The sequence below is a fragment of the Gracilinanus agilis genome, chromosome 4 (assembly GCF_016433145.1).
Source record: "Gracilinanus agilis isolate LMUSP501 chromosome 4, AgileGrace, whole genome shotgun sequence".
In the NCBI taxonomy this organism is placed as follows: Eukaryota; Metazoa; Chordata; class Mammalia; order Didelphimorphia; family Didelphidae; genus Gracilinanus; species Gracilinanus agilis.
In genome coordinates this window covers 458,671,640-458,743,728 of record NC_058133.1, presented here as the reverse complement: position 1 = coordinate 458,743,728, position 72,089 = coordinate 458,671,640, and the positions used below count along the sequence as shown (strand labels likewise).

General features: G+C 40.1%; 1 protein-coding gene across 1 annotated transcript; it reads left to right on the top strand.

Annotated features, from left to right (window-relative positions):
- Positions 1-16,519: 16,519 nt before the first annotated feature.
- On the top strand, positions 16,520-51,472 carry SORT1 (sortilin 1). The gene is made up of 18 exons (XM_044675934.1): positions 16,520-16,566; positions 21,871-21,973; positions 22,568-22,732; positions 25,855-25,928; positions 31,431-31,480; positions 34,318-34,448; positions 37,375-37,519; positions 38,179-38,334; positions 41,319-41,425; positions 41,992-42,094; positions 42,405-42,573; positions 43,234-43,424; positions 44,938-45,127; positions 47,147-47,263; positions 47,722-47,830; positions 50,315-50,421; positions 50,784-50,907; positions 51,143-51,472. Exons 1-18 carry the CDS (start codon positions 16,535-16,537, stop codon positions 51,155-51,157), a joined length of 2,088 nt encoding a protein of 695 aa, XP_044531869.1. The 5' UTR covers positions 16,520-16,534; the 3' UTR covers positions 51,158-51,472.
- The last annotated feature ends 20,617 nt before the right edge of the window (positions 51,473-72,089 follow it).

Here is a 72,089-nt window from a genome sequence, read left to right as displayed (position 1 = left end):
TTTGCGGTTTTTTCTTGTCTGTTTTGGAATCATTCTCTTCTGGGTTTGCATCTTGAACTTCACTGCCACCATAATAACTTTTTATGGTAAAGTTCTTTTTTGTTTGCTCATTCTTCCAGTCTACTTCCTGACTTTGGATTTGATGTTGGGACTGGGCTCTGCAGCACTTCAGGCTGCTCCTGTTTTGGTTTTCTTTGGGGCATTGAGTGGTGTATCTTTATGGGTCCTTGGGGACCTGTAGGCTTTCAGTGCTTCTCCCAAAGTGGCCACATCCAAGACAAAGTCTTGTTGCTGTTGTAGATTGCTGCTGAACTCATCCACTCCCAGCCAGCTGGAATGCTCTGCTGCATTCCTGGTTCTCTCAAATTGCTCTACGGCTGCTAGCTTTTGAGCCTGCTCCTTAGTATATGACCTCTGGATACAGGGGGGTCTCCAGGACCCTTCTCAGTCCCTCTGGCAAAACTAGGTGGCATTCCCATTGTGAGACCCTAGTATGGGTCTAGGACCTCCTCTTACTCTACTGCTTCAGCAGCCTCTACCTGCTCTCCTGGCTAGATCTCATTCCTAGCAGCTGCAGAACCATTTGTCTTCCCTGAACCAAAATGGGCTGGGAAAATAACTCCCTTGAATTTCCCCATCGGCATCAGCATAGTGGATTTTTTAGATCTGTTTGGGAGTCGAGAGGAGAGCTCCTTTCATGTCTTTCTGCTACTTTACACTCCTCATTCTCCTGCAGATCTCTTTTAGTCAAACATTAAATGCCTACTGTGTACAAGGCACCATGCTAGAAACTGTTAATAAAGTTCCTGCCTTTGAATACCTTATGTTCTCTGGAATAGATAAAGCAGGGACCAATGGAAATATTAACAATCAGGGATTGGAACTTGGGCCAAAGAGACTTCAGATCCAACCTTCCTGACTTGAAATCCCAGCTCTGGCTCTGCCCAGCCTCAATCCAGTTTAAGCTTTTTCTACCCAAAAAATGATTCCTCTTTTGCTTTAGCCAAGTATTGATTTCTTCCCCTCACACCCTTCCCATGAGTTACTAGAGACTGATACATTTGGTTATGATTTAGGGTTGAGGAGCAGGCCAGCTTGGAGGGTGGTTCACTTATCTGAGTTAGTCACTTACTGTCTGTTACAATGAGTTACAACTTTTGGTTGACTGGCCTTGAAAACAGCAAAATTACCATTTCTCTCTTGGCCAACCTGATGAACCTGTTTCTTTCTCACAGCTTTGGTAAACTCCATGTTAATGGGTTGTGCTTCAGAGCTGACACAGGTATTGGTTTACAAAATTAAGACGTGGTAGATTTGGAGCAGCTTTGTGCTCCCCACCTGTATAAACTTAAGCTCATTCCTTCATGTATCTGGATCTCAGGTTTTACCTCAGGTAAAACGGGGCTTCGGCTAGATGTATAAAATTCCTTTCAGCTCTAGAACTCTGATCTATGATTCTTTACAATCTTTCTTTCTCCCATAGAGGAAAATTCACCAGTTCCAACAGGTGAATGAGTGACACTTCAAGCTGTCGTTTATAAAACTGAAAAAGACTGGCTTTCCTGTAGAAGCAGTTACCTTCTACCCATGTTATGAACCTATTTATTCTTTTTTCACTATCATATATTTCTTAGTTTTTTTTTTAATATTGTGGACTCTTTGACAGTAACATTGTATAGGAGGTTTGGGGTTCTTTTTTATTAAGAAATTGCTATGCCTTCCAGCCCATCTTTACAAGTCTCAAAAATGTCTTACATAGATTTATTTTATTCATTTCTTTCTGCCTTGATTAAGTCAATCGAACTGTGGCTTGTTTGCTAATTATATACAGCTGAATATTATTTGAAACCTTTTCTGCTCCAATTAAGTAATCTTGTGGCTTCAGCTCAGCTTTGTTCACTTCCTCTTAGGCAGAAGTAATCTTCTTGAATTAGAAAGTAGAGTAAAACATAGGCTTAAAATCTGTCTTCCCAAAAAGTACCTGCCATTTATATAAAATATAAGATTTCTTGCTAAATACAGTGATAAGTAAGTTTGTTCAGTGATCTTCTTATTTAACAATATCAGGCAAGACATAAAATGTATCCTCAGCAAGTTATTTGCATTGTTCAAGGAAGTTGTCCTATATAACCTCTAAATAGAAGATGGATCCTCTCAAGAGAGTGAAGTCCTCTAGGTGCTCCTCTTTACAGATGGTATTGAAGTAATTTCATTAAGTTTCTGGATATTATAGGGTCTCCTTAATAAGATTCATGACCACTTAGAGACTGACCTGATAAAAAGAGAGACTGCATATACTCCAGACTATTCAGAACAGCACATTTTATAACAAGAAAGAACTGGAAGCAGTAGATGTCCATCAACTAGGGTAAACAGTTATGGTACGTAAATGTAAGTAGAAATGATGAATGCAGAAAAACATGGGAAGATTATATAATGTAAGCATGGTCTCAAAGAAAAAAATATTAGAAGAACCCATACTGTCTGAAACTACTAGCGCTCACTTTACTTAAAAGGCATTGCATCCTCTTTCCCATTGCCTATGGGTTTCTGCCTGACTTTGTGTACTGTTCTGGGATGGAAGAAATTTATCATTGAATTTCTTGACCATAATTTAGTCTGATGGAAATGTGAGGATTTTATTAATAATAATAATTAGCATTTTGGCAGTGTTCTGAAGTTTGCAAAGCACCTCGCAAATATGTCATTTTATATTCACAACCCTATGAGATATGGTACTACTATTATTCCCATTCTATTGATGAAGAAGTTGCAGGAAGCAATTTAAAGGTCCTCCAGCTACATTTGATACATGGTCCAGGCCAGTGATGGGCAACCTTTGGAGTTTGGTGGGTCAAAATTTGCCAAAAAAACAAGCATAACTTGGGTGGTGTGTTACTTCAAGAAAAAAATCATCATTTTGAGATATTTATAGTTTAAATAACAAAAATGTATAATTATAACCTGTAACTGTATTTAATAAATCAAAAACTAATTATTTAACTTACCTACTTAGTGACTTCTTTGTTCATCTGTTAGTTGGTTTCTTTTGTTGGTCTTGATATTATTTAACTTGTGTGGGGTGCCGCAAACTAAGATAAGTGAGGGGGAGGGGGAATTCTTTAACTAACCTGCCTATTAGTGACCTTTTTGTTGCTGAATTTCATTGGCTAATGAAAATTCATTTAGTTGCTAAATCTTCAATTGAAGGTTGGTATTTTGGACACTTCAAGCTCAAGCAAGCACTACTAACTTCATTTGTCAATATGTTTCTTTTGCTGGTTTTGATATTATTTAATACTGAGAATAAGGTCTCACAAAACTACGTAGAGGGAAAAATCTTGAGTAAAGCTATTGCTATATTTTTCAAGGTACTAAGAGTGTCTGGTAATTGGTTCCAGGCACTCCAAATTTCCTGTTCATAGTGGCACTCCTCTTGATTCTCCAAGGGGCATCTTGCCATTCTCAAGCTTTGACCTTAAGTTGACAAACACCTGAGCCCAGATGCTGTCTTGAAATTCTGCAAGTTGCATCTCCAAATCATCAATTTGCATCCATTAGAAACCATTTTATTACAAACTACTGTAGACTACTACATCAGGATACTTAATTATTTTCATGGTCTGTTCTAGGCTTCTAAATTGATTAAATCTATTACTGAACTGGTCAAGTAACGAATCTAAAACATGCTGCTACTTTATATGCAAGGGTTCCATTTCATTTTGTACAGCTGCACTGGCCTTCTCAAAATACTTTGTTACTCAAGGAAAATACTTATAAGTTTTAGTTTCTACATCTCTTTTGAAAATTTTAAGTTTACTTTCAAAAACTTTTATGTATCCAAACATAACCTCAATACTTTTGCCAATACCTTGTAACTTTAAATTCAGTTAATTCATATGAACAGAGAGAACTGTAAAAAAATATCAGGATGTTGACCCACTTATCATCATTGAGCTGAGGAAAGTTTCCCAGATCCTTATCCTCAAGAAATACCTTAATTTCTTCAAAGCACTCCACAAAGCACTCAAGAACTTTGCCTCGGCTCAGCCATCTTACATTATTATACATCAGCAGTCCACTGTAGGTGGAATCAACCTCCAGTAAAAGTGCAGAAAATTCTTGCTTGTGAACGGGGCGAGCAGCTATTAAATGAGCTATTTTTGAAACAACTGACATTAAGTTGTTTAAGTTAGTGAATCCTGCCTTGGCACCTAAAGCCTCCTGATGGATAATACAATGAAAAGGCACAATTGGATGTCCAATAGCTTCTGTAAACTATTTGATAAATCTGACTTTTTTCCCCACCATATTTGGTGCCCCATCTATCATCACTGACACAACTTTAGAGATATCAATGCTTAGGTCACGGGATGTTTGTATAACAACCTTACATATTTCATTTCCTGATGTACTTGTTGGCACTGATACTAACTTTATCAACTCTTCTCTCATTGTGAGACCATCAAAATATCGACCAATAATGGCCAACTGAGCATGTGATGTGACATCAGTAGTTTCATCAAGAGAGATTGAAAAATATTTGCAATTATTTTTCTCTTTAATGATGTATGTTTGTGTTCAGTCTCATTATTCGGTCTTTATGATATTTCTGCCGAGTGGCAACTCAGATATTCTCTTAATAATTGCATCTTTATTCTGCATGTCATGAAATAGAACTGGTACACATCCTAGGAGAGTTTCTGTAATAAATTCTCCCTCACTGAGTGCTTTTCCATGCTGAGCTATGGAGTGAGCAATACTCAAACTTGCAGATGTTAAATTTGTGGAGCCCTTTACAATTTTAAGGATGGAATTAGACTGGCTCTTATAAAGGTGTAGTTGCCTGGAAATGTATTCCTTCCTTTCATCCTTACTTTTTTTCAAGAGCTGGGAATGATTAGTTTCAAAATGTCTATTTATATTCCACATTCTGCTTACTACCATTTCAGTACATAGAACGCAAAATGATCTGCCATTTTTTTCTGTAATGCCATACATCTTGGTCCATGTCTCTTGAAAGGGTTGGCTACTGCTACTACCACTTCCTTTACTTAACCTTGGGTTTTTTTTTGGGGGGGGGTTCTCCATCAGGGAGGCAGTGACAGAAGATAGAATTATAGATAGCCTGTTAGCCCTGCAGGCAATTAGGGATAAACTAGCCTAACTGACCACGAAAAGGCACATGTCTTTTAGGAAAGGGCAGGGCTAGTAAGCAGAAATAGGGGTTAATAAGGATGCACAATAGTCATAGTGGTGAAATGGAGTCTGCACCATGCTGCAAGATGGCGTTCCCTATGTAAATTCAGATGGCTGCTGCTATTTCTAATGGTGGAAAACGGCACCCCTAGCACAGGCCCTCGCCTCTCCCAGCCTCCCCCTCACTTATCTCAGAAATGGTGGTCCATTAGAAATCCAGGTCACTCCAGAACAGTAGATTGGATGATGGTTGCTGTGGTTATGTGGTTGCTGGCAATGGCGATCACAGGGCCCCAGAGATGCGTCCCCCACAGCATTCCGCTGCTCCTGCTCTGCCAGCCAGAAGTGAGGTCAAAGGTCCCCTAACAGCCGGAGTTCTGTTGTTTTGGCCTACAGACCTCTGGCACAGAGTGTCTACACTACACTACAGCAAATGTTTCATCCTCAGCATGCGGCCCCATCCTTCTCTGTATGCGGCCACACGTCATCAAAAATGGCTCTGTATGTCAGTGCTGACACGCGTTGTCATAGTTCGCCATCAGGGGTCTAGGCACTCAGACCCAATTTGAACTTGGGTTTTTCTGACACCAGGTTCAGTACTCTATCCACTGTACCATCTAGCTGCCTCAGTGCTTTGTTGGGAATGGGTGCAGCGAAACTGGGTAGCCTTTCTCCTGGTCAGACATTAATGTTGGCAGAAAGCAAAGGCATTTAATCTTGTTGCAGATAGGACAGGCATGAAAGTAGCCACAGTTCAATGCAATAAGGGTCACATGCCTGGAATAGGTCATAAATAAGTGCTATATGAATCAAGGAATAAGTGGATGCTTGAAAGATTCTAGTTAGGCTAATAAGAGAATACTGTGCAGGAGGTAGATTTTTAGCTGGACTTTGTAGGTTGGATAAGATTTTAATAGGTAGAACAGAAAGGGAAAGGTATCCAGCCTGATGAAATGACAAGAATCAAACCCCCAATGGGTGGGAGATAAGACTGAAAAAGTAAATTGAGGCCAAAACATAAAGGACCTTGAATGCTACTCAAAGGGGTTGAACTTTATTCTAGGGACCATAGAAACTGTTTGAACAGAAGAGGGACATGATCAGAGCAGTGCTTTGGATAGATACATTTGATGGTAGTAAACAGGCTGCTTTGGATGGAAGAAATACTGGGTCAGGGAACCTAGGAATCTAATGTAAATACCTGTGGCATAATTGAGATTATAAAGTTTTAAACTAGAGTGGCAGAAGCAATGGTAATAGGAAGAAAAGGAGAGAGTGGAAAAACAATTTGGAGGAATAAATAGGTTTAATTTTTTTTAATAGACTCAAAATGAAATTGTATTTTATAGGGTCAAATTTAGAGCTGGAAAGAACTTTAAAGATCTAACCCATCAAATACGTTTTTGATAGAATTTATTTTTATATATTCTATTTTCCCCAGGGTATCTTGTTTTTCTAAAAAGTTATCTCTAATAACAAAGAATAAAAATACCAAAAAAAAAAAATCAACCAGTATAGCAAAACTATTCAATACATTGAAAATATCTGACCATAATGGCAATATTCCACACTCATTGTCCCCTACCCCTGAAAAGAAGCTGACTTATCATCTCTTCATTAGGGTTAAACTTGGTCATTATAATTTTTACAACATTAATTTTCAATTATTTTGCTACTATTCTTTCTATTTACATTGTTTAGTCCATTTCAGTTGTGTCTGACTTCATGATTTCTTGGCAAAGAGATTGAAGGTGGTTTGACATTTCCTTCTTCAACTCATCTTACAGATAAGGAAACTGAGGCAAACAGAGGTAAGTGACTTTCCCACGGTCATACAGTCAGTAAAATGTCTGGGACTAGACTTGAATTCAGGAAGATGTGTGTCTTCCAATTCCAGACCCAGGACTGTCTCCTGCACCCCGGCTGCCCTTACATTGTTGGAGTCATTATATTTGTTGTTTTCTTGACTCTACTTACTTCATTTTGCATTGTGTAAATTCATGTAAGATTTCCCATGCTTTCTATATTCATCACATTCATCATTTCTTATAGCATAATAATATTCTATTATTTATGTACGAAAACTTATTTTGTTGTGCCTTAATCAATGAGGTATCTCTTAAAGTCATATTACCGGGTTGCAAGAAACAATGAATGATAAATACAGAGAACCATGAGATATCTTATGAATTTTCAAGATGCAAAATGAAGCAAACAAAGCCAAGGAAACCATATACACAATATAAATGGAAAAAACAATCACATAAAAAATAAAAAAATGAATGTTGCAAAATTACAAAGAACAAAAATAGTTCGAACAAAAAGATATGAGAAGACATGTTTACTTCATCCCTTTGCAGAGATGGGAAGTCAGCAGGTATTGTACATATATATTCAGTTTTTTTGATGTATTGATCTGTCATGTTGATTTCCACCCCTTTTTCATTTTTAAATACTATTTGTTATATGAAATGTCTCTCCAGAAGGGCAGAAATGCTAGAGGTAACTATAGTGATGGGGAAAAAAAGATGATTAAAAATATATATTTTTAGAAGTGCTGCTGTAAACATTTTGGTGCATATAAATACCTTTCTTTTTATCACTGACATAATAATAGCTAGCTTTTTATATAGTTGCTTTACGGTTTACAAAGCACATATTCACATACTAACTCCTTTGATTCTCATCAACAACCCTGTGAAGTAGGTGATACTTATTATCATCTCCCTTTTGCAGATGAGAAATTGGCATCTAGAGGATTAAGTGACTTAGCCAGGGTCACACAAAGTAGTGTCTGTGTTAAGATTTGAGCTGAGTGCTCCTTCAGCTTCCTAAGCTATAACCACTGTGTCACCTAGTTTGTCCCACTTCCTTGGAATATATGCTTAATAGTGGAATATCTGAGTCATAGGGTATGAAAATTTAGTCACTCTTTAGTATAATTCCAGAGCTTAGCACTGTATCTGGCATATAGTAAACAGTAAATCTTTGTTGATTGATTTATCACTCCAAATTACTTTCCAGAATGGTTACACTAAATCATAGTTCCACCAGCATTGGTTTACTGATCTTCCTTTCACTCATTCAACATTGATTATTGCCTTCTTTTCTCATATTTGTCAATATTCTTAGTATAAGGTGAAACCTCAGAGTTATTTTGATTTGTATTTAATTTCATTTTGACCACTTATTTGTTGAGCAATGACTAGGGCTAAAATATATGGGTTAGTTACCTATGTTTCTTGCATATAGACCCTTCTCAGGGATATTTGATGCAGAGATTTTCCCCCCCTCTAGTTAATAGATCCTCCTCTTAGATTAACCTATTTAATTTTGCTTATAAGAAAAGTTTTTTTTTTATTTCATATAATTGCAATGATATATTTTGCCTTTTGTAATCATCTTTATTCTTTTTTTCTTTTTAAACACTTACCTTCCATCTTGGAGTCAATACTGTGTATTGGCTCCAAGGCAGAAGAGTGGTAAGGGTAGGCAATGGGGTTCAAGTGAATTGCTCAGAGTCACACTGCTGGGAAGTGTCTGAGGCCAACTCTGAACTTAGGACCTCTCGTCTCTAGGCCTGGCTCTCAATCCACTGAGCTACCCAGCTGCCCCCAATCATCTTTATTCTTTGGTTAATAAATATTTCATCATCTTTCCCATCCCATCCCATACAGAAAGGTATCTTTCTGGTTCTCAAATTTTTTACAATGGTATAATCAAGCCACATATATATATATATAATATATATACATATATATAATCAAACCACATATATAATAATATATGTAATTTTAAATGGTATAATCAAGCCACATAATAGCCAATATTCATATAGCATATTAAGATTTGCAAAGCATTTAATATACAACATATCATTCGATCACATCCATTGAGATAATATTTGTAAAGTGCTCATTAGCAGTGCTTACTAAATGCTTGTTTCCTTTTCTTCCATGTGGAATTTGTTGTGATATATGATGTAATCTGTTGGTCTAAAATAATTTCTGCCACTGTCTTCTAGTTTCCCATCAGTTTCTTTTCATATAGGGAATTCTTACCTATCTAATTTTGGGGGTTTTTTGTGCATTGACTTATTGAATTGATTTCAAATTGTACATTGTCTACTCTTGTTTCATTAACCCACTTTTCTGTGTTTTTTTAACCAGAACCAAATAGCTTTGATTATTGGTTTATAATATAGTTTATGTCTATAAGTGCTCTTCTCTCCTCATTCCTTTTTATTTATCATTTCCCTTGATAATTTTTTTATTCCTCCAAATTTTGTTTTTGTTTTTTTGTCTAACTTAATATAAGTATCCCCTTAGTAGTTTGGGATAACCCTAAATTCATGTGTTACTCTAGGTATTATTTTCATTTTTGTCACATTGGCATGATCTTTTAAAATCATTTTCAGGGGTTACTTTTAATTTTATTATGTATTTTTCCATGGTTGCATGATTCATGTCTCTCCCTCCTCCTTCCGTCCCTTTTCCTGGAGCTGATAAGCAATTCCACAATATTATCACTAAAAACCTATTTCCATATCATTCATTTTGTGATAGAGTAATCTTTTAAAACCTAAACCTCTTATTACAAGTGGCAGTGCCCTGGGGAAGGGATAGGGATATATATGGAAATTTAACTTTTAAAATTTTCATAAAAGGAAAATATCAGGAAAAAACTCATTTTAATTAAGAAAAGTGTTCTGTAATTTGGATAAGCCTTAACCTTGGATTAGTGATGTTTTGCTAAAGTATAATAAAGAGTCATCTAAGAAGCCATCAGACTTTTTGATAAGGTGGCTCAAGTTCATTTTCTATTTTTGGAAATTAGCAAGCCTGGAGCTTAGTAGATTTGGATTTTATCCTTGACTTCACTACTGGAAATATCGCCATGCCCATGGTTTTTGCACAGGAGCTATCTAACTTTTAATCCAAAAAGACAGGGCCTACCCTTAAGAAGCTTATTCTTTAAAGTTTTGTTTGTTTGTTTAAAGGAGTGAAGACCAAGATGTATTATAAAAGATTTCCTCCCCATCTTGTGATAATTTGTTGTTGTTAGGTGCCAGGAATACCTGAAGAAGGGTGAGGAACATATGGTGAACTGAAGGTTAGAGGAAGTAAAGACAGAAGGAAGTCTGAAGGGAAAGTAGATGGACAGTGGCTTTACACAAAACTTGGGAGGTGCAGTTAAGGGGAAGGAAGGAAGCAGTGGGAATGGATATGGAGCCTGTAGGATGCATAAAAACAAAAAGATATAACTTATAATGGAAAAGAATGGAGTAGTTTTAAAGAACAGTGTTAAACTTTCATATTGGTAGCAGCCTTTGGAAATATTCAAAGCCTCACTTCAGCATCCTCCCTATTCTAGGTCAGAGGTGACCAATCTAAAGAAAAATATATCATAATTAATTGTGCTGCTATATTTAAAGTAACTTTGTGTTCTGTGAAAGTTCTAAAATGTTATTATAGAGATAACTTCTGGCTAATGTAACAAACGCTAGGTGTTAGAATTTTTAAAAACATAATTGGAGAGAGCTATAGAACTGTGTATATATCTTTAGACCCAGGTGGGTCTGTTTCCTAAGGAGATCAGGGAAAAATAAAAAAGAACCTATATGTTCCAAAATATTTATAACAGCTCTCTTTGTGATGGCAAAGAACTGGAAATTGAGGGGAGGTCCCATCATTTGGGAAATGGCAAAACACACTGTGGTATATGCTTGTGATAGAATACTACTGTACCACAAAAAATGATAAGCAGATTGGTTTTTTTAAAAACTTGGAAAGAACTACATGAGATAATGAAGAGTAGAGCCAAGAGATCATTATATACAGCCTCAGATTTAATATTTGAAGAATAACTTGTCAGTGTTCACCTCCAGAGAATAAACTGAGAAGTGGAAATATGAAAGACATAATCAATATATATATATGTACATACATATATATACATATATGTTTGCTGGATGATGTCTTCTGTGGTGTGGTGAGGGAAGAAAGAAGCTGAGAGATCTGAAAATAAATTTTATTAATACTTTGGAAAGTAGGTCAACCATCTTTTGTACTAGGTAGTTTATATTACTTCTGCTCTTGAAGATCTAGAGTAGAAGTATGCCCCTAACAAAGTTTTCCTTAGCATTGTCTCTGATTAGATTGTCTTAGGATCTGACACTTCTTTCCTCACAAATCTGTAGTCATATACTAGAATTTGATTTCATTTTTCACTTTCATCCTGACCAGGGTATTAGAACTTAGACTATAGATGAATTACATTTACTGAGGAAACCAGATTGCTCTCATTGATGGCCCTATGTTTTAAAAAGGAAAACACTGGAGCTACTAGATGACTTAGTGGAAGAGGGTGAGTGCTTGGAGATAGGAGGTCCTGGGTTCAAATGTGGCCTCAAGACACTTCCTATCTGTGTGATCTTGGGCAAGTCATTTACCCCCCATTGCCTAGCCCTTACCATTCTTCTACCTTGGAACCAATACCTTGTATCAATTCTAAGAGAAAGTAAGGGTTTAAAAAAAGAAAATACTAAGTTATTAAAGTTAAGAGAAAAATAGTATGTGAGCAGAATTAAAGGACAAAAATAATTGTAAATTCAGTCTGTGTTTTAAAGTTGCTTTCTTTTCCTTTACCATCAATGAATAAAATTTGGTTTTGAACTGTTTAGATGCAATTGAGAACTTTTAGCTCCAGAAGCTCTCTAGGATACTAAAATGATTTAGTAACAGCAACAGTGAATGCTGTGGGACTCATTGGCTCTGTCTGGGTGTGTAAGCTGTAGGGCGTTGCCTGAAAATGGAAAGCTATAGATCCCAGTAGGGATCAAGGCTGACAGTGAGTATTGCAGCTAGGCAAGGCAACCACAAATCACAGAGCTATTTGGTGAATTATTTTCTTCCATCTTAATCCGTTGTTGCCAGCAAGACCCTCCCTGAAAAGATAGTCTGTGTTTTAAATCAACACTAACCCATGTGGTTTTATTTCAGTTTTTGTGGTAGCCTCTGCACATTCCCACAGTTGAGTCTCAAGTGACTGCTTCAGATGATTTCAGTGATTTTGGGGACTGATGAAGTGAGCATCTGGTCTTATTGTATGTAGACACTGTAAATTGCTGTGCAAGTTTCAAGACTTTAGATCCAGAGAAACGAGCCAAGGCTCATTTTTCTTCAGATGCGTAGCTTAATTTGTAAGCTAACCTGATCTTTGTGTTCTCTAAGACTCACGAGATCCCCTCACAGGAAACACTGTCAGCCAACAGTATTTCTTGAGAACCCACTGTGTGCAAGGCATTGACCATAGTGCTTAAAGCATGTTGAAGACAACCACAAAAGTAGTCTAAGCTCATAATCATAGGATCATAGGAAGGAGAGCCAGAAGGGACTTTAGAGATCATATAATCTTATTAAAAAATTGATCATCTTTTTAAAATTTTTATTACTTTCATTTCTGAATGTGTCTTCCCCTCTCTCCTTACCTAGAGAATAATCTCTTAAATCAAAAACATTTTTTAAAAGAGGAAGGAAAAAAAGGCAATTTAGCATAACCAACAAGAACAGCAGCCTAGTTTAACAATGTATGCAGTGTTCCACACCCATACCCCCACCCTCACCGCAAGGAAAGACTGTGTACTTTACTTTCTCATCACTTTTTCATGACCAAGCTTCTTGGGCACTGTAAACTAATGCATTCGGTTTCTTTTGTTGGTGTTCTTTCCACTTATGTTGATATAGTCATGGTGTAGGTGGTTGTCCTAGTTTTTTGGTTTTTTTTTATTTCACTTTACATCATTCATACAATTTTTTTCCTGCTCCTCTGAATTCTTGATGTTCATGGTTTCTTATAGCACTGTAATATTCTATTACATCTCATGTGCCAGTTTGTTTAACCATTCCCTAACTTATGGATGTCTATTTCCAGTTCTTTTCCACTACAAAAAGTGGCACTATGGCTATTTTGATGTATATAGGACCTTTGTTTCTTCAACCTTCTTAGACTATATATCCAGCAGTGAGATATCTGATTCAGTCCCTTCTTAAGCATAATTCAAAATTGCTTTTCAGAATGGTTGTAGCAATTTACTGCTTCACCAACATTATATTAGTGTACCAATGTTTTTGGAGCCCCTCCAACACAGAGACTATCTACTGTTATCATGATGGAATAAAAGCACTCACTTTACAAATGTGAACTTGAAACTATGAGGGGAAAATGACTTGTCCATGGTCATATAGGTTACTAAGGAGCAGAGCACAGATTTATTTTCTGAAAGACCAGGTTGCCTAACTTCAAGTTTTTAAAGCAAAAAAATAAAGGACTATAAAGGAGGAAGAATGGTACTGGTAAATACAGAGGTCCTTTTCATGAGTAAGTACAGGACCTAACCGTTACTACTCTTCTGGCTTGAACTTGATATTGATAGATAGAAGGTAAAGGGGTTTTGTTTTGTTTTGTTTTATTTTGTTTTGTTTTTTAAAACCCTTACCTTCCACCTTAGAATCAATACTGTGTACTGGTTCCAAGACAGAAGAGTGGTAAGGGTGGGCAATGGGGGTCAAGTGACTTGCCCAGGGTCACACGGCTGGGAATCTGGCTGAGGCCAGATTTGAACCTAGGACCTCCCATCTCTAGGCCTGGTTCTCAATCCACTGAGTTACCCAGCTGCCCCCAATGTTTTGTTTTGTTTTTAAAGAGAATAAGTGCAAGATAATGAAGGGAAAGTGAACTGGACAGATGCGATCTTCAGTTCTGTTGTTTCAAACTTTTGGAGATGACGATCTTGAGTCAACAAGATCTTGGCAAATCTGGTATTCTGTATTTGACAATTAAAATAGGAAGTATTTTCATCATCATATTTTGCAGACCTGTTTGCAGGACATTTTAAGCACTGAAGGTACAAAGAGGTTAGGAGAGATGGTTCCTGACTAGCCAAGGGTCTAGTTGAGAAGTCAGGAAACTTACTTATATAGCAATATCTACCTTTCTAGTTTAAATGGCTATCAACTTTGAGCAAAACCTAGAGATACACTAAAATAGTCAGTTTATTACTTCCTCATTTCAGCTTGCAGACCACATTTTGTGTTCTAAATAAATTTTAAGAGAAATGAATGATGATCTCTTTCCCTTCCCTTAGCAGTCTACACTGTACTTTGGATTCTAGGGTTTATTTTGATCCTAGATTAAAAGTTCTAACCACAAAATTGTTTACCCCTTCTAAAGACCTTTTCATCAACTTTTGTCATCTTGAATCAAATAGAAGCAAAAGAAACAAAAGAAATCCAGGGCCTATTTCATTGCATATCCTAGAAAAACTGGAAGATTAAAATTATTTAAAATATTTTCATTGGTGTAATTTATGAAGTTAATCGAGCTTTAGTGGGTGATTATCAGTATGAGCCCCTTTAAAACATCTTCAAAATACTTTGTTGTCTATCTTTTAAGATGATTGGATAAAAGCAACTGAGTTTCCCAGCTGGCTCAGGTAGAAGTCTTCCCTCTATGACATTTTTTGGTGGGGGGAACCTTAAGTTTTCTAGGCCACTGAGTATCAGAATTAGCCATTTAAATTCTGATTCCCATATTCTATTCCAGGAATCAAAGTGCTTTCCTATTGGCATTCTTTTTTTTTTTTTTTAATTTCCTTTTTGTAACCCTTAACTTCTGTGTATTGGTTCATAGGTGGAAGAGTGGTAAGGCTGGGCAATGGGGGTCAAGTGACTTGCCCAGGGTCACACAGCTGGGAAGTGTCTGAGGCCGGATTTGAACCTAGGAGCTCCCGTCTCTAGGCCTGACTCTCAATCCACTGAGCTACCCAGCTGCCCCCTCCTATTAGCATTCTTTTGATTTTTAGTAAAGAAAGAATTGTTTTGAATTGTTTTGAGTAGGTCAAGGACTCAGATAGAATAAGTCTTTTTTTTTTTTTTTTAAACCCTTAGTTTTCGTCATAGAATCAATACTGTGTATTGGTTCCAAGGCAGAAGAGTACTAATGGCTAAGCAATGGAGTTAAGTGACTTGCCCAGGATCACACAGCTAGAAAATGTCTGAGGGCAGATTTGAACCCAGGACCCCTTATCCTTAGACCTGGCTTTCAATCCACTGAGCCACCTAAATAAACCTCCTTGATGTAAGTCTTAAGGAGATTAATTTTCTTTTCATTTTCTTTCTTATAGCATGTGTTCGATGATCTCAGTGGCTCAGTATCTCTGTCATGGGTTGGAGACAGCACTGGGGTAAGTAACCATTGTGCAGTGACTAGCAAACATATTCAGTTACATTGTCATGTAATTTGAGACATTTGAGAATTTGGCCTTATGGAAAATTCATGTTATCTAAAGTACAAAATAACAGGGAGCTATGAGATTTATTGTTTCTGTAGAAATGGAAGAATGGTCAGTTTTTCTGCCTTCAGGATGGCCTTCACCTAAACCATCTTTTTCTGCCTAACCTTTAAAAATAAATAAAATTTCCAACTTCAAAAGTGCCCTCTTAAGAACTGATTATATATCTTGACATTACTTTATTCCTTAGCAGGAAGATAATGACTTTAGCAAACTCAAGACCAATGACCAACAGATCTGAGACTGATTGTCTTCTGGAAACTGTTTAAAATGACTAAGTAGGCAGAAAGGCAAATAGTATGTGAGGGGTACCTCCAGTGAAGTGTGGACACTGGGGAAAATGGCAGAGCACCTGGTAAGACAGAAACTTAGTCCCATTTGTCATATTCCCTATGTGTATGGCACATCTTCCCTATAATAGGTTCTTATTATTCAATTTCTTCTACTGAGTAGCTGTTCCTACCCATTTGCACTCTTGATCATCAGATGCTGCTTGATTTCCCTATCTTGAGCATGGTGGGGATTTTCCAACATTGGTATTATTGTTAGACACTGGGAGCAAGAAGGCTTTCCAATCTGTCTAAAGCCCATCCTAAAGTTGTAGCACTCCTAGTGCCCATTGTAGGTATAGTGGCTTCATTACTACCCAATCTAGCTGGCAATAGTGCCCCTATCAAAGCAGTGATACATCCTATCAGCAGCCTGAAGAAATATAGGACCTATTTTAAAATCTGTGATTAATTCCAATTTCTCATATGGAAAAGCTGGATTTAAAATCATCTTAAATTTTGGTGACGTCCCATATTTGGCTCAGAGTAGCTCTTGACATGGTAGTAATTTGAAGTTTATTGATTGGCATGTATTATTTACCAGTAGCTGATTTATTTTCGTAATACATCTATCAGAACCAACTGGTGACAACTTGCTTTTATTTCTCTCCAGGTCATTCTAGTCTTGACTACATTCCATGTACCACTGGTAATCATGACTTTTGGGCAGTCTAAGCTTTATCGAAGGTGAGACTTGTAAGCGTATTTAAGAAGTGAATATTGAATATTGGCAGGCTTACAACTGAAAAGGACCTAACAGGCTGCTTCATGAGTCTGCACACCTACCATCATGATATTGGTTACCTCACTGACAGCCTGAGTGTATTTAATATCTTCAGAAGGAAGAAGTCCTTCCAAGGAGACTAATCCTAAGGGAATTGGTGGGCTTGAGTCAGGTTCAAAACTGTGAAGGTCTTGTGTCTCTAAGAATTGTGCTATATGTGTAAAACCTAATGCACTATGTTTATATTAAGGAATGAAATTTTGAGATTTATCTAGATTTCTGCTTTTGTAGGCCCCAAAAGTCTTGGAGCAGTTTTAACCTACTAAAGGTGTTCTAGCTATGGTGAAAATTTATTAGCAGTAACACTAATAAGGGAAACAAGGTCTCCAAGTCAATAAAAAATAGGTTTATTGAGAGAGGGCCAGACTCACAATAAAGCCAGACTCTGGTCAAGACCAAAGACCCTGAGTCTTAGGAGATGGCCTCTTTTTATTCACATAAATCTGATGACACAGCATCAAATTAAAAACAAAAAGTCCAGTTAAAATTAAAATAGGATGAACATTAATCTTCCACATGGGCAGGTCTTAATTAATGACACAAGTACTGAATAAGCTGGAAAGTACAGAAATAATTCCTATGGGTGGTAACTAATGTCTATCATTATTATGACTGACCTTCCCAACGCTTCTGCAATAAGGGGTCAGGGTCTGATTGTTTTTGCTGACAATTTCTATTAATGTCAGGAGTCAGCTGCCAGATGACTGACATAAGTCATTGTACCTAGCACTCTCCTAGCTGTCTTATGTGGGACACCCAAAAGCAGCTTTCCACCTCCTGACTGACTGTTGTATGTGCAGCAGAATATGGTGGGCTTGATAGAAACTTTTGGGTTACAGGCTTAAGGTCAAGGTGCCTGTCAGCAAGATTTAATGCCTCCCTAAGCTGTATTTTTCTTAGCTAATGCTTACAATTAAAGCAAACTATATTATTTGTGTTATAGTCATAAAAGAGGATAGGGAGTTTCACATTCACATAGCTTAAACATGTTACAGAAGCATTTGCCTTTTAGCCATGAATGCCAGTCCCAGCTCCTATTAAGGAATCAAAGAGATATAGTCCCATAATTGTTTTAGAGGCCATGTCAGACAAAGAATCCTTAAAAAAATCATTGAGATTTCCCTTAAGTCCTAGCCATAATTAACTGTGGCAGGTCCCATATAAAACTCAATTGCAATCTTCTGGGGCTGTAGAGAATCTTTAATGTTAGAGCATGACCCAAACCAGGGGCTCTTTTTTTCCTCCAAACCCTTAACTTCTATCTTAAATTCAATACTAAAGTATCAATTCCTAGGCAGAAGAGTGTTAAGAGCTGGGCAGTTGAGGTTAATGACTATGCCCAGTCACACAGCTGGAAATATCTGAGGTCACATTTGAATTCAGAACCTCCCATCCTTATAACACAATGGTATTCCATCACCATCAGATACCACAATTTGTTCAGCCATTCCCCAATCAAAGGAATACTCCCTCATTTTCCAATTTTTTGCCACCACAAAGAGTGTGGCTATGAATATTTTTGTAAAACCCTTTTTTTATTATCTCTTTGGGATACAAACCCAGCAATGATATTGCTGGATCAAAGGGCAAGCATGCTTTTAAAGCCCTTTGGGCATAATTCCAAATTGCCTTCCTGAATGGTTGTATCTATTCACAACTCCACAAGCAATGCTTTAGTATCCTAATTTTGCCACATCCCCTCCAACATTTATTATTATCCTTTATTGGCCAATCTGCTATGTGTGAGGTGGTACCTCAGAGTTGTTTTGATTTGCCTTTCTCTAATCAGGGGGGATTTGGAACACTTTTTCAAGTGTTTATTTAGCTTTGATTAGTTTATTAGTTATTTATTTGATCATTTGATTAGTTTATTTATTAGCTTTGATTTCTTTGAAAACCATTTGTCAATTTGGGAATGGCTTGATTTCTTGTAAATTCTACTTAGTTTCTTATATATTTGAGAAAGTAGACCTTTGTCAAAAATTTTTGTTATAAAACTTTTTTCCCAGTTTGTTGCTTCTCTTCTAATTTTGGTTGCATTGGTTTTGTTTATACAAAATCTTTTTAATGTAACATAATTGAAATTATTCATTTTGCATTTTGTAATGCTCTCTCTCTTGCTTGGTCTTAAATTTTTTACTTTCCCATAGGTCTGACAGGTATACTATTCTTTGTTCACCTAATTTGCCTATAATTTCCCTCTTTATATTTAAGTCATTTACTCATTTTGAATTTATCTTGGTATAAGGTGTGAGATGTTGATCTAAACCTAATTTTTCTCATACTGTTTTCTAATTTTCTCAGCAGTTTCTGTCAAATAGTGGGTTCTTGTCCCCAAAACTGGGATCTTTGGGTTTATCAAACACTAGCTTGCTAAGGTCATTTACCCCAAGTCTGTTCCATTGATCCAACCTTCTGTCTCTTAGCCAGTACCATATTGTTTTGATGACCCCTGCTTTGTAGTACAGTATAAGATCTGGTACTGCTAGGCTTCCATCCTTCACATTTTTTTCATTAGTTCCTTGATATTCTTGATCTTTTGTTCTTCCAGATGAACTTTGTTATAATTTTTTCTAATTCTGTAAAAAAATGGGGTTTTGGGGCACTGAATAGGTAAATTAAGTAAGATTGTAATTTTTATCATGTTAGCTTGTCCTACCCATTTCTCATTCTTTTTAAAAAACAATTTATAATTTTATAGTTTCTAACAAAAATGTTCCATTTCTTCCTATGGCCCTTTCTAGATTTTTTTCCCCCTGCATATCCACTCTCTCCTCCCCATCCAATTTTGTTACTAATGTTGTCTTACAAAGTTATAGTCAGAGTGTCTATCCAATTCTGACCTCTTTATCCTGACCATTGTGCTAAACCCTCCCATTTTCCTTAATTTTCTTGTTAATCATTCTTTATTGTACAATAATATCTCATTACTTTCATATACAGCTAGCTCAGCCTGAACTCATTTTCCTGCCACTTCTTTGACTAATTCTTTTAAGTTTTTTATATCTCTCCTTGATTCTGTAGTCTGGAACAGGACCTCATATTCTTGGGTCTAACCAGGGAGAGAACATAATGGGAGATTCTATGTTTTTTCTTCTTTGTTCTCTCCATCACTTTGGGTGCTTTTAAAAATAAAAGAAGCAAAAAAAAAATGCAACCATAAGAAAAGACAAACATCCTTCATTTGCTGCTTGAATATCAGTTGACCCAACCAAGTCTTTCCCATCTCTTTATTCATGATTTCACATAAATTATTTTTTAGTATACATTGTTCCTGATTGAATAGAAATTGTTTTTCAGATACATTGTTACTTTAACAAGGTCACTTTGAATTCTAATTGTATCATAGGCTATAAGGGACCTTGCAGGTTTTTTAGTTCAAATGCTCATATAAGAAATTGAAACCTAAAAACTTCATGTCACTTGTCCAAGGTCATACAGGTAGAGTGAGGAGCTGAGTCAGGATTTGAACACAGGTTCTCAGATTCCAAATTCAACACTTCAGGCTTCCGCCTCATCCATTATTTTCCAGTTAACTGGTTCAAGTGCCAGGCTTTTTGTTTTGTTCTTTGCCTTTCTGAAGGTCAGGTATATCTTTTTGCTGTGCCAAGTTCTTAAGAAACAGGCTGACCTAAAGCACATTTCAATGAGCTTTCTAAGGTGTGGCATAAAGGAGGACAGTTTTTAAACTAGTTTGAATACTGCCATTGTAAGGCCATAAGACTGTTAATGATTGCATTATACAATACCCAGAAGCTGTTTAACCCATAAAAACTAACCCCTGGATTTCTGCTTGTTCATATGCCTGCAATTAAAAGATAATACTGATCTTAGAGTCACAGCCCTAGAGGAATAAGATAGGGATCTGTTAGTAAGACCTATTCCCTCTCCAAACTCCTTTTATTTTGTCTTTATTGTCCATACAACATAAGGATAATTTCAGATTTCCATCTACTCCAAAGGAAAGGGGGAGAAAGTATAGATAATCTTCTGTCCTGTGCATTTGTAGACTGGTAGTTTCCACCCATGAGAAGATAAGCAATTTGGTGGTAGGGATGATTCAATATTTGTCTTTGTATCTTCTGGAGCTAGCCCTTTTTCTTTCCAAGAGGGGTCTATATCTGTGATTTCATCAGTATGGTGAGCTATAGTAGGAACTTGCTCTCTTTGAAGTAGATCAGCAGCCCATCTGTAACTTACAGTCTCAGAATTGTTAGAGTGCCAAAAGGTTAAATGATGGAACCACTGTCACACAAACGACACACAGCAGAACAGGTCTTTGAGATTCTAAGGCCTGGCCTTGATCAAACTAAAGAGGCTTCCTCTTCAGGCCTGTGTCAGGCACTTAATAAGTGATGTCGAATGGTGGCTTAAGTCAGAAATCAACCACATAAATTCACAGACACCTATTTTTCCCCCATTCAATATTTTCATAGTTCTTCCATAGGAAGAACACCACCTCTGGTTGTAATAAAAGATTTCACATAAATCAAGCTCTATATTTGAAATTTTCCATTTAGTTAGAAACTAGATCTTGAACAAATGACTCAACTTTCTGTTTTGTAGTTTCTTGATTTGTAAAATTAGGGGCTTGAACTAGATTTTTAAGGTCTCATAGCACTATTTTATAGTTCTTTGCTTACAGTGATGTTCATGGAATATTTATTTTTGGGCCTAGGGTCATTGAAGACTGCTTAGTTACAGATTAGTTGTCCATTGGCTAGAGTCTAAACTTTCTACTGAAAGTTTAAGTTCTATGAAAATTAGTGATTCAGGTTTCTATAGCAAGACTTGGACTGAGGTGGTAGTGGTATTAATAAAAATAATTACCTTTACTGCTGCTTTTCAGGGTTTTCAAATTACTTCCATCATAACATTCTGAACAAGTAGTTACCTTCCCATTTTACACTGGAAGCTTAGCAGGGTTAGGTGATTTGTATATGGTCACCCACTAGATTTTTATTTTCTGTGCTTCCTAGGAGTATTGTCAAAATGGATATCTTAATATTTTTAAGTATTTCCAAGGTTAACACGAAAAACTTTTTTCTAATTATATTCTTTCTGTATTATAGAATTATAAAAGCCTTTGAAAAGACTTTGTGGGGGAAAAGAAACTTTCCTATGACTTATATTACATATATTCATCTTTCGAGGTGCTGTATTCTAAATGATTTCGTTTTCTCTCCAACTTTTTCCTTTTCATTCAGTGAGGATTATGGAAAGAACTTTAAGGATATCACAAATCTCATCAATAACACTTTCATTCGGACAGAATTTGGAATGGCTATTGGACCTGAAAACTCTGGGAAGGTTCGAGTCTTTGCTCTCTAATATTAAAGTGTGTACCTTATAAACTCTGCCTAGGGTGGCAAACTTAGTTATTATAGAAATCCATTAATTAACAGCTGTAAACTTTTATATGAAGAGTAAAATGTCTAATTTTATAGTGTGTTTAATTCCATATGGATACAGTTGAACCTCACTATAATTCTTTGTAGTTGGTTTCAGAATAAAGAAGACAGTGTCTTGGATGAAATTCCATCCAACTGAGTTTAATTATTGAAGTACCAAAAGACTTTTATTACAAGGCAGTTTTGACTATAAGTTGGTATCACCACATAAACTCATGTAGTGAGAATACAATTGAAGATTGACATAAATTAGTTCACATTTATGGAATGCTTAGAAATCATCCAAGTAGTACTAGATAGTTTCAAGTTTGTAATGAATGCCATTCATATTATATTGTAAGAACATAAAGGAGCAAACATATTTGTTTTAATCTGTTGCAAGATGTTTCTGATGCTTGTGAAGTCAGATTGTTCTTATTATCTAAACTCTGCTGGAGGTTCTTCTTTTGTCAGCACATTTTATCCTGATCTAATGATTCATTTTCTCATTCAGGTGATTTTGACAGGGGATGTGTCTGGAGGAAGTCATGGAGGAAGAATTTTTAGGTCATCTGATTTTGCAAAGAATTTTGTTCAGACAGATCTGCCTTTTCACCCTCTGACTCAGATGACCTATAACCCCCAGAATTCTGACTACCTTTTGGTTGTCAGCTCAGAAGTAAGTCCAGCCAAGTCTTACATGTTTATGGTCTTAAACTAGATAAACTGAAAAGAATTTTCTGTATTTGAGAATTGCTTTCATGCTGAACTTCCCACCACTGACACCTGGGGGTCTGAAATAGGTAGTTCTACCTTTCTTTCTTATGAAGGACACAGTTACTGAGTAACATTTCCTCTTATCCAGGAAAGAAAATAAAGATGTCGCTTAAACTGTGTTTTAGAATATGTCATGACAAAAGGGGTTTTTAAAACTTTCCAAAGTAAATATGACATTTATTGTCAAATTCTTGTCAGTATTGTTTCATTAACAAAGCAATTACCTTTTCATTCAATCAAGCATTTATTAAGTACCTGTTATCTGCCAGGTTTTATATATGCCACCTTTGGAGAAACAGACAGAAATGAGATAGTCTTGCCTTCTAGGAGTTTATTTTCTATAGGAGGAGACAGCATGTACATACAAGTATATGCAAAGTAAATGCAAGGTAATTTATGAAAGGGAAGGCACCAGCAGTGGGAGGGAATCAGAAAAAACTTCATCTGGAACAGAGGTTCTTCACCTTGTTTGTGCTGTGGCCTCCTCAGGCTTTCTGGTGAAGCCTATGGACCCATTCTCAGTATGATTTTTTTAAACACATAAAATAGACTACATAGAATTTCATAGAAAATCATTTTTATTGAAATAGTTATCCAAAAAAAAATTAATACGTTTACTTCTTTCAAATTAAAACCTACTGATTTAAAAAATTGCACTTGCACTGAGTGCTCTAGAAAACTAGGAATTCCAAGAGGCAGATATGAAGGAGGAAGCATATGTCAAACATGGGATATAGCTAGGGCAAAGGCTGAAAGACAAGAGATATGAGTATTATGTATGAAGAATGACAGGGAGGCCACTTTGGCTACAGCGTAAAACACTTGGGAGGCAATAATGGATAATAAAGCTGGAAAGGTAGGTTGGGGCCCAGTTGTGAAGAGCTTTAAATTCAGTTTGTATTTGATCATAGTGATAATGGAGAGCTACTAGAATTTATTGACCAAGAGAGTAAGATGGTCGGATGTGTGCTTTAGAAAAAATCACTTTGGCAACTCTGTACCATGTTAAGTTTGAGATGCTAACAGAACATCTAGGTCAAAATGTCTAATAGTTAGTGATAGAGTGTTGCGCTCCTGAGATCCTGGAGTTGAACCCAAGACTCCATTTAAGCCAGTAAAGTCACTGAGAGTCTAAGAACCCAGGATAAAGCCTTGGGTACATGCAGAACAAGGAGTGGGATGGTCCAGCAAATGAGACCTAGAAGGAACAATTTTGTGAAGAGGAGGACGAAGAGACCAAAGGAGCAAGAGCAAGAAGTTCAGGCAGTAACAGTAACCAACTTTCCTAGGGATGGGGGAGACTTGGACATGTTATAGGTAGCAGAGAAGGAGGGAGCCAATATTGAGTAAGAGATTAAAGATTAGAAAGGGAGGATAAGTGATTGTGGGCTATATAAAGGTGAGGAGAAGGGCTGGCAAGGAGAAAGGTCACCTCTTCATCAGAAACTGAGACTACACAGTATAAAGAAGGGAATGGGGATGAGAGCCCTCTCTTCTCCCAGCAGCTGAGGAACAGAAAAAAGACTTGAAGAAAGAATTGGTTTGGGACTCAGTTGGCCCAGTTGCATGACTTCCTTCACCTTTGTTTGCCACTCTCTCTAGGGGATCTCATTAGTTCCTATGAGTTCAGTTATCTCTGTCTATATCTATATAACACACTCTTAAGATCTTCCCTCAACTCAAGTTGCAAATCCCCAGCTGCATGCTGGACAGGTCCACCTCGGGCAAGTATCTCAAAGTTGACACATTCAAAACCAAATTCAATTTTCTTCTTCCTTAAATATGCACTCCTCCAGCCTATCCAACACCAGGTAAATGCCTCTGAGTCATTCTTGATTCTGATCAGTTGCCCAATCTTGTGGATTCTGCATCTTTCCTATCTTTGTCCCTTTCTCAGTAACTACCCTAGCTCAGACTTTCCTTATTTCTTATCTCTTTCTTACTGTGACAACTTCCTCACTGATCTCCCTTCTTGTCATCACTCCTATCTGATTGATTCTCCACATCTGCCAGAATCATCTTCCTGTGGCCCAGGTCTGACCCCATCACCCACTGCCCAGCTCAAAACCCTAGAGTTTTTCCTTAACTGGAAATATAAAATACAAACTCCTTAGCATGGCACATCAGGATCCCCAAACCTGTCTCCCACTTACATTCCTAGTTTTAGTTTACCACCTCCCTAGATGTTTATCCCTCATACCTCTACTACATTTTCTTCAAGCCTCAAAAGCCTTGTTTTCCTTCAAGGCTGAACTCGGTGTTAACTACTCTGGTGTCAGTCCTTCCCTGATTTCCACCCCCTATTTATCCCAAATTCATAGTTCTTACTCCCTCCTCAGTATTCTGTACTAAGTCTAGTATGTTTGTCATCTGACCTTAGGGTCTGGCACCCTAAAGACTTGTGGGCTTTGTCATCCTCCCTGCCGTGCAACCCTATGGACTAATTGGGCCTTTCCATTTGCCCTGCAGATGAAGCCTCCTCTAGATATGTATTATTTCCCTTCATTAGAAGCTCCCTGTGAGCAGGGACTGGTATATTTGTAAGTGTCCCCATTACTTAACATGGCATTTGGCACATGGTGCTTAATAATTGCTTTTCTATTCTGTTCTTTCCCTACTCACCCACCCAGGTAAGATCAAAATTCCTCGAAGGTAGTCTCATTTTTGTGTTTATATTCCCAGTATATAACACAACAGGTGCTTAATAAATGCTTGGTGAATCCTGCACTGAGAGAATATTTCAAATATAGATAGTGTTATATTCAAACTCTGAGAAACAGAAACTCACCCCAGTTAATGATTTGGAAATAGAGGAAAGGAGGGCAGAAAAAAAAAAAAAAAAAGAAAAGAAAAGCTGGAGGTACTGAAGACATTCAGTCTGGGGTTGGTGGTTCAGACCTTGAGAGGCACAAGAGAAGCCAAACAACTCAAGAATCCTGTTAGCCCCAGGCCAGTGGTCATGCATTCAGATAGCAACCTAGGGTAGACCTTGGATTGGTATAACAGTCATTTGTCATCTTTCAGAATGGCCTGTGGGTGTCGAGGAACTTTGGGGGAAAATGGGAAGAAATCCACAAAGCAGTATGTTTGGCCAAGTGGTGAGTAACTGACTGAGGATGATATCTGTCTGCTTTTCCTGACACAGGATTCTGTGTGTGTAAGATAACAGAAATGTCATATAACCTTAACTCATCCTTTGGATGGAGCTTATAGTCTGTTTAGAGCCACTAGACTTTTTTTGACTCGTGCAGCAGAGAATAAGCTATTCCCCTCCTTGAGTCTGTGATCGTAAAGTCTAAGTCATCAATCACTGTGTGGTCAGTCTCCGTTGCTGGTGTTCCTCAGACCACTGAGAGTGATGCTGGAGCCTCTTCTTCACCACACCTACACATAGCCCATTCATTCTACTTGGACTGGTAAAACTAGTAAGATAGACAACCTTGGTCAGCCTTCTTAACATTCCTCATCAGTGAAGGAGCCTGCTATATTCCCTTTGACGTTGTCAGCTCTCTTCCTTTGTGATGAAACAGGAAGCAGAAAGTCAGGTGGTCATGGGATCAATCTATGTAAAATAGCCCCTTTAAGAGCATCTTTTCTATAATCATCAGTGTTCCTGCCAGGCTTTTCTTTACCTATTCTATTCAAGTAGAAATATTGCTTCCTATTTGTGCTACTTAATTGGGGATTGTGAAAAATTAAATAATAACTACCTCACATAAAACTGGCTTCTGATATATAAACTGCCTTTTCAAGAGACTGGTCTGTCTCTTCTAGCTATAAGTATGTGAAGATACTATACCACTGTGCTTTCAGTACAATTAAAAAGATTTTTCAAAGGTAATTTCCTATTAAACCTAATCTTCACAAAAGATGCCCATCCCCTAGACACTAAAGTATGTTTCATTACTCATAACTGATCAAATTAAAAGAGCATCCAACAGGGATTCAGGAGACCTTGGTTTCTAATTATAGTTCTGCCACTCACATACTATGGAACCTTGAGCAAATGACTTTTTATTTGGGGAACCTCAGTTTCCTCATCTGTAAAGTAAGGGAAAATTGGATTAAGTTTAAAGTATTGGACTAGACACCTAGGACTCCTTTCAGTTCTTTGAATCTTACATCATTTAATCTCTCTCTAGCCCTCAAATTTCTCATCTATCAAATGAGTTTATATTCGAGTCTGGTCTTTTTTTTAACTTTGTGATTCTCTGGCAGGAGAACCTTCAGGATCTTGCTACAACTGTTTATACCCAATTCTTCTAAATTTAGTTATCAGATTTTCTAGCCCACAGAAGGTTAGGAGAGAATGAGCAAGACTACTGACAATAGGAAAATACAATAACTGTTATATATCTTAAGAGACAGAAAAAAAGCAACTGAACTGAAAAAATATAGCTCTATACAACTCAGAAACCAGGAAAACCATCAGAATTTTTGAAACATGACACAAGAATTGAACTTGCCAATAGAAGATATTTTCTGTCTATTTTAGAAGACAAGGATATGTATTAATACATTTTAGTAAGATTTCAATTAAGCATAAACATAAAAGACTTTGGTATGAACTTCAGTTACCTGGAAAATACACTCATTAGTCCATCAGATTCCTTCATGATGCTAAGTAAGAATTAGTGTACACACATTCAAGATTATCCCTTCAAGATAAATCAGATGTACAGGGTATATTTGGATGAATCTCTGACACTCTTGCTTATTCCTAATCTTTAAAATCACAGAGTTCAGTATTCCAAACTTGTTTAAATGCCACTGATGATAGCTGCTTGCTTCTTTTTCATTGTATTTTTGTGGTTAAATTTATTATATATTATATTATAAGCCTTGTCTAAGCAACAAATACAAATAAATAGAATGTGGAATATAACCACAAAATGCAAACTCAACATTTTGATGAAAATAGAAAATGTATTTAACAGAAATTTTGAATAAACCACTACTGGTTTGCTGTTTTTTTTTTACTTCTATTTGTACATTCATAAAATTTTATTACTGACTTTGAATAGTCATTGTAAATGTATATTTTCTCATTCTCTCTTTGTATAATTTTGTATGTCTTTCCTAATTTTTAAAATCTATTTTATATTTATCATTTTTATAACTTTTTGAAGTACTTGAAATCAACAACTATCAAACACCATCTATTGAGTTATGTAAAGATTGCAATCTTTGTCAATGAGGATAGTGCCCACACTACCAAAATTCTAAATCCTTTAGGCCTTAAAGTATTTCATTGACATTGATGTGCCACATGCCCCAGTGCTTAGACTACTCTGTTTCCCATTTTTCTCTTTCCAAATAAAGTTGCCATGAATATACAGTTAGGCATTTTCCCCCTTTAAAACATGACATGATAATAATATGATAATCTTATGATCAGTTTTTGTACCTTTGGTCACTCTAACCAAATTGCTTATGTCTTAAATCCTGCATCAATTTAGAGCCCTACCAAGAATGTAGTAGAGCACCTATTTCCCTGGACCTGCTCGCAAATTTTTTTTGTTATTTTGCCAATTTAGGAATATGGGATGGGATCCTAAAGCTGTTTTAATTTAACATTTACATGATTATCATGGAGTTAGACCATTTTTTGTGTGTTTTTAAACATTTCCATCTTCAAAATTTGCCCTTTGATCATTTTTCCTTTGGAGAATAGAAATTACAGATTTGTATTCTTGGTTCTTTAGAGTTGAGATGTCAGATTTTTGTCAGCTATGATTGTCACAAATGTTTTTTTCCCCTCAGTTTCTTGTCTTTTCCTTTTCATAACATTTACTTTTTGTCAGTATTTGTTGTTCAGTTGTTTCAATCATGCCTAACTCCTCATGATCCCATTTGGGATTTTCTTGGCAAAGATTCTGGAATGGTTTGCCATTTCTTTCTCCAACTCATTTTACAGATGAAGAAAGGTGGGGCAAATAGTGTTAAGTGACTTGCCCAGTATCACACAGCTATTAAGTGTCTTAAGATTGGTCTTGAACTTAGATCTTCCTGATTCTAAGCACAATGCTCTATCTACTGTGCCACCTAGCTTCCCTTGTTAGTGCTTACTAATTAGTTTTATCTGATAGAAATTTTGTAGCTTTTTTATATCCAAGCAGACAGGTTCAGCTCTAACACTCTTTTTTCTATGGTCATCTCTAAGTGGACAGCTGAATTTCAGTATTACACCTATAAACTGATGCTCTAAGTAATTGGCCAAAGCCTTAGATTGAAATTGCATTAGCACTACATGTTAATGAGCAATTCTACTAATTTTTTTTCTGAACCCTTACCTTCTAAATATCAATTCTTTTTTTTTAACCCTTAACTTCTGTGTATTGGCTCCTTGGTAGAAGAGTGGTAAGGGTGGGCAATGGGGGTCAAGTGACTTGGCCAGGGTCACACAGCTGGGAAGTGTCTGAGGCCGGATTTGAACCTAGGACCTCCCTGAGAGGCCTGACTCTCAATCCACTAAGCTACCCAGCTGCCCCCCTCTAAATATCAATTCTAAGTGCCTGGGGCAGCTAAAGAGTGTCTGAAGCTCAGATTTGAACCCAGATCCTCCCAATTCCAGGCCTGGTGTTCTATCCACTGTGCTACCTATTTGCACCTACTCTTCTAAATCTTGCAGCACAGGGTTTAAATACAGAAAGGACAGCCCCTTTGAACATTAAAATGCAGTTTTCAGTGATTCATTAATTACAAAGGCCTTATTCAGAGATCCACTACTTAAAATGTTTGTTTATCCCTTTACATGGGTAAGCTTTTGTTGAAGTAGGGTTGTCAGTGTGTACCAGTGGCAGAAGTCTTTGTTTCACTGGAATACTTTAAAAAGACAGATCTCACTGCTCATAATTATCATATGATGAATGGTGGTCCCTGAATGTTTTGGGGGTACATTTTGTATCCTGATATTTTGATAGATGTGATTTTTTTTAATTTAAGCAAGTATGACCTTGCATTTCCTCTAGATAATCTCAATAGCTCCCCAGGCAGACTATCCTACTTAAAAATTCAAAAGTATTTCAGCACTGACTAACTTCCAGATTCTTCTAAATTTTCACCTTTCTAATTAGATACATTGGACTCACGTTCAGCATTACTAATCTTGAGCATTTATGTCCTGTGACACTCGCCTTTGCAAAAGAAGAATCACTTGATCATGGGCCCCTCACAGACCCACTTGTTTTAAGATTAAAAATTTAACATATCTTTTTTGAGGCCTAAGTATGGTCATGAGTCTATATGGGGTGTGACGGGTACAAAAGAGTGTCACCTACCACCTGGAGAGCATGTTCAACTTAGTATTGTTGGGGAGGGAACATACAAGAATATGGAAAGAAGCTGCTAAGCTCTGGAAATACAGAGTGAAAATGAAACAATCTTACTCTTAAGAATGTTCTTATAGGGGCAGCTGGGTAGTTCAGTGTATTGAGAGCCAGGCCTAGAGATGGGAGGTCCTAGGTTCAAATCTGGCCTCAAGACACTTCCCAGCTATGTGACCTTCGGCAAGTCACTTAACCCCCATTGCCTACCCTTACCACTCTTCTGCCTTGGAGCCAATACACACTATTGACTCCAAGATGGAAGATAAGGGTTTAAAAAAAAAAAAGAATGTTCTTATGTTCCATCAGATGATCAAGGAAACATTTATGGAACAGATAGATTTGAACTGTTGAGTAAATAAGATTTTGATGCTTAGGAGAGGACATTTATAGAGAAGGGAAATGAATAAACAAAAAAGGGATGCCAGCTAAAGTGAATTGCTTAAATTTGACTAGAAAAGAGGTTTCCTGAGAGAGAGAAATAAGAGATAAAGCTGAATAATATCTTCAGTCTATTAATATCTTTAAGGTTCAAAAATAGAGGCAATCCTATATGCATAGTGGGTACTAGTCTTGGAGTTTAGAAACCTGGGTTCAAATCATATCCCTCCTACTTGTTTAGTTGTGAATCACTGGACAAGTTATTTAATGTTCATGTGCCTCAGGCATCTCCCAAGAATGTATCTACTGTCTTAGAATTGCTTTGATGAAAAGAACCCCCCTCCCAAATTAATAAAATCACAGATCCTTTTTAAGATTTAGAAAATTATTTATATCTGTTATTTAATTGGATAGGTAAGTTAGGACCATTTTATGATTGTTCCCAAATGATTAGTTTTTGAATGAATCAGGAAGATGTGTGCATCATAGGATCCTTGATTTAGAGTTGGAAGAGATCTTCAGGTTCAAGCCCTTTCTTACAGTTAAGGAAACTGGGTCACACAACTAATACATATTTAAGGCAGAATTCCAGCTCAGGGGCTCAAGTCTTCTTGACTTCATGTTTTATTTCTGATTTTAGAGTTGAAGGAACCTTAAAAGTATGTCCAAACTCCCCCATTTTACAGATGAGGAGATTAAGGACCTGAATTGTTAAGTGACTTGCTCAAGGTCACATTGGTAAGAAGGCTGGGAAAAACAGTTGAGGAGGTGGCTTTGAGAGATAGAACCTGTTAAACTCAGCTTGTTTATAAAATAAACAAAACTTAACTGCAATCAGACAACGTGGGCAGAAAATTTGAACTGCAATATTTTTCTGTCTTTGCCTTGTTTTAGGGGATCACAAAACACCATCTTCTTCACTACCTATGTGAATGGCTCCTGCAGTAAGTATATTTCATTTCTGGAAAATAGGATCAGAATAGACTGCATGCTGTGAAGTGCTTAACTCAGGAGACCTAAGTTCTCATCCTTTTACTACCTAGTTGTGTAACCTTGACTAAATCATTTAACTTGCCTGGACCTTAGTTTCCTCATCAGTTAAATAATGAAGTTGGACTAGCTGATCTCTGTGATACTGTTGCCCAGTGAGAACTGTTTGGACCATAGGAGAACAAAACTTGGAAGAAACCCTGAATCCGTTTAACAAAATGCATTTGCATTTGGTACTGGGCACCAAAAAGAAAGTTGTATTGGCCAGGATGTAAACTAGGTTTCCCATGTTACAGACAAGAATTTTATCACAAATAAATTGAGGTGAAATCTCTGTTTAATATATTAGAAGATCTTAAATCAAAATTTCTGGGATAGTTAAAACACGTTTTATTATGACACATAGACTAGATAATTTTTTGTTGTTTTTGGAAACATTTAAATCAGATGTTTAGTATTTTCAGTACTTATTTAATCCTTACCTTCCATTTTAGATTTAATGTTTAAGTATTGGTTCCAAAAAAGAAGAGAAATAACGGCTAAGCCCATGTTGACAAACCTATAGCACAAGTGCCAGTGCATTTAGAGCCCTCTCCATGGGCGTGGCCCACCGTCACCCCAGCACAGAATTTGCCAGAGTTTATTACTAGAAAGCCAAAGAGATGAAGGGCACTGCTGTTCCCTTCCTCCTCTCCCTGCAGTTTGCAGTTTGAGCACTTGATCTCCAAAAGGTTCACCATCACTAGACTAGGCAATGGGAGCTTAGTTAAGTGACTTGCCCAGGGTCACACAGCTAGGCAGTTCACTTAGCTGCCCTATCTTCTATATTTATTAATAAGAGCAAGTTGAATTATATGAAAGAATATTTTTATAGTTTTGTAAAAATATAGTTTTCTTTTTTAATATTTTTCTTGATTTTTTTATGAATCCTTCTTTTCCAGATATGTTCCTTTTGTCCTCTCCTCCATGTAACAAAAAAAATTTTTTTTAAAGAAAAGAAAAACCAATTTAAGCAAAAATAGCTGTCCTCATCTACTAAATCTGGTAATATAGATGAAATTCCACACCTGTAGTCTCCTTCCTCTGTAAAAAAGGGAAAGAGACTCATTGTCTGTTTGTTAGGGCCATTTCTCTTTTATAGGTCATCATCGTTACTTATTGTGTTCTTTTTATGTGTATTGTTGCAGCCATTGTCTATTTGGTTCTTAGTTCTGCTGATTTTCCTTACTAAATGTAAAGTCACTTCAGGCTCCCCACAATGACTCTTCATAGGCATTGCTTTTAAGGTCAGGAAGGCTTCATTACACGCATGTACATACCCACCATGACTTGTTAAGCTGGTGGAAGTGAAGTTCTTTTGCTGAGCTCCTTAGAACGCATGACTAGCCAGGGAATACTAGGGTGAGAAAACAGCCCTTGAAATCACTTTGCAGTGGTTAGACTAATGCTCAGCTTCACCAGCCACAAGCTGGCCTGCCCTTCTTTCGCCAGTCACTCCATCTCTGACAGTTCCACCTTTTGACACCTCTGCCAGTTTGCTGGGTTTGGGAGGTAAAACTTCAAAGTGATTTTGGTCTACTTTTCTCTTCATATTTGTCTTGTTTCAAAAACAGAAGCCAGACTTTGTGGCTAACACTAAAGGACAGGGTACTTGTTTTGTTTTTAAGTACTTTTTTTCTACTTTTACATCAGATCATTTCCCAAAGGAACGACTTCCCCTTTAAACCACTTCCATCCTTAGTAGCAAATGTAAAGCCTAGCAAAGCAAAGAAACACACTGGTGCCATCTGAGACGTATGCTTCCTTCCACACTTTGCCATTAGTCCTCTGAAGTCCTTTTGGAACATGGCCTTAATCCAAATTCTGAAGTCTTTCTTTGTGGTCATTATTATAGTTATCATGTAAATAGTTCTCTTGATTCTACATCACTTTATACAAGTTATCCCAAATTCTTCCTAGTTCTTAACTATTCTTCATTTCTTTGTTGTTGTTCAGTCATGTCTCACTCTTCGTGATCCCAGATGGGATTTTTTTGTCAAAAATAGTGGAATAGTTTGCCATTTACTTCCCCAGCCCATTTTATAGATGAGGAAACTGAGGCAAATGCTGAAGTGACTTGCCCAGGGTCACAGAGATACTACTAAGTATCTGAAACCAGATTTGAACTCAGGTCTTCTTGACTCTAGTCTTAGCGCTCTATTTACTATGCCACCTAGCTGCTCACTTCATTTTATCTGGCTACAGTATTATTCCATTGCACTGATTTACTACAGTTTATTCAACCTTTCCCTAATAGATAGGCGTCTGCTTTCCTTTGAGTCCTTTGCTACTACGAGTACTACTATAAATATTTTTTATATGGGTGAGTTTTCTATATTTGATCTACTTAAGGGCCAGGTCTCATTAGTAGTATTGCTGAGACAAAAAGTTTGTATAGTTTAAGGAAGTCTTCAGTACAGTTCCAAATTGTTTTCCAGAAAGGTTGGACCATTTGATAACTAGTCAACAACTCCATCAACAGTACATTATTGTGTACAAGGTACTTTTATATGACAAATATAAAACATTTCTGAATAAAAATAAGCACATATGAAATGCCCTTCCCATCTGGTGAGTATGGTCACTTGAACAATTAATAGCTATCCAGGGTAGGAGTTCTGTAGCTATGTCTAAAGCTTGGAGCAGCCCAGTAACAGTTATTTTGTACTATATATTGTTTCCTGTAAGAATTCAAAACCCCTTAAATGTGTCATCATGCAAGAATGTTAATTCACATTTTGCTTTCTTTAAGAAGCTGACCTTGGAGTATTGGAATTAAGAAGAACCTCTGACTTTGGCAAAAGCATCAAGACCATTGGAGTAAAAATCTATTCTTTTGGCTTGGGAGGACGATTCCTCTTTGCTTCAGTGATGGCTGATAAAGTAGGTCTCCCCCCACACCCCTCCTTCATTCTTGAGCTCTGCCATATTGCAAATGTGATCTAGAAAACTTTCTGTTTAAGGTTGACATTTCCTTGTCCCATTTACATCCAAGATCATTTAAAAGGTTGAGTCAAAAGAAAAGGCTTTTAGGGTTTAATTTTTCCTAGATCCTATACTTGCACTTTAGATAAACTGCTACCTAGTCAGTTGCAGTGTCGTTTTACAAAGTATAAGGCCAATATTCTTCAAATGTACATAACTAAAAATAGCGTGTGTGTGTGTGTGTGTGTGTGTGTGTGTATGTGTATACAGTTTGTTACCTACAAAAATGAGAAATCATTTTGTTACACAAAACAACATGTATTTTGATCTCTAGATTCTATTTTCAAAGCAGAATAAAATTTGGAGAAAGGTTCAAAAAAATTCAACACCTGAATATGAATTACTACTCTTATCCCTAAACTTGCTATTATTTGTCAGCTAATAATAGCCACCATTTACATAGATAGCACTTTAAGGTTTTCAAAATGCTTTCCATATGTTAGTTTATTTGATTTAATTAATGCTTACCTTAAACTATTCATCTGCCTTAAGGACTTATTCTCATTTGCTGTCCCATTTGTACCTCATAAATAATTAATGTTTGTTGTGTAAGGGAACAAATGAACAAATGTCTACTCCAAGATCTTTATTGAAACACAGGTATTAATGACTTCCTATCTCTTAACTCAAGAATATTCCTACCCTTTGCTTTTAATTTCTGTTAGCAGCTTCTATAGTTAGGCAGCTTTTCTGAACTTGGAGCTTCCCTAATTACTGAGTTCTGGATCTCAAGTTCAAGTTTCTCAAAATGGAGATATGTCCCATTTTTATTTCTTTGTTTTTTCCAATGAGAAAGTGGGGAAAGGAAGGTCGTTTGTTTTTTTTTTTTAAATAGGCCCCTGGTGAGATATCCAAAGAAAAAATAAAGTTTGGTCTTTCTTTAAGGTAATTTACAGTTAGGTTTTTTTAATTACTATCTTTGTTGAGAGAGAGGGAAGGCAGAACTGTGCAGAAGGCTTTTGATGAAATGAGAGGTTTGGAAAAGCCACTTTAAGAAGTATTATGGTCAATCATGGGTAGATTTGCTTACCAAACAGCACTGAGGGCCCTGTTGAATTTATTTTTTTATTTTTTTATTTTTATTTTTTTTAATTTTTTAAACCCTTAACTTCTGTGTATCGACTTATAGTGGAAGAGTGGTAAGGGTAGGCAATGGGGGTCAAGTGACTTGCCCAGGGTCACACAGCTGGGAAGTGTCTGAGGCTAGATTTGAACCTAGGACCTCCCGTCTCTAGGCCTGGCTCTCAATCCACTGAGCTACCCAGCTGCCCCCTGCCCTGTTGAATTTAGATAACAAATTGATTGGAAATCCAGTCATAATGACTGTGACTTCTTCTAGGGGTATTCAGCTGAGTAGGTATTAGGGTATAATTCCTAACAGAGTAGGAATTAACAAATCACACAGTGAAAGAAATTCAGGATTTGGTATAGAATGAGTAAATGTAGGGCAAGAGACAAGGGACTTGGTTGGGGTGGGGTGTAGAAGGCAAAAGATGTGTCTCTTTGGTCTTACTGTCTTTTAAGAGTAAAGATTTCAAAGGGAAGAACTCGGGCCGGAACACTGAGACAGAGAGTAGTTGAAGGTATTAGTGTGGACAGTGTATAGGAGAAATGAAGCCTGAGCGTGGCACAGAAGAGGGCAGCACAGTCAGGAGGAATTTCAGAGTTGTCCAGGTAAAAGCATTCACAGGCTACAATAAGAGTTGCATTGGTACTGGCCAGTGAGGATGAGGAAGCAGAACTCAAATGCCAGCATACTGAAGGGACCTCAGCATGTATGATGAAATCCCCAAGTGTGAAAGGATTTGAGGAAGAGAGGAAGACTGCCCAAGGGGCTAGACTTGGGAAGGGAGGGGGAGTGTCCCCCAGGGGCTGGAGCATTACTGTAGTGAAGATCTCAACAGGGTGTGTAGAAGGGCACATCCTGGGCTTCTCAGCAAAGGGAAGCTTGCTGAGTATGATGGCAGTGGCGTGAGGAGCTCAGCATGTGTCTGCTCCTTCTGGCCCAGGATGTTGGGGCTCAGAGAAAATATACTTGGCACTGGAGAGGGGAACCAGATGCCTCATTTTCTTGTATTCATAGAAACCTGACCCCTGAAGGTGGACGTAGTGTGAGAAGACACAGTCTAAGACAAAGGAAAGAATGTTAACAATAGAAGGGGAGCTAGAAAGGCCACAATGAAAGAGAAGGCAGAGTAGAGAGGGGTCGCCATTGGGGCAGGGCTGAGATGAATGGGAGTGAAAAGGCAAGGAGTAGTAGTGAGAGACATCAATGTGGCCTTGGGTTTGGGCTCCAGATCACAGGTATTAGAAGAAGAGGGAGTGAGGTGCTTGCTAGCCAAAGAGTGGGGGATTAGAAGTGTTTGATTGGGTTTCACCCTCAGAGTCCTTGGACCCCTCATCACTCTCCTGGGCATCCTGTTCTGGATGCTCTCCAGCTTGTCAAAAGCCTTCCTAAAACGTGGCCCCCCCGACTGAACACAGTGCTCCAGATGGGCTCTGACCAGAGTAGAAGACCTGCCGCCTTCTACACAGTAGCATTTCTGTCTGCCAGTCACACTGTTGACTGATATGGAGCTACAGTTTACCAAAACCCCCAAGTTTTCTTCTCCCAAACATGAACCCCATGATGGTGGGATTACTGCATTACTATAGTTCCACTTGACATCTTTCTAGAAGGCTGCTGATTTTCCCCCTTAGGCCATTCATTGTTCATCTGAATGTATGGCTGTAAATATATATGTATATGTACACACACACACACACACACACACACACACACATTTGGGTGGGGATCAAGAACAAATGCTTCTCTTTTTTGCAGGGTGCAACAAGAAGGATTCACGTGTCTGTAGATGAAGGAGAGACCTGGAGTATGGCTCAGCTTCCTTCTGTGGGACAAGAACAGTTCTATTCTATTTTAGCAGCCAATGATGATATGGTGTTCATGCATGTTGATGAACCTGGGGGTGAGCTCATTTTAATTGCTTGCCCTTCAGTATATGATTATCTCTGTTCAAAGACAAAGTTTTTTATAAGTTCTTTGGGGGACAAGAGAAACAGTGTATATGGACCTGGGATTTCATTGGTCTTGGGAACTTCTTTGTGAAACTTAGGCTTAGAGAATTGTCTGGGATCCCAAAAGAGTTAAGTCATTTGCCTTTGTGTGTCAGAAATGGGGCTTGAGCCCTTTTTGTCTGAATTCTGAGGCCCTGGTCCATGACCCTCTCCACAATGCCTCTCAGATCCTCAAGTGTTGATCGTTCTTTCCTACTCATATCCCATCAGAGAAACATACCAGCTTCTCTTTTAAAGATCGCCCAATATGACACTACAATGTACTTGAGGTATGTACATTTCTTGGGGAACACAAAAGTTTAGAGATGGGAAGGAAGCTTCCTTCCCAAGCCTGGTACTTGATGGTACCAAATATGTGTGTGTTTGTTTTGCAGTTTTTTCACATGGTACCTGATGAAACGGAATGCGTCAAAATTTTGTGAGCATTAAGCTTTCATTGTCACTGTTCTGCTTCTGCATCAGATGAGAAGGATGAATCCTCTAGTGTTTGCAGGCAATGATATGTTTTCTCTGATCATTTCCTTATAAGAGTTGTTTCTGTTTGTTTCAGATACTGGATTTGGCACAATCTATACCTCAGATGATCGAGGCATCGTTTATTCAAAATCACTGGAGCGACATCTTTATACTACAACAGGAGGGGACACAGACTTCACCAATGTGACCTCCCTCCGAGGGGTTTACATGACCAGCGTCCTCTCAGAAGGTGGGTTATCTGCTTGGCACCTTTCTGTGTTCACTAAAAGCCAAGGCTTTCTATGCCTTGTTCTTAAACCCCCCTGATATAAGAATTAAGAAGGTATGATAAATGGTGAAGTCTTGTCCTTAATTCAGACTTAGAAGTCTTTCCTCCCCAGTCACCACACCCTCTGTTTGAAGTGGGTTGTGAAGAAGAGGTTTAGGTGAGTTGTAAGTGGATAGAGAGCTGGCCAAACAAGGGGTTTGGCTGTGGTTGTCACATCGGGATCCTCTAGGCTAGTGATGGTGAACCTTTTAGAGCCCAAGTGCCCAAACTGCAACATTCACACTGCATATGAGCCCCCTGCCATGCCCCAAACAGGGGAGGGAGGAAGTGCTCCCATTGGGCTGCTGGGCAGAGGGATGGGAGATATGAAAAATGTCCTCGGGCATGGTGGAGAGGTGGAAGGAAGCAGCCTCTCTGCCATGTATGCAATAGGTCTGCCAACACAGCTCTAGGCCCTCAGGCCAAACCAGCCTAACCCCATCATGTCTTTGAAGATGACCGAGGGATGGTAGAGAAACAATAGCAGTATCCCAAAGATGTTGGTTTATTTTAAATCTTATGGTCCAGAGCAGCTAGGCGGCTCAGCAGATTGAGAGCCAGGCCTAGAGATGGAAGGTCCTGGGTTCAAATCTGGCCTCAGATACTTCCCAGCTGTGTGACCCTGGGCAAGTCACAACCCCCATTGCCTATCCCTTACTGCTTTTCTGCCTTAGAACCAATATAAAGTGTTGATTCTAAGAAGGAAGGTAGGGGTTTAAAAAAAATCCAATATTCCTTCAACTTACAAATTTGTATATTGTAAAACTAAAAACTAGGGAATAGAGTCAATCAAGTTATTAGGCATTTGATATTTGCCAAGCACAATGGTTGACACTCAGGGTACAAAGACAAAAATAAAATGGAACTGCCTTTAAAGAGCTTAAAATTGTATTGGAAGAAACAACATGTACACATATAAGTAAATATAAAATATGGACAGTCATTCATTTTGATGAGTGGCAATGGTCACTGGGAGATTATGAAAAGCTCCTGAGGTGTGTTCCAGAGGATTCTCATAAACGGAGGTGAATGGGGACTGACTTCACAGAAATCCCTCGGTGTGTTTGAAGAGTTCCAGGTTGACTGGTTTGGCCAGAAGATAGGGTACATGAAAAGGAGTAGTTTGAAATAAGCCTGGAGTAGTATGCTGAGGCCAGCTTGTGAAATGCCATGAATAGGAGTTTGAGGGTTATCCTAGAGACCATAGGGACCCATTGGAACTTTTTGAATTGGGGACTGACATAGTCAAACCTATGCCTTAGAAAGATCACTGGTATGCACCTCCCTCGATTCTTTGCCAATAGGGAAGACTATGAGTGTAGAACAACTGATGTGCTGCCAGACTCAGCTGATATGTTAGTTTTGCTGATCTGCTTTTTTCCCCTATTTTATTTTTTCCCCTTCTTTGTCACAAGAAGAAAGGAGAGAAATAGATTTTTGAATAATGGTAATGTTAAAACAGAAGGCAGCAATAAAAACTAAAAAGAAAATCACCGGGAGCTGTGATTGGAAAGGGGAAAGAGAGCCTGGAAGCAAGGAGACCAGTTAGGAGGAGGGTGTTAGGTTAATGAAGGTAAAAGGCGATAAGGGCCAGCCCTTAAGGCAGTGACCATCTGAGTGAAGAGGGAACAGAACAGATGTGAGAGTAGAATAAAAAAGATTTGACAACTAATTAGCTAAAAGGGGGATTAAAAGCAGGAGGAATAACTAAGAGAGGCCTGGGTGGCAGAAAAGAGTGGAGGTGCCCATAATAAACAGAAAGAGAAATTAGGAAGAAGTTGGTTTGGAGGGATTAAGAGAAATAATTAGTCATTTCTACTCACAAGGTCACTGCTGTCATCATCTCTCTTAAAGTATCACAAATAGCTTCCTATTGGATCTCCTTCTCTCAAGTCTCTTCCAACTCCCATCCACTTTCTACAGTCACTAACAAACATGGTTTTATTCAAGTGCCGTTCTAACAGTGGCACTCAGTAAAGTTCAAGGACTCCCTATCAGGATCCATTGTAAAATACTCTTTGAGTCCCTTAAAGCTCTTCACATTCTTCCCTCCACTTACTTTTCCAATCTTAATCTGCATTATAACTCTTCTTGAACTCTGTACTCTCCCCCATATGGCCTTCTGGCTCACCATACTATTACACTAGCTCTTTCCCATGACTCCTCATTTCTCCCTCGTTTCCTTTCTACATAAAGCCTTTCCAAGCTTCCTTCTCCCTTCAAAAACAAATTGCTGTCTATATTTTGTATATGCCTATAAGGCATGCATGATGTCTTCTTTGGTAGAATAAAAACAAAGATCCTCATTTCTGTCTTTGTAACCCCACCCCCCAGCACATAGTAGGAACTTATTAAGTGCTTTTCAATTGATTGATGACCATAAAAAGCAGAAGAGCTTTAATAGAGAGGACATGACGCAATAGGGAGAATACATAGAAGTTTGTTTAATTTGTAAATTGGAAAATAGTGACTAGTCCCAGGAAATCTTTGGAGCCAGTCAAGTACCACAAATCTGTTTGAATGAAGGTCATTGTGATTCTCCTGGATGGCTTCACCTCCAAAACAAGCATGGATAAAAGCTGTGTATCTGTTTGTTGTTCAGGTGTTAAAGGTGGGGTAGGGTTTAATTTAAGGTCTTTGGGGATTTTTCCACTACTCCATTTGATTTCCTTTGGAAACTCATAATTCTGTAGTATTGAATAGTGGCAGCAACTAAAAGGGAATTGTGTTCACTTACTATTTAACAGGTTAATAAATATTTGTTGGAATCCAGGTTTATGGCACTCCAGGAGATCTAAGGCCTCCAAAAAAACAGAATTATTTTTTTAGAAGGAGACCTATAAAATAAACACATATATTTGAATGCTTTTGGCTCTTCATACTTAAATGTCTCTTTCCTCAATCAGATAATTCTATCCAGTCTATGATTACTTTTGACCAAGGAGGAAGGTGGAAGCTCCTGAGGAAGCCTGAAAACAGCAAATGTGATTCAACGGCTAAAAATAAAGAGGAGGTTTGTTAAAGAGTTTCTTTGCTCCTGTGGTGTATCACAGGCTGATATCATCCATACAGAGGCTAGCAAAAGGCTCTTAAAATAATTATCTTTAATATCTAATTAGTTAGACTCCACAACTTAAGATGGAGAATTTAGAGGTGAAAATACCTTAACTGGTAGAGAATAGGAACTCTGAAGAATGGACTAAAGCACTTACACTTTCCTGTTGATCCAATTATAAGACAGCAAATGATATGCTACTGAGTCAGGGATGTTTTTTTGAAGGTAAAGTTTAATTCAAAATTTTATTTTAAAAGCTATTGACACACCAATGCAACTATCAACAATTTGGAAATAGGTCTTGATTAATGACACATGATAAAACCAGTGGAAATGCATATCGGCCAGGGGAGGGGGGGTAGTCGGGGGGTGAAGGGGAAAGTAAGAGCATAATCATGTAACCATGTTAACTTTTCTAAAATATAAATATTAATAAATGTTTAAAAAAAAGAAAAAAAAGCTATTGACAGGAGATAGTCATTTAATCTCAAGTTAAACCTATTTTTCTGGGTTTGTTCTTACAGTGCAGCCTTCACATCCATGCCTCCTACAGTATTTCCCAGAAGCTGAATGTTCCAATGGCGCCCCTCTCAGAACCCAATGCCGTTGGCATAGTCATCGCTCATGGTAAGGAGACAGCTATGGGCACTGGACCAGATGGGCTTCTGGGCTACATTTTCTTTCTTTGCATTTCCTTTTGAAGTTCAGCACTTCAGCATGATTTTTGACTATATTCAGTGGAATTTCTGGCATAGTATTTAATAGAAAAAGTTTGTAGAGAACCTGGCCAGAGAGGTCCTATGCTTTTCTACCCAGACCTGTCTCTTAAAGAGCCTTCTGTTCTTTCTGAGAAGAAATCAGATTAAATTCATTCAGAATTCTGCTCTCTCTTCCTTGCCAGGATATGCTAACAAGAAAGGGCGGGTTGTATTTGTAGGTAGCGTGGGAGATGCCATCTCAGTGATGAGCCCAGACGTTTACATTACCGATGATGGGGGCTACTCCTGGACAAAGATGCTAGAAGGACCTCACTATTACACCATCCTGGATTCGGGGGGCCTTATCGTGGCCATTGAGCACAGCGGCCGTCCTATCAATGTGATTAAGTATGCATGAGCTCAACTCCACTCGCATGGTCACCATGCAGGGCAGATATGGTCTTCAGTCTGGGGGGGGGGGGGAGGGCGGGAGGGCAAAGGGTAGTGGGCAGCAGCTCAGTGATAGGACTTCAGACCCTGTAGGACATCGGGGAAGAGACCTGAAGGTGTTGCTGGTGTATCTACTCTGAATCTAAGCATTGCTTGTCTTCTTTCCTTTCTCCTACCATTTCCCAAGAATTTTTACCTATTTTCCTTACCCCTCTTCCTCAAAATGTTTTCAAGACATTCAGACAATCCAGACTGAAAATAAATTTTTCTAGTGCCAAGTTATGCTAGAATAGTTTATATTTGTTTTTGGAGCCTAACCTGTCCTCGGGCAATGACCACTAGCCTTCACCCTTCCTTTCTATTGAGTGAATTTTTCTAGACCTGTACTCTATCCTTATTTGTAGATGAATGACTAAATGAACTCTCTGTTCCTGTCCCATTTACTGTGGGCAAAAAGAGTGAAGTTGACAGACTAGCAAACCTCTGCCCAACCTGAACTTCTTCCTCCAGTTTTGGACCCACCAGCCCCAGGTGGCTCCTTGATGTTCCCCATCTGTGCTGGATTCTGCTGTTAACTTTCAGAACCTCTGTTGTAACTCTCAACCAATGTGTGTTTAGGTTCTCCACGGATGAAGGACAGTGCTGGAACATATACACATTTTCCAAGGAACCCATTTATTTTACTGGCCTGGCATCAGAGCCAGGAGCTAAATCCATGAATATCAGCATTTGGGGTTTCACAGAATCTTTCTTATCCCGGAAATGGGTCTCCTACACCATCGATTTTAAAGACATCCTTGTCAGGAACTGTGAGTGTTTCCTATCCTTTCCCTGCCCAGCAAGATCCCACAAGCTGTGTATGTGTGTGTGTGTGTGTGTGTGTGTGTGTGTGTGTGTGTGTGTGTGTGTGTGTGTGTGTGTAGAAGGAAGAAGATTAATTATATTAATTTTCATGTATATGTATGTGCATGAGTGTGGTTAGCCTCTTTTAGCAGAAGTAAGCCATCGCAGAAAAAAGTCACCAAAGTCCCCAGGCATTATTTCTCAAAACCAGTATTGAAGAAAGTTCCAGAGTTCATTGTTAGAGCATGCATGTCAGAAGAAATTGCTTTATTGTTGGGGCTTTTCAGGAGCTTGTTTGTAGTAGTTTCTGCAATTCTCACATAGTCAGTTGTATGAGAAGTGATTCTGAACATTTCGGGCACTTTCACAAAAAGCTTTCATTTAGATGCTCTGTCCACAGCTTGAATGCCTGGACAGGAGCTGGGCAGACTTGAAGCTTCCTAGCTTATGAACATTTTTAGATCCCTTTCCAAGAGCTGTATCTTCAGGCAAGTGACACAGCAGATGACAGGCCCAGAGTAGGGTTTCTGGAATGAAAATGAGTTATGAGTGACATGGATTGTTGGCAGTTTATAACATAGCTGATAGTGAACTGGCAGCCTAGTCCCCGGTCAAGAGCTTTGATTAAGTTCTTGGCCTGACCATTTGTAATAGAGGTTATTTATCCAATCTCTCAGAATCTTAATTCTGAATGACTCCACAAGGGCAGAAGAAAACTAGTTTGGTTGTTGATTAAAGATTGATATAGCACCCATGAGTCATTCTGATCTAAATTGATTCAGTAGTCTTGGGGAACTGACTTAAAAGCTTTCCCTATCTAGCCATTCTATTTTCCCTAAAAGGTGACCATCCTACAAAGCATTTAAGCTTAATTGGTGCTAAGTTGGCATGAGTTTTTTTTACTTCATTTACAAGACAATCACACCCACTGACATCAGAATGTGGCCTTTGTGTGAGTTTTCTATAGTGACTGTGAATTATTCTGAACCTTGAAAACTATCTTTCCCATTGTGATCTGCAGCACAAATTTGCAAAATGGTTGACTGAGGTTAGGGATATAGGTAGGAAGTACATTCAAGCTCTTCCTCTGTACCTCAAATCCTCTTTTGTTGGGGGTTAACCGACATATATATTTACACACACACACACACACACACACACACACACACACACACACACACACGGATTGGACTCACAATCTTTGTCTTTGTTCTAATAACCAAGTTTTCTACCCGTGCAGTGAAAAGAGAATTAACTCCTTCACTCTGGGGGCTTATCTTACCTTAGGGGCAGATAAGGACAGTATACCAGTGGAATTCCAATGGGTTTTGAGCTCCAGAAGCATCCATTTCCAGACAGAAGTTAAGATTACATGGCTTCTCCCCTTCCCTCTCTGATGTCTTACTGAAGCATGAAAGCTGCTTCACATTGCAAGATTCGGTCACATGTTCCCTTTCTAGCTCTTTGTTCTTTCCTTAGGTGAAGAGAAAGACTATACTGTATGGTTGGCTCACTCCACGGACCCTGGAGACCATGATGATGGTTGTATACTGGGCTACAAAGAAGAGTACCTTCGCTTGCGAAAGTCTTCAGTCTGTCATAATGGTCGAGACTACGTGGTGACCAAGCAGCCATCCGTCTGCACCTGCACCCTAGAGGACTTTCTCTGGTACATATATTTGTCTTGTCTGCTCCTTCCCTTTTCAGTATGTATGTAGATTGAAGAAGAGGTTGCTTCCCCATTGCTATCTTTTATTTAACAGTTCTATCTGTGTCTAAGAAAATTTAAATGTTTTTCAAATATTTGTGTATTTTCCCTAGAGTAGGCAAGAGACAGAGAGAAAGTAAGATGTGTCCATTATCCAAGTGAAGTTGAGGGAAAGCCAAGAATTAACTGGTAATTCTGACTTAGAAAAGATGAGAAGAGAATGAAATAAAAAATCTAGAGAAAACACCAAGAAAAATCCTAACAAAAATGGGACCATTAGTGAATTGCAAAGTGGCTTGATGCTCATAGGTAGAACACCAGGTTGTAGAAGCCTGTTCCAAAACAGAGAGTAGTTGAGATCTAGCTCTTCAGTGGGACGAGTGGGCTACAGCCCCTCCTGATTTGATTAAAGCATTGTGCAGCCTTCACTTAAATCTTTGGAAGCTGCAGAAAATACATACTCAGGTTGGATCAGTTACTCCTCATGCTAAGACAGGGAAGCACCTACAGGACTTGAGCAAGAACGTTTTAGGACACACCAAGGAGTGCTTCTTCACACACAAAGTGGTGAACCTGTTCAGGGCCTCCCACTCCTCAGATATAGGCTGGAAATGTGAAGAGATTCAGTAAAAATTTGGAAGAAGAACAGCACCCTTACAAAGAAAGCCGAAGTTCCCTGACCTTTAAAGCTGCTGGGGAAGGCAGTCATCTCTCCTTTGAAGGTGCCATTGGCTGGATGGGCTCTGTTTTCTGCTCAGTTTGGAAATTACTGTTTCTCTGTTGACTTTTTCTATAGACTTATAATTACCTCCCAGATAGCCCCTAATAATCTCTTCAGAGGAACTGAAGATGCATTTTTGTTGTTTTACTTATAACAGTGATAAAAATACTTTTCTGAAATATTTTCTTGGAAGCCTAAATGTTCCAGCTGTGCTTCTTTCAAAATTTTGTTGTAGAAATGTGGAGTTACAGCCAACATCCTCCTTAAAATACAAGTTTTCCATGGAACTCATGCTCTTTAGTGAAGATTTCCTCTTTAGCTACTTCTCTCTTGTATGGGTACCTCCAATCATAATTTAGAATGGACAGGCTTAGTAGTATTGGTACCTTAGCTCAGTCTGTAAAATACCTTGCCAATTCTCCCTGAGGTGCTTGGCTAGGGTGATGTGTGCTTATCACATCCATTCCAGTCTTTTGTAAAGTCTGAAAACTTCCTTTTTTTTTTTTAAAGGAAAAATGGGTCTTCCATAGTGATTGTAGATATTCTCCTGGATTCTTCATCTAGGGAAGCAGGAATAGTTTACTCTGCACCCTGCCTCACCTCACACTTTCCCCACCCCACCCCCAGCACAGTCATGTGTGGGAGTCTGATGATGTGTGATTGGATCTGAGGGCCATTGTAGCCATGGAGAGTGAGAGTCAGCCTGCTAAGGAGACTAGCGGCTGGAGAGGGAGAGGGAGATGAGGAGGAGGACTAAGAAGGACCAAGCAGAAGAATCATGGCACCATGACTGGGGGCCATGATCTTTGTTTACTGTGACAAAGACTTTTACAGAGAGTAAAATACTAAGCATTACAACATTCTGGGGGGTGTTACTTTCCCACAGGATGTTTATGAAAATGACTTGACACATGATCTGCTATTGCAGATGTAAGCAAGTTGAGAAATGGTGATTGCTAATCTGTTCTTGGCACGAAGCAGGTTTGGTACTTTCAGTCATGATGTCACAAGGACTTCTTTGCTCTTCAGGGTGATGGGGGGGGGGGGGACTCAGTGTTTAATGATGGCCTTTGACTGAGAGCAGCAGTGCCTTTGTGTGAGAGATTAGGGCCAGCAATCTCAGGCAAGCATGGCTGCTTTCCTCAGTGGACTTGATCTGTTCTGAGCTCCTCCTATTACCCCCCCCCCAAAATAAACCCAATTCCCTTACTGACCATAGAACTTCAGATGACTCTCTTTTTTACTTTTTCCCTTTACAGTGATTTTGGCTACTTCCGTCCAGAAAATGATTCCAAGTGTGTGGAACAACCAGAGCTGAAAGGCCATGACCTAGAGTTCTGTCTGTATGGGAAAGAAGAACATTTGACAACAAAAGGGTAAAGTGGGTCTTCTTCTTTTGATCCCTGGCAATCCAGAAAGAATAATTTGCCTTCCCAAGTAAAAGTGCTGGGGTTAAACCCATAATCTTAGCCTCATTTACACATGTTCTAACAGCTAAATTACCTGCCCCTGAAATGAAAAGAGAATTATCACCTGAGTCTTACGTTCCTTCACCTTTTCCAGGATTTGTAAGGTGCTTTCTCTAGGATAACAGGGCTTTGGCACAGGTGGGTGAGCACAGAACAATCCAGGATTCTGGTTCTTCATAGGCTTGAAACGGAACAATCCTAGCCAGTGTCTCTCCTCTCATAATGCTAGAACCAAAGAATGACGTAGGGCTTTAATACTTTGAAGTGGCTGGTAAGATTTTAAACTCCCCCCCCCCCTCCCATGAGTGAGTAAGAGCATATGTCCTTTATTTCTTTCTCTCTGAGTTCCTCCTTTGAAATTTCAGGTACCGGAAAATTCCTGGAGACAAATGCCAAGGAGGAATGAGTCCAGACCGAGAGGAAAAGGACTTGAAAAAGAAGTGTACAAGCAGTTATTTGAGTCCAGATAAGCAGGTACCAATGAGCCCTATCTTTTGGCCAGGCTAGGTTCATAACAGTGAACTCTCAGTGCAGAATCATCTTTGGGGGTGAAAAAAAGCATTGGTTGGTAAAGTCGAAGTATTGGAAGCCTAGAGATTAGTAAATTTATGAAACTCATTTGAGAATAAGGAAGGCCCAAGGAGCTGAGATCATAGAGGATCAAGTTACAAGACAGAATGAGCTGGTGAGGGCTCTGCCCAGGTTGGACTCATCTGAATTTAGGATCAGCTTACAGGCCCTGTTAGTTTAGAACTGTGAATATTCATAAGGATTTTTTAACTCAGGATCGTGAGACAGTTAAAAGGTTCAGACAAGGCAGTACCATTAAGAAGACAGGGAAAAGCCATGATAGCAATAAGGAGGAAACTATTAAAAGTTTATATAGTGGCAAAACTCCCATCCACAGAGAAATGTCCCTGAATCACTAATGTGTGTATAGAAAACAGACTTGGGGGCAGCGAGGTGGTGCAGAGAGCCAGGTGGGAGGTCCTGGGTTCAGAACTTTCCTAGCTGTTTAACCCCAGGCAAGTCACTTAACCTCATTTGCCTAGCCTTTGCTCTTTCTTAAAATTGTTAATTAGACAGAAAGTCAGGGTTTTTAAGAAAAAAAGAAGAAAAAGAGAAAACACACAATCCTAATCTGGTACTGAGAAGCAGGTGGGTTAGATACCAAAACTGACATTAAGAAGTTACAAAATACAGTCCACAGTAGTTTCCTGGGTGAATTTGGTTAGGAGCTGCCCAAGCAATTTCTTATGTGGATCCTCAGTTCCTTACCTATATGGCATTAGAAGAGCGACTAGCCCAGGTTATGGAGACTGCCCTGGCCTATTTAGAGTCTCTTGCAGTAGATGTTGATCAGGCTCATCCACCTGCCAGCAAAGAAGGCATTCACTGACTTCCACAGACCATCATTACCGAAGATCACACTGCTGTTGGTCAGGAACAATGCTGTGCTATCTGCTGCAGTGAATGGGATGAAATAATAACAGAGTTACTGTGTACCCATTTCTTTCATAAACCCTGTGTAACTCTTTGGCTGCAAAAGTCAGGAACATGCCTGTTTGCTGTCATGTTCTTGCACCCATCCTCTCTGAAACAACTTCTGCTGCTTCCTTCCTGTCTGATCATGATTTCCTACTTTGTCCACACTTCTAGTAGTTCCTACTCAGTAAAATTTAACATTTAAAATGAGATCATTCAGTCCATCAAAATAAGCCTATAAAATCTAATTCCAATGTGAAAAATATATGAAGAGATATTAAATATTATATATAATATATTATTGTTTGGAAAGGAAGTATTAAACTTTCTAAACCATATTTAGGTTTGCAATAAAAACTGTTATTTTCGACCTGAAAGTTGAAGCAAATTGAACCAGTTTTCCTCAGCTGAATATGTTATCATTAATTGCAGTTAAAATAAGCAGTAGTTAAATCTATCCAAAATAATTATCTTTATGTGACACATCATGTATTTACTTTCTTGCAACTGCAATGCAGTTAGAGCTTATTAAAGTTATGCTTATAATCTATTTTATACAATATAATGAACTTCTTGGGTTTGTCAAAAATAATGCCACTAAATGACTCTGAGATGTCATTTTTGCATCAAATATGAAGACTCTGTGGCCACAGCAGTAGTATAGATTTGGTTTCACTGGAAATAAAATACATAATAAAACAAAACAAAAAAAATACAATCTACAGTGAGAAAAATTAAATCAATTTCTATTTAATACTACACAGGTCCCTACTTCCCAAGTAGCATTTGAGGATAACTCTAGCTTAAATTTAGGATTTGGAGCCTCAGAGATCATCTAATTCAACTGCCTCATCTTACACATGAAGATATCAAGAAGTTAAGACTTATCCAAGGTCACGCAGATTGAAAATAATACACAAAATAATTTATGTTCATTTTCTCATTTGATCAAATTAAATATTTATCCATTGTATTTCTCCATTATATTTATATAATCAAATAATTAAAAATAAATGTCATTTAGGCATTAAAATGGGGGTGGGATATTGCAGCCATTTGTTTATTACTCTGATGGGTTCTAGCTCTTAATCTTGATGGTAGACTCATGATTCAGACCGGGGTCCTCAGTCTTCAAGGGACTCATTCCTCAATACTGCCATGTAAAGTGGTCCTAAATCCAGCTTCCTTCCATGCCTTGAGTTCTGACCTCGCCACTTGAAGCCATTGTGTCAACAGCTGGAAACGGACTAATAGAGTTCTTGTCTTGCTGCAGTTGGATCTAGAATGCTCTTAGGAGAATGTGATGTGTACGTTGCAGGTGCCGAGTGTGTGTGGTGGTAGGGAACGTTTTTTTCTGTCCCTTAACAGTGGTTAATAACTGGGAGAGGGGAGCATGCACTATTGTTTGAATTCTGCTCAAGAATATACATGATTCTCAAAAGTGTTTGTGTGTTATGTTTTTTATTTACCAAGAAGTCTTCGTCAAATTCCACTCCAATTATCCTGGCCATTGTGGGACTGATGCTGATCACAGTCATAGCTGGCGTTCTCATTGTAAAGAAATATGTCTGTGGGGGCAGGTAAGGACCATGGAGCAAAGAAAAGATGCTCATTCAAAAGAGCCAAAACAATGTTTTATGGGCCATGAATCACCTGAAGCTATCCTTGAATCAACACAACTAAGAGGATCTTATTTGCTCTGTTTTATCAGTCAGTCGTCAGGAATTTATTAAGCACCTGTAGTGTGCCTGGCATCGTGCCAGCCAGTGAGGATTAAACGACATAATTAAAGTTGTTCGACCCCTCCAAGGGTTTACATTCCAATTATTTGCAAAATAGATACAAAATCATTCAATCCCCGTGTGTTTAACTTCAGGTCCAGGACAGGAAGGAACGATGCCCCTCTCTGGGCAGAGAGTTGATGCGAGTTTTCTGTCCGCAGGTTTTTGGTGCATAGATACTCCATTCTGCAGCAGCACGCAGAGGCCAATGGTGTCGATGGAGTAGACACTTTGGACACGGTCTCCCATAACAATAAAAATAGTTACCACGATGACTCGGATGAGGTAAGGCCATCTTGCTTGGGTAACTAATGGGGTCACGGGATAAATGGGCCGAGGAAGAGACCCAGAGGCTCTCCAGACACCGAGCAAGCTTCTGCCGTCCTGTTCCCTATGGGATAAGCTGGAAAGTGCCGTCGTGGCAAGGCTTGGGGAACCCAGAAAGTGAACGGCTGGTCTCGAGCTAGGACAGCTCCAGCATGTTCCATGGCAGCTGAATCTGTTTTCTCTTTTTCCTTAGGATCTCCTAGAATAGTCGTTTGAAGGAGTTGGGACAAGCAGGCTTAAGTGTTGGTGATGAATCTGCATTGCTCCTCATGACGCCTGTTCTCTGATCTGGGGAATGTCTTCCCAGGATGAGGAACCCAGCTCCATTTTATGCTGCTTCCAGTCAGACCCAAAGGACCTTCACAACAGAAATGCAAGACGGGGATGTAAAACCCTAAGACTCTTCAGGATTCAATGCCTCTGAGAAGAGAAGAAGTTCTTAAATAATTTCTTTTTATTTTAATTTGTCCTTCTGCTGAGCGTGGTGGGGATTTTTTCAAAAAGGGAAATGAAATGGAATTTGAAGGGAATGATTCACTAATGCTATTATTGCTGTATTTTTACATGGTGCCTACCCCAGGGTAGCTGTCAGCTCTAGCATAAAGTCTCACATTGGGCTCCATGCTGTCACTGCAAGAATGAGGATGGAGGCTACAAAGACTGACGTAGGCCCAACAAGTCTTCTCCATCTGGGGACAACACACAACTCCCCCAGTATTTTCCAGGTTTTTCCCCCCATTTTCCTCAGGCAGTAGTAGCCTTCTTTGTTGCCCTCTGATTTTAAACTGAGCCATGAGCTTCTGAAGTACTAAGTCAGGAACACTTAAAAAGGGAATGTTCTTAACGGGGATGGGATGGGTCAGGGAGGGGGAGGGATAATGGAGACTATGTTAGCTTTAGAAACAAGTACGGAAGGAATGATTGCTCCTTTTGAGGTATTTCTCAGACATGCTTTGTGTATGCGTGTGCTAATGGACTTGCTGCAGAGTATGTACTTGATATGGTTGCTTGATGAGGTCAGATGATTTCTTCAAGAGCTAATTTTTTGAGTGAGCATGCAGTGCAACCTCTATATATAGGGCTAGGCATTGCTGTATTCCATTTCTTTCATTTTGGGGCCCCTCTGGTACCTCACTGAACCATTCAATTGAATTATGAAACCAGATGCCTATTTTTGCTTCTTTCAAGTTGCTATTCTCTCTCCTTTAAGTTAGGACCAAGATTTTCAAATTTGCTGGCTTCCCCACCACCACCACTACTTCCTGGATTCCCTTCCTCATCTCTGTTCCTATTCTGCCAAGCATTTTGTTAGCTCAAAGGCTTGGCTATGTTACCTTGCCCGTCTGGAGCCATGCTGCTTTGAAAACACATCTTCCAGCCTGACAGACAGACTCAATATGTGTGATACATTTAAAAATTGAGGGGGGGCACCTTTCATTTGACATTTTTTCCCTTAGAAAATGAATATGGAATTAGGAGTGGATTTTATTTTCTCACATAGTCAAGTTGCAAACATTAGTTATGCATAGCTGTACATGAATACAGCATAGTCAGTTCAGTTTATGTATACTGTGCTGGTCACGGTTTCCTAGATTTCTGAGTTTCCCCTTTAACCATGATTTGGGACTTTTCCGTCCTTGGAAGCTGCCATTTTACTTCTAGGGCAGATTGTAGTTAGGAAGTCAGTGAAGATTAAATGTGCCAAATTAACTTTTGTTGACATGAATGAACAGATGGCTAAGTTCTCCATCACTGTCATGGATTAACAACAGCAGGGGAAGTAGGGAAGAAAAAATCCAGGAGACTTTGCAACTGCAGTAAATTAAATGAGTCAGAATTGCGTAGGGAGAAGATAAGGCAGAAAGTTACCAGTTTGTATAAAGGGAGCTAGCATATGTTATGGCTAGAGAGCACCAGGCTTTTAGAATGAAGAGGGCTTTTACATAATTTTAACTCTTAAATCATTCCAAAAATACATCAGATCACAAGTTAACAGTGTTTTCAACAATTCATCTCTTTCCTTCTGCTCAAAACTAATTTGATGCTCAGAAAAGACTTATATCACATCCGCATCTCCCCATCATGTATTAAATTAGGAACTGACATTATCTTCCTTTTAATATAGATGAAAATACGCAGAATTACAAAAAGTCTATGATGGAAAAGTTAATATTTTTACTAGACTACTTTAGATATGCAGAGCACTTCTGAATACATCCACATTTTTAAACTTTGCATTCCTGAAATATGTAAGCCTGAGATTATTCTCATTTTAGAGGTACTAAAATTACCTATAGATAGAGAGAAGTGACTTGGCCAAGGTTACACAGCAGTTATTAGAGGTAGAACTTATAATCTTTTTAAAAAAAAAACAACCCTTACCTTCTGTCTTAGTATCACTTCTAAGGCAGAGAAGAATGGCAAAGGCTAGGCAATCAGGATTAAGTAACTGGCCCAGAGTCACAAGCTAGGACATGTCTGAGATCAGATTTGAACCCAGGACCTCCTGATTCCAGGCCTAACGCCCTGTCCACTGTACTACCTAGCTGCCTCTTTGTTGTGGTCATCTTAAAACAGCCATGGACCTTTTACTTGATATCATCCTATGCAGAACACTTGTTTTAGCTTTAGCTTTGAGTGACTCTAGGTCTGCAGAAAAGGGTTTGATAATATTTCTTTTTATGCCTAAAGGTAGAGGATAATCCAATGATAGAACTCCTACTTATTTCCCCTATTTTATTTCTCTGACTTGTTAGCAAGGTTGGTTGGAGGACAGTGTTGGTGAAACCTAGAGGTCATGGGTTCATTTCCTTTAACTTTTGTTCTGCATTTACAGGCTTCATTCAGACCCCATCCAGCTGTTTTATAGATGTGTCCTTATGCAGGAAAGAGTAGGTACATGAGCAGAAAAGTCTATTACTACCACTAGGACAAAAAGAAACTTGAAATGTATGACCTCTCGATGATGGGGCAGTAGCATTATTTTTTAATATGAAGGGATAAGACATTATTTCCCTTCCTGAACATGGTGGTAGCGGAAGTTGTGATTTCTGGAACTTTCATCAGTAGCATTCGTCGAAGTGAAGACATGTTCCAGCAGTGTAGAACCAACCCTTGGATAAAGCGGGCCCCTAGATCTTGGTGGAAAAGTCAGCCTCCCCCACAAGCGGATGCATCCTGCAACTTAAAGAAGTCGTTTTAGTCCAAGAGAGAAGACTGCTTTGGTTCCCCTTTCTAGGGGCCAGTATGTGGATGGATACATGGCAGATGGGTATTTTAGTCCTTTGAGAGGTCTCCTAGAGGCCAGCTAGAGCTTTCTGTATCTTTTCGGTGTAACTCTGATTTGCCTCCAGGCCCTCATCTTCCTAAGTTGGTAATGAAGTGCTGCCCCCATCCTGCTCTAGACACTAGTCTGTTAACCAGTAACTTTAACCTGGAGGCCCCCGAGAAGTACAAGAAGCCTTGTGGCTTCCCGCTCGGCCTCATGGCAGGCTGGACTAGGCTGGCCCCATGGATGATGGCCCAGACTCTGGGGGGATGGGGAGAGGAGAGTGTCTGTCTCCTGTCATGAGAACCTGACAGAGTCACCAATCGGGTTGCTTCGAGGAATCTCCTGACCACCACCAGCACCTCCTCTCTTCAGTCTAGCAAGCAAACACGTGCTTAAACAGCTTTTGAATAGAACCAAAGGTAAGGTTTGCTGCATCTGGCAGCACTCGCGTGGCCCTTCGCGTCTCCCCTGGCCAGCCCTGACATAGCGGATGGAGAGCCATACCTACCAGTGCTCCAGGGCTTTCTTCCCCGTGGAGGAGACCCGTCAGAACAGGAGCTTCCCGATTTCAGTTAAAATGAAACTGTCACAATTGAAATACTAACTCGGAATTATCCACAACAGCTTTCTATGTGAATTTTTTTGAACTGGTACATTCTTAATTGTCCTTGTTTATATACATGCATCATGAAGCTAATCCATACCTTTTATAAATATATATGTGTATATAGATACATATAAAAACTGTATATTCTACTTAATGATTTATTGATGTGCCCCAGAACTTTCACAAAGCTTGCATCCTCGGCTTCCTATGTGGTGACAGAAATGACAGTCTTCCTATGTCTGATGTCCATGCCTAGTCCTTGGCCTTTCCTAAGCCAATGGTCCCAGTGCTTCCCCAAGAAGAGACAGCTGCTTTCCTCCTAAGGCACGAGGCCGTGCTGGAGAGAGTGTCACTGCATGTACTCTACTAATACACACTTTCTCTTCTCTTGGCGCAGCCAGTTGCATGTAGGGCAGGAAGAGGATGTTCCAGTGACCCACGTCAGTTACGCAATAAAGCCATTATGCATACCTCCCCCTCCTCTTCCATGCTCAGAAAAAGTCAAAAAGATGGAAACAAAACTCAAATTTCTTTAGCATTATGTAAATAAATCTGGATGTGTTTAACTTTGTACTGGTATTTTTCTGTATATTTGGGTTAGAAATAAAACAGAATGGACTTTGTGTTACCCAATCTATTGAGATGCCTGGGCTACTGTTTCTTAAGATGATTGTTTTTCTAGTTTTCCAATTGTCCAAAAGACCACTGGCGGCCAGAAGGCAGTCAAATCCATGTGATCATTTGTCTTGGATAACGTTGGGAATAGGCATAGTCGGGATTCTTGGACTCTTGCTGGGTAAGTGGCATAGGAGAGCATGAGCTTCCTTAGGCACTCTGTCGATCTCTGCACTGCCCCCTCTAGCCACTTCCAAGTCCAGCTGCCTTCCTCTTCTACCCAAGAGGCTACATCATTTCTCCTATTCCAAACTTCTCTTGGTTTGGATCTTGTCTCAGAAATAATTATTAGACATACATGTCTTGGGAAGGGTTTTAGGAATGACAAATCACGAAAATATTAGAAATATATCCAGATAAGTCTGTTAATAGAAGCTTAATTTTTAAGTCCAACAATTTTTTACCCCAATCTAGTTGAAGGATCCAATATATATCAACCATGTGAAATATTAGAAATATATCCAGATAAGTCTGATCCATGAACACCTTGCTCATTGGCATCGGCTCTTGAATACATCTTAATATTAGTTATTAATCTTCATGATTTGTCATTACTGAAACCCTTCACCTTGTGCCTTGAGGGCTGATCTTGGGCAAAATTGTGCAAGGAGTACAATAGGATGAGGCCTTTGGTGCCTTCATCCTTTCCCTTCTCCCGAGTCCCTTTCTCATAGTTCCCATGCCACCTAAATATCAGCAAAGGCACCGAGCTTAATTTACAATGTTACCACATTCAAGGGGGTTTGCATTTTTAATGAGACCCTTGGAGACCCAAAGGAACAGATCCCTAAAGGTGGAATTCAGTATGAAGGAAAAGGTTTTCTTATGGCAGAGGGCGCATTATGCCTGTATGTGACTGCCCTGCAGATTAACTGCACCTTCCTAAAATCCTACACTCTACATCATAATAGACCCTCTGTCCTTCACCCACCCACCCTTTCACTATTTTGTCCAAGTGACCTGTTTAATATATGGCTAAAAAAGGAAGTCAAGGGTGAAGGGAATCATGAACAGAGAAGGACTGGGCCTTTGATTAGTTGTCTGAAACAATCCCTAGCTAATTTTCAGCTGGCACATTTATTGGAGTCTAGAAGCTACTACAACCTTGTAACTTTTAGTATGGATTCCTTCTAAGGTTGGGGCTAAGGGGTAGCAGAAAAGAGTTTTGAGATATAAATTCAAGGGAGTTCAGGGTATAAACCAGTATTTTGGACACAAGTCAAAATGTTGGAGCCAATGGGCATCTGTTTAGCTAAGAAAAGGGAATCCCAAATAGCCCCTCTTTGACAAATTCAACAGGGAGACACTTCTGCCCTCCAAGGATGACAAAACATGCCACTTTTATGACTCCTGGGTGGTAGCAGTCAAGAGGTGGAAACACTTTGATGCTAGCCCCATGGTACAATATAGCACTAAGTCATCGTGGCATCACTGTTTTTGTGGCAGGAGGTGAAGCCAAAGTGAATTTGTATCCCAGAAGTTGATGCCCTGATTTGATGTTTCCAAGGCCATGAATGGTCACTACCATCCCTCAGGAGCCTGGACAGTGTCAGATGAGTCTCATATTTCTAGTCCAGTGGTTCCCAAACTTTTTTGGCCTACCGCCCCCTTTCCAGAAAAAATATTACTTAGCCCCCTGGAAATTAATTTTTTTTTTAATTTTAATAGTAATTAATAGGAAAGAAATGCACCTGTGGCCATCACCACCTCCCTGGATCGCTGCAGCTCCCACCAGGGGGCGGTAGCGCCCACTTTGGGAATCACTGGTAGGGCCTGATATGTAGCACTACTTTCTACCCAGACATCCTAAAGACCTCAGATGCCTAAAATTTGTTCTACTCCAATGCATATCCAAAAGAAGTGGACTTAGGATGCCTATCTAGCATGTAAGTCCATTCTGTCAAGTTTGTATTATTCCACAATGCATATCTCAAGCCATATATTTCAGGGGGTTCTTTGCATCTTAACCAATATGCTAATTGGTGGAGTGCAGGTCAAAGACAGTCATTGACTTAGTTTCTTCAAGCATCTTACCAGGCATAAAGAGCATTGTGCTATGGAAATTGCAGTCAAGTAGGGAGATAAGTACTCAGCTATAATACAAAATAGACTACTAAATATGATGAGATACAAAGTGCTATAGGGAGAATTCAAAACACAGGAAAGAAGTTGAGGAATTCTGGGAAGTCTTCGCAGACGGTAGCATTTGAAATGAGTCACAAACTTGGATTTCAAAAGAAATGGGGAAAGGTATAATCTATATATACTAATGTTTGCCAGATGATGCCTTCTTTGGTGTGGGAAGGGAAGGGAAGGGCTGAGATACCTGGAAATAAATTCTATTAATAGAAATTAAATTTTAGAAATAAAATGGAGACTTGAGAGGGGGTAGCTTGGATAGCTTTCTGACCAAAAGCAGAAACAAAGCGATAAAGAAAGGGGAAGAGAAGAGGGAGCAATCCAGGTTGGCTAAAGCTTAGGTTTCATATAGGGAGCAGCAGAAGGTAAGGACTGGAAAGGCAAATTGAGCCTGATTGATTGTAAAAGACCTTGAAGGCCATCTTTGGGAGTTTAAACTTTAATGGTCAACAGGAAGCCAAGTAATAAAGACTTGAACTAAATATAGTGGTGACAGGGGATAAAGGAGTAGACAGATGCAACTGATTGGATTCTGGGGGTAAGCAGGATGGTAAAGGAGAAGGGATTCAAAAATGACTCCATATCTTAAGCCTGAGGATGAGATGCCAGTCGTGAAGCATTAGGGACCTGAACACTTGCAGGGATATGGGAAGGATGGCTGCCATTCAAATCCTCTTCCCCTCCCCTTTCTAAATCCAATCAGCCACCAAATACTGTGGATCTCCCTCTGATGTTAGAAGTTCCATTAGTATGGTCTAGGTGAAAGATCTGGGCTGTCTCCAGAATGTCACCCTTTGTATCAGCGGCCTAGCAGTGATGACCAACCAGAGGGCCTACTGTATCTCTTTTTGATCTCCCTCTCTTCCCCATTGCTCCCACCTCAGTCTTGCATCTGGAAATGGGTAAGTGGAAAACAGAATGGCCCAAGATTGTCAGCCAAGAGATGCAAGGACTATTTCCCTTGGCCAGATGGTGAAGAATCTGGAGCTGAAGCCCAGCCTACCTACCTTCATGATAAATAAGACTGCCAGAGGAAACCCTGGCATAGAAGCAGTTCTGGGACCAGCACCGAGGGTGGAAGAAGTCAGCCTGGGCCAAGCTGATCTGACTCACACTGTCATCCCTGGGATGGGTCAACCATCAATGCACCTATCTGCTAAGGAAGGTGAAGAGGATGAGTCACTTTGTCTGGGGAGTGTGGAGAAGGGTCCAAAAGCTTTAAAGGGGTGAGGAGGGGGGACACACACTCTCTCTCTGATCCATCCTGGCTTTGATATTTGTAGGCACTTATTACCTTTGAGGGACACACTCATTGAAACTATTTTTTTCTACATATTCCTAGGAGGATTTTTGCTGCTGAGGCACGACTTGATTTGGTATATTTGTGTGGTGCTTTTGATTGAGAAACCAGTGTAGTATATTTGCACATTAATTTATACTTAAAATTCTATTTCTTTGTACATTTGCTTTCTTTGATCCTTATTGAAAAGGTCTATGAGAAGTGGAGGAAAGAGAAGCTAGAATCTGATTTAGCAATTACCTCCCATGCTTTTGGTTCCTCCCCTGATAGCCAACAAATAACTGTGGAGGAAAGTGGGAAACAGAAGTTTGTGGTACCTAGAAATTGTGTGGCAAAGGAGAGTATATAGAGAGAAAAGGCCACGGAGAGAGAAATGGTAATGGGCCAAGTGACCACAATGATAACAGGCTTCCCATCCCCACAATCAGCACCACAGGCTTGAGCTTTCCAGCACCAGGGAATATTTCTGCTACCCCAAAGGCTACTCTGGACCCAAGCCCATAGGACACAGGGAAGCAGTCAGGAATGGCCATACCTCTTGGCATTTTAGGGAGAACCCTACACTCACAGTACCACACTGAGTTAGGTATGATATTGGGGGTAATGGGGATTTTTTTTTGGAAAGCAATCAGCCATTTAATTTTATTTTTTAGTTTTTTTTTTTTCCATGGTTACATGATTCATGTCTCCCTCCCCTCTTCCCTCCCCCATCCCGGAGCTGACAAGCAATTCCACTGGGTTGTACATGTATCCTATTTCCTCATTCATTTTTGTAAATTTGGTTTTAAACCCCAAATCCTCTACCCATACAAACAAGTGATAAATCCTGTTTTCTTCTGCATTTCTGCTCCCACAGTTCTTTGTCTTAATGTGAATAGCGTTCTTCTAAGTCCCTCAGGAGTGTCCTGGATCACTGCGTTGCTATCGCTAGCAAAGCCAATTACATTTGATCATCCCACAATGTTTCATTTCCTGTGTATAATGTTCTCCTGGTTCTGCTCATTTCGTAATGGGGATCTTTTGCTGATTCTCACATGCAAGTCTTGGGAAGCCCATTTTCAAGGGCTGAAGGAAAAGTAAGCAAGCCTTGGCTCAGTCTTTTAAGTCGCTGGGACACAAGAACTGACAAGGTGTGAAAACAGGAGACATGCCTTCCCACTGGGACGCAGGACTTGGCTTTTAGAGGTATCTCATTCCTCTGGTCTCCCTGATGGGAGCCCCAGATTTCCTTTTCCCCTCGACCCTGGGTTGGAGCAAATAGAGTCTTCCCTTTTTCCCAGCTGCACCAAGCAGACAGCCACCTAGCCCCTTAGATCATAGATTCTCAGGGACCTTCCAGGTCAGCATCACAGAGCTGTCAGTCACATACCACACAGCCAAGGGCACTGGGGCAGGCACTGGGAGGTCTAAGAATCAAGAACCAGGGTACTACAAATAGCTGGTGTAACTTCCATTTCAATATCCCTCCTCTAATTTTCTCTACTGGAAACCTTCAGGAGATCAAGCTTGAGGGTAAACTCTCCTCCAAGGCTCCTCTTTTGGGAAATGCTTCCTCACTCTCTCTCTGCTTGGACCCAGAATAACCACTAGGGTGACAGTTAGAAAATATTGCCCAATAGCAGAGGAAGGATGAACTTCCAGGATTCTTGACTCTTGGCCTCTATCCTCTGAGCCTTCACAGACTCCTCAAAGAGGGCTCCCCATTTCACATCTGCAAAGTGGGAGACTGTGAGCAATGAGCCCTTGATGGCCACCCAGCACCATCTCCCGTGTGAAACTTGGAAACGATGTGCATTTCTGAGGGGCAGCCATGAACTTGGACAGGGGCTGGTGCTGTGGTCCTGGCCCACCCTTCTGCATATCAGAGAGCTCTGCCTGGTATATGGAGGAGAAAAGTTGGAGCAGGGGAAGACCTTGGCTAGATTTAAATAAACACTACCTTGAGTACCACAGGCCCAACCGAAGATTGCGCTGGCCTTGAAATGCCAGTGTCTTGGCTTTGTCTAGGCTCCTTTCTCCTGCAAGCATCTCTCGGACCAGAATATTACATGACAAAGATTATACCAAGTGGGTGAACACTGAAAGGATTTAGTTCCTCTACTGACCCCTGGTCAGTTCACCAGAAATTTGGGCCAGAGTTTCCTTGAAGAAATAAAGTCATAGTTCCTTCTTATATTTGCTTTCAGCCACATTCTGAAAATCTTGGGGGCCACCTAGAGCTCAGACACTCTCTTTTCTTCTGAAGAAGGCAGCGTATCACTGGTTGACTTTCTATCCCTCCCCACTGCAATATTCCCTCCTGGGAAGTGAAGGTTGTTTGAACTCATGTTGATGGACATCAAGGTCCCCTCCTTTTGCTCTGTTCCCACCATTTACCTCCACCACTAAAACTAGTAGTCCTCTTTGTCCTGGGGGGGAAACAGTTTAGGCACCTTGTAAAAAAACATTTGCCGCTAAGTGGCACAGTGGATAGAGCACTGGGCCTTGGAGTCAGAAGACCTGAATTCAAAATCCAACCTCAATCACTTACTAGCTGTGTGACTCTGGGCAAGTCACTTTACCCTGCTTGCCTTGGTTTCCTTGTCTGTCAAATGAGCTGGAAAAGAAAATGGCAGACCACTCCAGTATCTTTGCCAAGAAAATCTTGAATAGGGTCACAGAGAATCAGACATGACTTAACAATGACAACAACAAAAATTTTTAGAATAGAGCTGATAACAATTTAAGGGATTTGAGTGAATTGAAAACTTTCAAAGAGTTACCCAAGTACTGTTCTCTTCTGATACCTTCATCCAGGATTCCTTTGGTTTGCTTGTAGATTATTCTCACGAAACTCTTGAATTGTTGGGAAGGTAGCTGATAGTTATCAACATTTCCCAGGTCACTTTTTTTTAATGAGATTTAAGATTTTTTTTCTCCAGACCATTGATTATATTCTACTCTTTGTATACCTTTGTATATCAGCCCCTTCCTGATGGTGTCACCTCCAGCACATACTGTGTCTTTTTCTTCTTCAGTACCATTTCAACAATCTCATGCAGCTTATGTGGGACTGAAATCCTTGATGATGATGAACAGAGTTTATTAGTCAAAACAAACAAACAGGGGCAGCTAGGTGGCCCAGTGAGTAAAGAGCCAGGCCTAGAGGCAGGAGGTCCTGGGTTCAAATTTGACTCAGACACTTCCTAGCTTATATGACCCTCTGGGCAAGTCACTTAAGCACAATTGCCCTTGCTGCTTTTCTGCCTTGGAACCAATTGATTCTAAGACAGAAGTTAAGGGTTTACAAATCAAACAAACAAATAAACCAGTCTTTTCAGTTCTTTTTTAAAAAGCAAGCCAAATACAGAGGGTGAATAGACTAGAAAAGAATTGGGAACATAGTCACCAAAATGATAAAAGGACTTAACTGTCTTCAGGGAGGTCAGGGGTGGGAATCCTTGACCTAGAATGGAGAAGGCAAAGGGATATTGTATGAAAGGCAAAGAAGCAGCCTTGGGACTGAATGGGGAAATGGGTTTATACTTCAGCAGAAGAATTTAAGGTGAGATATTACATAAAATTTCCTGAGAGCCCAGAATGGTAGTCTTTGCCTTCTGGTGCTTCTTAAAGTCCCAGAGGTGGGTCTGACAGCCTTTGGACAATCCTGTTAAGAAGCAGGGGAAGGGTAGCTTCTCAGACACTCTCTACCCTGCATCCTCTGAGCCAGGAGGCAACGAAAAGCCACTCTCTTGCCATGGACCCAACTTCAGATCAGCTCAGACCCGTGACTACTGAAACATCCATTTCTAGGCTTAACTGAATGGAAACTACTATTAAGATACATCTGCCTAGTGTTGTATTTCTTCCCCCTTGTTCAGCAGTGGACTATTTCTCAAAAATCATTAAGTCAATTTTTTATTAAGTACTTATTATATGTCAGATACTGTGCTGGGCACAAGTACAAAGAATGAAAAGTCTGTTCATTGATAAGCATTTTTAAAAAATTAACCCTTGCCTTCCTTTGTAGAAGACGGGTAAAGGCTAGGCATTTAGGGTTAAGTGACTTGCTAGGGGTCACATAGCTAGGAAGTGTCTGACATCACATTTGAACCCAGGTCCTCCTGACTCCGGGCCTGGCTCTCTGTCCAAGGTGCTACCTCGCTGCCCCAATCAATAAGCATGTGTTAAGTGCCTCCTGTGTGCCAGTCACTGTGCTAAGTGCTGAGGATACAGAGAAAAGGTAAAAGACAGTTCCTGTTCTCAAGAAGCTCACAGTCTAATGGGGGAAACAATGTATGTGAATCATTGTACAAACAAGCTACACACAAAATACATTGGAAATAATAGGAAGAAAGTACTAGTCTCAAGGGAGATTCAGAAAGTCAATTTTAGTGAATATTTGCAAGAAGTCAGGAAAACCAGGAAGTGGATACCGGAGGGAAGAGTACTCCAGGAATGGAGGACATCTGGAGAAAATGCCTGGAGGGGAGAAACTGTCCTATGTAAAGAACAGCCAGGAGACCAGGGATAGTGGATCATAGACTATGTGGAAGGGTATAAAGTATAAGAAGACTGGAAAGATAAGAAGGAGCCAGGTTGTGAGGGCATTTAAAAGCCAAACAGATGATTTGATATTTAAAAAAATATATGTACTATCTACCATGAAGTGTTTTTTAAACTTCTATGAGTTATTATTTTAACATTTCCCTCTAATTTTCAGTTCCAAATTCTCTGTCTCCAAGTAAACAATCTGATATAGATTTTACATGTGCAATCATGAAAAACATTTTTTCCTTATTAGTAATTTTGTGGAAGAGATCTCCAAAAAAAAGTGAAATATAGTGAATTTGGGTTTGCATTCAGACTCCATCAGTTCTTTCTCTGGAGGTGAATAGCATTTTTTATCATCTCGAGTCTTTGGGATTGTCCTGGATTGTGGTTATTGCTGAGAATAGCCAAGTCATTCTGCTGTAATTGTGCACAATATTCACCTGGTTCTGCTTATTTCATTCTGCATCAGTTCATGTCAAGTCTTTTCAGGGTTTTCTCATCATTTCTTATAAGCACAATTATATTCCATTACAATCATATACCACAACTTATTCATACATTCCCCAATTGGCGGACATCTCCTCAATTTCTAATTCTTTGCTACCACAAAAAAGAGCTGCTATATTTTTTGTAAAAATAGGTCCTTTTCCTTTAAAAAAATTTTTTTAAATCTCTTTGGGATATAGATCTGGTAGTGGTATTGCTGGATAAAGGGTATGCACATACAGTGGTTTTTAGAAAAGTGCTTTTTCCCTTCTTGGTCATCCTGAATCCAAATCCTTAGAGCTCAGACACCATACTCTCTTTTCTTCTGCAGAAGAAGGGTATCCCTTACTGGTAATCCCTTAAAGCACTACAGAAATATGAGTTATTTGTTTCTAATACCTTTTGCTGGGATTAAAATTTGCTTAGTTGCTTCCTTTTTTGTGTGAGCCTACTGAACCAATTTTGCTTTGACATCCTATGATTCCCCCCGGGTCCCAGGGAAGACTTCTACCTGCATATTCTCAGGGAGTTCTTAGTAAGGTCACTCACTACAGCCAGCCTCTGCCATTGACAGGCTAGATGTTTCAGGGCTAGCATCTGATGTGATTTTCCCCATCCTTAGGAGTGGAAAAGAGATCTCTTGCTGTGCCACCTCCTGTCTCCATTAAGTCTTGCCTTAGACTGCCCCTTCTCGCTTTCTTCTCCCTTTTTGATACATCTGGAGACTTTCAGTGTTCTCCAGCAGACTCTTTTCTGAGACCCTCATGCAATAGACTCCTGAAGGCAGCCTCTCTTGCCACTGGTCTCAGCTATAAGAAGGGATGGGGCGGGAAGGAGGGCCCTTGGGTGGTCAGTGAGCCCAGAACTTTGGACTGTTCCAAAAAGTCTCCGTAGTTGCCTTATTCAATGGAGCCTGAGAAGGAGAGATCTTGAAAGGTGACTCTGCAGAGTCAGTTTAATTAGCACCAGACCCGCTGGTGGATGGGTGAAGAGATGCCCACAGGTTCTGTGAATGAACAAACAGACTTTGGTAGAGGGCTGGATTTCTATTATTTACTGAAATGAATGCAGAGCTGGGGAAACAAATGGAAAACATGCTCTCTGGGCTGTTGGCCTGGCTGTGTGGAGATGCCAAGCATTCTTCTACTATTGCTAGGGCTTTGCCCCAGGCTTTGACCTCCCATCCATCTTCCCCTCCTGATCTCTGGTGCTGCTCAAAAGGAAGATGGAGTGTTCTAGTCAGCTCAACCCATCACCACCTTCCTGTTCTTCAGTGACCGAAGGACCCCCTTTGAAAGAAGTCGTGGAACAGCCCATTCTCAGCTCGTTTGTCCTTCATGCCCAGTCCCGGAAGGAAGGGTAGAAGAAACGCTGAGCAGGTTCATTAGGTGCCAGATTCTCGGGTTGGTGACCCTACCTCACTAATGCTTCCACCTATTTCCTTATTAAAACTCAATTCTGTCTGAGTAGTACTAAGCTGAGAGATTATTTCAGAGGGCTCGAGTTCCATGCTGTGCTCTGCCCAAAAGAGTACAAAATAAAGAGAGACACCACCCTACTCATGGGGGAGGCAGGTCTCTACAGATAGTTGTTTTTCTTTAAACTCATACCTTCTGTCTTTGAGCCAATCAAGGCAGAAGAGCCATAAGGGCTTGGCAATAGGGGTAAAGTGACTTGCCCAGGGACACACAGCTAGGAAGTGTCTGAGTCCACATTTGAACCCAAGTCCTCCCACCTCCAGGCATGTCTCTTATCCACTGAGCCACCCAGATGCCCCTAGACTATCATTTTAAATGAATATAATGGGATATGTACATGGTATATATATATTTTTAATGGATTTGAAGGATAATAGTTGTGTATGAGAAAAGATGTCCATCAGGCTGGGGGTAATACATTTATCCCAGCCAACGAGCGCCTTCATCCCCAAGGGATTTGCCTTTGGCATAAAATCTAAAACGTAGCAAACCTTCAGCAGCCCAAGATTCCCGTGTAAACCTCCAGCTGCCTATTTCGCACCTTGGCCGAGGCCTGCCTTTCTCCTGAGAGGCACAAGTCACGGGCGATATCACTTTAGGGAGGCCCAAAGCAACCATCCCGTTCCGTCCTACAGACACACTCTGAGGCAGGCCGGAAGAGCCCTGGATTAGACGACAGTCGTCACTGCTTGGCTGGGGCAGCTCTCGGGCCACCCGCGGAGGACGATGTCCTGAAGGTCCCAGAGCCCGAGGCCGGCCATCTCGCAGACTGCCTTCCTGCCGTCCAGGACGCGGCCCCCCTGCGGTTCCTTATGGCCTCAGGCTCAGCATTCTTGGGGGGGGGGGGGACTCCTTGCTGGGTCCTCGAGGGCCAGCGAGGCCAGTGCCTTCTCCTCGTACCCGTGCGCGGAGAGCACCTGGAAAGGGTTAGGCTCGTCTTTGCAGGACAGAAGCCGTTTCCACGGGGACTCCGCGGGCCCAGGGGGTGTTGAGTGTTTCCCCAGAACAGAGAGCGTTCCGGCGCCGGGAAACCCAATACCTTCACAGAATAAAACACGGCAGCCATCGCGACGGGCAGAAGCCCAGGGCGGAGAAGGACGGGATTGGGCAGGAGCGGCGGAGGCGTTTCCTTGGCTCCTGGCCAACCACGAAGAGCCAGCCTGGGGAGCAAGCGCCAAAGTCAGAGGCAGAAGAGAAATCTAACAAAGCGTGCGAGCTCCGAGGATTGCTTTCCGTGGCGCCCTCCCGCCTCCTGTCCTGCATCCCGAGCCTGGGTTCCCTCTAGCAGCGTTCTACTCTGATCCAACTTGCTTTGTGATCTTGGGCCAGTCACTAGTCGCTGAGCCAGAATTTCCTCCCTTGTGAAAGGAGGAAGGGGGGGTGGGGGTGGGCGGCAAGACTAAAGGATCCCTGAGATTCCCTCTTACATTCTGGGCTTCTATTCAAGGCCTATCCCCGCCCCCCTCCAGCGTCTGCCGAGGTTTCGGGGACCAGTACCTAGTTTTAGGGACGACGAAGAAGAAGAGTTGGGACAATAAGAAAAGGAAACTCGACCGGAGCCTACTTGTTGGGAGCCGGGGGAGGAAGGAGCCCTTTGCGACGAGGGGCGGGGCAGGTGGGCACACAGGAACAGTGAACTCCCATTGCAGTCAGCATTCGTTTGCCCGTTGGCAAACTGGGTTCGAGTGGCATTTGCTAGACAGAGCTGGTGAAAGGGTTGCCAAATGAGATTTTTAGCAAAAAACCTATTTAGCCAAGTTAGAGGGATTTCATTCCTGAGATCGAAGGGTAACCAACTGTTCCTCCTCTCCACTGGGAGCCAAAGAGAAGAAATTGGCATAAACTGCAGGATGAGGAATTTAGGTTACATTAAGCAACTCTCCGAGAGGGGAGCTTTTTTTTTCTTTTTTTTTTTTTCTATTTTTTAAGAAACAAGGGATAACAAAAGGAAGGCTTGTTTGTGGAGTTTACTTCTCTCGAGCCTTTTCAAAATAGAATTGATTCTCACTGGTCTGGAATGATCTGATCTGCCTGAGATTACCCATCCTAAAGGTCTAGAAGATCGTGTCTGGCACATAGTAGGTGCTTAATAAATGTTCATTGAAAGAATACCGCCTTTCGTCCTGTGATTTCATGAACATAGGGGAGCTCCCAGCCTGGAAACCCCTTCTATTGATGCTGCTCAGCAGCTCATTCACATACATTATCTCATTTTATCCACATAAGAAACCTGGGAGAGATATAGGGCCATCTCACCATTTTATGGATGAGAAAACTGAGGATACTCCCTTGCTAGCTGATAGTGATGATAGGATCTTCTTCTAAGGACTAATTCAGTATTTGATAATTGTAACACTTTATATTATCAGAACATGTCTTAGGCTCCATGGCACTAATACCTATCTGGAGGTATTTGGCATTGTACAGCTTTCATTCATTCTCCATTTCAGGACGGCTCATCAAAGGCAGAGCTGGTTAAACAAGAGGACGGTGACCAGGAGAGGGCGGTTGAGGGGTCTTACAATGAGCAATCAAGTCAAGGAATGAAAAGATTTAGCTTAATGAAGATAAGACTGGGGGGGGAGGAGGGAGAGTGTGAGAGAGACCACCATGGCTATTGTCACATGGAAAAGAGGGCTGCTAGGTGGTGCAACAGACAGAGCTTCTGGCCAGGAGTCAGGAAGATCTGATTTCAAATCCAGCTTCAGACATAGACTAGCTGTGTGTCCCTGGGCAAGTCACTTAACCCAGTTTGCCTCAGTTTTCTCATCTGTAAAGCGAGTTGGAGAAGGAAATGGCAAACTACACCAGTTATCTTTGCCAAGAAAACCCCAAATGGGGTCATGACGAGTCAGGCACAACTGAACAACAGCATATAGAAAGATTCGATTTATTTTCTGTAACTCCAGAGAGCAATACTTGAAATCAAGGAGTAGAAGAAGCTTGGCCCCAGAGAAAAGATGAGAAAATGCACCTCCATCCCTTCACTGCAGAGGTGGTTGGTGGAAATGGACAGGGAACACTGCCTTCTGTCAGAAGCCATCGCTAGGAGAGCTAGCGTGACTGAACTGCTCCCCCCCACCCTTTCTTTGGATATCATTGTCAGCAGGGACAGCTCACTGGGCAGGAGAGGGATAGCGTGACAAATACAGATGAATATGACGGGAAATTAAAACATTCATAAAAATAAAATACACATTTTTAAAAAGAATCAACAGATAGCTTACTTCAGCTCAATGTAAAAAAGAACTTTTTACCAATTTGACTTTTCTGGTAGTAGAATACCACTTTAGATGGTGGTTCTACCCATTAGCTACATTCCCCATCATGATGAGTATGGAAGCCAGAGAGGCTGGATCCTATTCCTTCTCCAGGTGGGACTTTGGAGTACTCCAAAGTCCTTTCTGAAATAGGATTTCATGATCCTAATTTCTAGTCATATATATCCTGATGAGGCAGCTATGAAAAATGTAAAGAAATAGGGCCTGGAATCAGGAAGATTCGTCTAAGTTCAAATCTGGCCTCAGATATTTACTTGCTGTATAACCTTGATCAAATCGCTTCCTACTGTTTGCCTCAGTTTCCTGATCTGTAAAATGAGCTGGAGAAGGAAATGTCAAACCACTCCAGTATCTTTGCCAAGAAAACCCCAAATGGGATTGTGAAGAATGACTCAATTAAACAACAATCCACCCTGCTCCCCTGGTCACATTGTATTCTTCCAAACATGGGGTTGTTTCCCCTCTCATGGGGAGATCTTTGCCCTAACCTAGAAGATCCCAAGATGGAGCTACCTGGTCCCCGAGACAGACATATCTGGGAGGTTGGGGAGATGGTGTGCCTGCTGAGCCCTTCCCAGGTAGTTTTGCTTCATTCTGCTCTGCAGGTTCCTGCCTGGGATCAGGCATGGGACCTTTGCTCTCTGATTAGACTCCACAGATCCTTCTAGTGAGGAATGGGGTGACTGCCCAAATGTGGAGGAGACATGTTTAGGGATGCTGAATAAAGCAAGAAGTGTGAGCCAAAAACCTAAGTCTAAATGACAATAAGCTCTCTCCCGACTTGAGCCTGGGTAGATTTGATCATTTCTTGGGGTGGAGCAGGGACTCTTTCATCAGGGGTTCTCAGGAAACATTCGTTCTGTTAACTACAGCTTTGGAGCCCAGGCTGGCTAAATCTTAGGCACCTTTAGGAGTCTGGAAAGAGCTCTCTCTGGATTAGGCATCGGGAGATATGGGTTCTAATCTCAATTTTAAAGCTTCCTAAGCATGTGGCCATGAGCAAGTCATTTCAATTCTCTGAGCCTCAGTTTTCTCATCTGGAAAATAGGGATGATACTTGTATGGGAGCAAGGAGAGAGAGGGAATGGTGTCCTAGGTACTACCCTTCTATCATTTTGAATGGTGGTTGTTAGGAAAGCTCTTTGTCAACCTTAAAGCACTTCATAAATGTGAATTATAAGCATTATTGTTGCTATTGGTATTCACATTGGTAGCCCTGGGAATTTTCAACCTGTTCTCCAAAGGAGAGTAGATGTACTCAACCCCATCTCTCATGGTCCTCAAAGCCTGGGGCCAGGTCCTAACTCTCATGACTGCTGCTGGAAAGAAGTTCCCTGGAAGAACCCACCAACTTCAAATTCTAGGGATTCCTCCCGAACCAGATAAAATATTGGGAAAGTAACACGTTTGACAACACCGTGATTGTCTAGGAGTACTTTGCACAGCCAGCTATGTGTCCTCACCTAGAGGACATGGGAGAGCTCTAAGCCCTGTCGATCTGGGAGGGCTGCAAGAGTTCGGTTCTTTATAGAGGGGACTCATGATGTCTGTGTCCTAGATGCCAAGTGTGTAAGGCCTGGGGAGTGTGATGCCACCCTTTTCATTCACGCAGTCCAGTATATTGATTCAGGCCAATATCAGCTGTGTGTGTAGCTAGGTGACCCAAAAGCCAGGGCCCCCATTGACATCCTGGTAATTGGAGAGGCAAAGGGGATGCAGCCTGTCCACTCAAGGATTCCTACTTCTGTGGGAGAACAAGTGACGTCCTAGAGACAGAGCCAAGACACTCCCTTCCTACCCCTTCAGGTTGGCACACATTTGTAGGGGAGAACTCACTGTGAGGCAAGGAGGCAAGGGGGGAGCAGGACACTGGAGACATTTCAAGATTTTTAGTTCCCACAGACACTTTTCTGAAAATGAGTGTCCAAGGAGAGAAGACCAATTTAGACCCTCATTTTCTGGGTCTTCTTGGTGCCTTGTAGAAGAGATTCACAGCATTATCATTGAACCAGTTACCCTGTCTCTAACCTCACTGTTGACTCAACACCTACTCCTTCTAGGTTTTTGCAAAAAACCAGTGTGGACTTGGTGCCACTGCCCCTAGAGCCACTGACCTTACCCACATCCCGATAGCTGGGGAAAGAGCCACAATGGGGAATGAATTGAAATTGGAAGGGCTGAGGCCAAAGAGTTGAAAAGCAATGGAGAAATTTTGGGTGCCATGATCATTTATGATTCTCCTCGTCTCCTCACCAACTTCAGCAATCACTTACAAATCCCAGAGGTTTGCTGAGAGAGATTTTCTCTGAAGCCTCAGAGTTCACTCATCCCTGGACAGACTATGGCATGACCACTAGCTTTAACACCCAGGGCTTTTGCTGTGTCTGGGCAGGTTTCAAGGGGCGCGGGGAAATCTGGGGGCTTATTATGCCGCTGGACCTGTTCTGGATTTTAAGCCATGGATCATCCCCCACACACACCTTCCTTTAACACTACAGAGAACTCTGTGTACACCTGTCATCATTCAGAATCCTTTGTGCCAATTTGCATACATTAAGATCCAGAACTGGCTTTCCTATACAAAGATGACACCACTGACCCACCAGTAGTTGGGCATGTGCTTAATGGCATGTTACAATAAGACCAGTAAGATCTTTCCAAGTCCAGTCATCTGGCCCGATGGATGCGGCTATTTGCAAAATGACTGACTAGGGCTCCTGTCACTGACTAGCTGTCCAATAAGGGAAACCCATTTCCCCACCTCAGGGTTGGTTCTAATATACACCGGCCAGCAAATCTATTAGAAGATCATCTGTCGGAAGCATTTGACTCACCAGTGTGAGGGCAGGAGGAAAGCTACTTGTCTTCTCTTACCTATCCAAGTGATTCTAATAAACTTTATTGGCATCTAAGGACTAGAGTCCTAATTTTAAGGGAAAATGAGCCCTCCCTTCCAGAAGTGTACAGTTTCAGTGGGATTGAGGGCGAGAGGACCGACACCGAGCCGAGCAAGGATCTCCCATTGTCTCTAAGAGGAGCTTGGATGGCATTTGTGGATGGCTTATTGGAATTCCATGTTTAAATTCTATCAGGAGGGCTTTGGGGAAGGAGGTAGGACTTCAGGGCCTATTTGAAGAGAAGAAGACAAATGTATTGGTGTTCTGGAGAGGGAAACACAACCCAGGGAGCAGCTCCCTTCTTGAAACATAGGAAAGAAAAATTAAAAAAAAAAAAACAACAACAAAAAACAACAAAAAAACCCAGAGGTACAGTCAAATGCACTGCCATCTTTCCTCTGCTTACCCCACTCCCCTTTTCACTTGTAACAGCCTTTTCCCAACACCTGGTAGGTGTATCCCAGAGACTGGAG

Coding starts and splice junctions, on each gene's coding strand:
- SORT1 (XM_044675934.1), top strand. CDS start 16,535: ATGACTTTTGGGCAGTCTAAGCTTTATCGAAG. Junction 21,974..22,567: donor GACCTGAAAACTCTGGGAAG/GTTCGAGTCTTT, acceptor TTTCTCATTCAG/GTGATTTTGACAGGGGATGT. Junction 41,426..41,991: donor CGGCTAAAAATAAAGAGGAG/GTTTGTTAAAGA, acceptor TTGTTCTTACAG/TGCAGCCTTCACATCCATGC.